The sequence below is a fragment of the Mytilus trossulus genome, chromosome 10 (assembly GCF_036588685.1).
Source record: "Mytilus trossulus isolate FHL-02 chromosome 10, PNRI_Mtr1.1.1.hap1, whole genome shotgun sequence".
Lineage (NCBI taxonomy): Eukaryota > Metazoa > Mollusca > Bivalvia > Mytilida > Mytilidae > Mytilus > Mytilus trossulus.
The window spans coordinates 40,880,122-40,952,210 of NC_086382.1; the positions used below are offsets into that span (position 1 = coordinate 40,880,122).

The window sequence follows — 72,089 nt, forward strand, 5'->3', positions numbered from 1 at the left end:
ATGCCACTTGTACCCTTCTTTCTCCATCTCGGCTGCAACATTCCTTCTCCAGGTGTATCTTGGTCTGCCCCTGCTACGCTTTCCTTGTGGGTTCCACTGTAAGGCTTGCCTTGTAATGTTAGTTTTTGGCTTTCTCAGTGTGTGTCCTATCCATCGCCATTTTCTCTTTTTTAACTCTTCATCAACTGGGAATTGGTTGGTCTTTTCCCAAAGATCTTTGTTTGCTATCTTCTCAGGCCATCTGATGTTAAGGATGCACCTGAGGCAGTTGTTAATGAAGACTTGAAGTTTATGAAGCAGGTTTTTTGTTGTTTTCCAAGTCTCAGCTCCATATAAGAGAATGGTTTTTACGTTTGAATTGAACAAGCATATTTTGGTCTTAAGTGTGATATTTCGTGCTTTCCAGATTGACCCCATCATGTTAAATGCAGTTCTGGCTTTGCCAATTCTGATCTTTACGTCTTTATCTGAGCCGCCAAGATTATCCACTACGCTTCCATGGTATGTAAAGGATTCCACTTCTTCCAATGCTTGGGTGTTAACCATCAGACTGGCTTGGGACCTTGTGTTTGACTTGAACACTTTGGTCTTGTTTTGATTGATGGAAAGGCCCGTTTCTGCTGCTCTCTTTTCAACCTGCTCTAGTTTGTCCTGCATTTGTTGGTGGTTGTGGGATAGCAATGCAATGTCATCGGCAAAGTCTAGGTCATCCAGCTGAGTGAACATGGTCCATTGGATGCCATTTCGTCTGCCATCTGTGGCTTGCTTATAAAATAAATAAAGCCATGATAATGTTCCGTAAACTTGAAGGTATAAAGAGACATGATTATATAAAACTAGATGTAATCGTTTTTCTTTTCTAATTTTGTAATTTTGTAATTGAAAAAGATATATAGCAGAGAAAAAGAACGATAGATGATAATTTCGGCATAAAATGTTATAAGATTTTTTAATGTGGTTGGGTTATTCTACAAATAATGAGATCTGATATTATTGCTAGTGAGTTAACTATAAACCAAAGATAAAGTTAAGAGTGGAAATTTGGTATGTGTCAAAGAACGAACAACCCGACCTAAGCAGAAAACAGCCAAAGGCCACTAATGTGTCTTCAACACATCGTGAAAATCCTGCACGCTGAGGTGGGCTTCAATTTGCTTCTAACTAAAATGTGAATTAGTTCAAAGAATTAGAAAAAATAAAAGGTCAAACCACGACCGTCAATAATAAGCACATACCATACCATATGGTAAGTTTAAAAACACATGAGATGTCATAATGTGAATAATTTCAAATGGAAAACCAACAACCCTATAACTACTAAAACAACAAATGGAAAACAATAATACCAGAAGGCAAGAGAAAAAAAATCACCGGAATACATGTTTATAGTTTGTACAGGTTTGTATATAAAGAAAGAATGTGGCGAGGCTCATAATGTTTTAAGATTTATCCATCCCCTAGCCGATACAGTGGCGTAACATCACCACCAAAGAACAAACTTTGATATATTTTGGAAGGGCTTGGCTGATCGAATCAGTTGTAAGCAAAACAATTAATTTTACTACTAGACTAGCTAGTATCAAGGATGACGAAATCATAAACTAACGATCTAAGTGTACTTATATAATATCGGATTATACATTATGATCTTGTATTGAGGTGAGAGAAAAGCTTTAAGGGCTTTCTTCCTAAACAAAATTAGGAAAATAATCCCTTTATCAGGGATAATAGTATGTAATTCAATCGGACTTTGATGTATCAACAACATATAGTTTTTTTTAAAGAAACATTTATGTTATAAAAATTTGAGGATTGATAGATTTAAATAAGGTTTTTTGCCGATTAAACGTGCTTTCTATCCAAATGTTCACCTATTTTGAAAAAAATATTTCAGATAATAAAACTGCATAATACTTATTTTTTCAATTTTGAGTTAAAGTAAAATGTGTATGGAACATTTAAGCAAAATCTGTGACATAGCACATTTACTGTCCTTTGTTAAATATGCTAGCATTGATTAATTAGAGTAGTTACATAGATTTATATATTCATAAGAGTAAATCATTGAAACCTACTACTGTACCATCGAAACTGACTGAATCAAAGATATATATTTGAGAACCTGCGACCACCCAAAGTTTTTGGTGGGGTTCATATTGCATGTATTGCTCAGTCTTTATACAGAGTTATTCTAAGAAGATTCATATGCGATTTCTTATTTGTTATTAGTTATTATTTATTCACGCAAAAATATTATTAATGTTAAACCAGTTGCAAATAAAGGCAACAGTAGTATACCGCTGTTCAAAACTCATAAATCCATGGACAAAAAACAAAATCGGGGTTACAAACTAAAACCGCAAAACTTTCCGTGTCAATAAATTTTCTATCAAAATGATGTTTAGACCAGGTTTAGTGGGAAACGTGTGCTTGTTTCTTTTGCTTACATAAAATTATTTTAAGGAGCTTCCTAACAATTCTAATAGCACATCATTACATTTATATAACTATAATTTTAACTACTTATAAATTTTCGATAATGAATCATTCTGATTGATTATCACAAATGCAATTTTCGGTTTAACTATTCCATTTTTCAATCTACATGTTCTAAATGTATTAAAAGCAGAGTAACAGTTGCTGATTGACGGGTTTTCCACATTTAATGTGTTTTATCTTTCAGCTACGATAACATCCTGAGTTCGTTCAGTGTGTTCTTTAATGCAATTGAAAGTTTAATATGAATAAAACAACACTTGAAAGATGCAATATTGCAACAACTACAATCAACAATGTTGTAAAGCGCCAAATAAAATTATGGAGAAAGTATGTAAAACTGGTTTATAAAATAGTGCACATGATCATTTATATGTCGTGTACCATCACTACTACTGAACTCCGAAAAAAATTCAAAACGGAAAGTCCGCAATCAAATGTCAAAATCCGAACATCAAATGAATGGGTAACAACTGTCATTATTCTTGACGTAGTACACGTATTTTCTTCTGTAGAAGACAACAATCGACAAAAACACTGGATAACTAGCAGATGTTATCAAATTGTTCGTGTATATGTGTGTTGGTGTTTTTTGTTTTTTTCCTCATCTAGGTGTTTTTGTTGAACCTTTGTTTTCCTCTTATAATTGATATATTTCCCTCGGTTTTCGTTATAACCCGGGTTTGTTTTTTCTCAATCGTTTTATGGCGTTTTCAAATGAACACTGGTATGCTACTTCTGACGCCTTTATTTATGTTCATAATATAGGACATTAGATAAAGAAAAGTGAAGAGCTCAGCCTGTTCTTACCTTTATCCGTTCGCTGATCTATTAACACTGATCTTTGATACATTGGTGTAACAGTACAACAACACAAAAATCCACTTTTAAATAAGTGGGAAAGATATTGATTATTGACATTAGATCTAAAAGTACTAAAAGGGTTAACTACCAAACGTTAAGCTCCAAAAATCCCGGATTTTCTTGAAATGCAATTATGCTGAAGTAAGTCCTGTTTAACAGAGATAGATAAAGACTGATTTGAAGAAAAAAAAATCCCTTTAACTTAAGGTGGATAACAAGGATTTTTTTTTCAAATGGCTAAGAGGTTTCGATAAAGTCTGGTATCTCTGATGAGGTTATATATGAAAGTAAGTCATTTAAAGTCATAAGAAACCTCAAATTAAAAAAAAAATATGCATATGTTTTTTATAACTAAATGAATAGTTTTCATTATACAACTTATATACATATACTTTTTTCTGAGGAAAATTCTTTAATGTGTCCACATTTAGAAGAAGTTTACTTAGTTTTAATTGCTTGCTTCCAGGAAACGATTCGCCGTTATATTTTCCGTATGCATAGTGACCAGAGCGTAACCCTCCTCGTAAAAATCCGGTGAACACAATACGCATGAATCTGTCATTGAAATAAACAAATATCTGATTATACATGTTAAACACGTGCTCAATACCCATGCTTTTTGTGATTTGTTTACTATAAAGTGACAATCGGTAAAGCTCGGCTTCAAAACACGGCATTTAATGAGCAGCTATACTTAATAAATCATAACAAACAGAGAGGAAAAAAATTGACGATTATATGATATATTTGCGAAAATAATGATAAAATCGTGCACAGAGGACTAAGTTTATGATGTATACATGCATTGGTTCAAGAATTGGACAAACATTATTTTTCCCCACTAACTCGTTTCATATGACTTTAACTACTTTGTGTATATACGGCTGTGCATTTTAAATTGGTTAAACTGTAACAATTAATGAAAATCAAACCAACATGAGAGTATTATAGTGAGTGATTGTAAGATAACAAATATCAATTTTATGTTTTAGTCAAAATAGAATTGTTTTTACTAATTTTAATGGAGTTGCAAATCAAGGCAGCAGTAGTAAACATAAGACACATTTCTACATATTAAACAATTGCCTGTACAAAGTCAGGAATACGACAGTTGTTATCCATTTTTTTCATGTCTTGGACAACAAGACATTGCTTATACTATTGCCGTTTTATCTTTTTAACTTTATACCGTTGTACAACAGTCATATATCAATTAACGAAAACAAATCCAAGTCACAAACCAAAACCGAGAAATACACATCAATTTTAAACGGAAAACAACGGAATAAAACAAAAACGCAAACATACATAGAAACGGACCATTTGATTACACCTGCCATATTTCTGACTTGGAGTTATGCAATTTCATTTGTAAAAATAGGTGTCCTCAAATGTGTGTTTCTTGAAAACTATTTCAATAATGAACGTGAAATAGGACATACTTAGGTAATTCTAGATATATAAATACAACAAATTAATATGCCTATTCGAAGGCAGTATTAAAAAGGCAAGACAATACTTTTAGACGGGAACAATTGGAGTGGGAAACATGTGCTTGTTACATATGAACTAAATAAACGTTTGCTTACATAAACTTGTTATTGCTTTTTAACGGCTATCAAATACTTCTATTAGCACATCGTTAAACTTATATAAACTAAGTACAATACTTATAAAACTTCGATAATGAATTATAATGGCAAATTATCACAAATAAAATTATTGGTCAACATTCCTTTCTTTATTGGATAGTGTTACTTGGGGTTTTGAACATTTATAATATATCTGTTCAATGGAATTTCTGATGTAGTTTCTGTTTGAGATTCCAACAAAATCCTGCAATTAGTGTGACAACTTGGTGATGTAAATTTACATTAAGAACCTATTTCGCTTATTCTTCTTTATTTTTATTTTATCCAACTAGTTCACCTTTTGACAAATTGCAAAATTGGATAAAAAATCATTACTGACAGCAAAAATCTTATAAAGTGTCGGTTGATAATTTGGATCATAAAAGATCGAGTTGACAATGTCGATTGTGTTCACTTATTTGTAAATCGTATTGTTCTAAAAATCTTACTTATTTCCGTTTCAATCTATCTCCAATTGTTCCATCAAAAAATTAAAAGATGGATACAAACAAACTTTCAAGGGAAACTATCACTATAAATAAACTCATCATAGATACCAGGACTAAATTTAGCGGTCAATAGACAATTTTGGCAATGTTGACTTATTTGTAGATCTTACTTTTGCTAAACACTTTTCTTTTTACAATTTCTCTCAATTACAGATTCAGCAAAAAATGTGAAATAATTAAGCATACATGTCTTTTTAGGTAAACTAATCCCATAAGGGGTCAAATGACGATTCATCTCTGTCGATTTCATTGTTGGTCATATTTTGTTAAAACCTTTTTATTAACGAACGATTCTTTCTATCCACTAGATTTTCATAAAACATGCCCCTTCAACACTAACCATATTAATCATGTCATAGTTGCTCTCTCTGATTTAGTTTTTTTTAATGAGACAAAAACTGCATTTAACCGCTATGTTCCATTTGTAGTAATAGCGGTCATGCTTGATGGCGAATCAAATCCTAGGATACAATTTTGTGAACTGTGTACCAATAAAAAAGTCAAATTATGTTTGGTAACAATTTGTTCAGTAGTTTCAGATATTTTTAAATTCGAAAACGCCGTCGGAAGACCTCAAGTGATGGCAACAACCGACATTACCCTTTATGTGATGTGAGCTAGAAATAAAAAAAAACAACCAAAAACTTACCATTCTTCTAGACCAACAAATTGCTTTGCAAGGTACAGTTAGTCTAATCACCATTATATAGGAAAAAGTAAAAACACAAAAATACTGAACTCCAAGGAAAATTCAAAAAGGAAAGTCCAAAATCAAAAGGCAAATTCAAACGTCCAAACACATCAAACGAATGTATATTGTATCTGTTTTCTTACAACATATATGTTTTTTGTAATTGTGTTTATCATCATGATAATTTTCTGAAAGGAAATATCCGGAGTATACGTCAGTCATACAATTGTTTGTCATGTTAAGTTAGTAAAATAAATCTTCAAAACATTGTGTTGAAGTTTGGTTTTTTATTTTACATCGCCGACTCTTTTTAACGTTCAGTCAGTATATTGACAGTAAAAGAATGAAATTTATTTCTCATGTAAAAATTCTAATCGGATCAAGTTTTTATAAATTTTAATTAAAAACTTGGTCATATCCAGTTTGACAATTCTAGTGTTGTATTTTAGAAAGGTTGTGTTTAATTGTTTTCCACATAATTTTCGTTTCCACTAAAAAAAAGTCGTGCGTATAATTAATGTTTTTTAGTGCGATCTTAAATTGTAGGTATTTGTTTTGGTGGTAATCTTTCTATTTTCTGCTTTCTTTCTTCATTTACAATTAAGACTGCATACCTGTACATCGCAAGTCACGTATACATTCAACTTCATTGTACGATATGTATGCTAATTTAAAACTCCACATACAGGTGAAGATGAAATCCTTATTTGTAAGTTGTCTGGATATTTGCCTGTTTTAGCGGGTTTTGAGTTGCACAATTTCTCATTATTTTAATTCGTTTATACTATGATATACAAAACTTTATTCACGCAAATAGCTTTATCGATACCAAGTGTGTAGAAGTACATATTTCCGTTGATGTTAGTACACATAACAAACAACGATTTAGTAAATCTTGTGTTTCGCAGAAAAATATTGAAAACGAAACAAAAACATACTTATTTAAGTTTTGATATCCTTGCATTTTTTAATGCTATTGCTTTAAGATAAGCGAATTAGATCAAAACAAATTATATGAGTACAAGATATTTTGACTATATGATAGATTTCATTCTCATTCCTACTATAATAATACAAGAATTAAGGAGAATTGAAGATTCCTTCTATAGAATTTCAAGCCAAAATAGTCTGGTATTTACCGAAACGTGTAAAAAAAATAACCCTGCCTTTAAGATTGAACAGTGATATAGAATGAAAATAACACTGAATAAATGTCATATATGCGGAACGATGTTCTGTGTTAAATTCATCGTAAATGCTCAATCCTAAAGATTTGAAAGTCAGTTTTTTTTTAGAAGAAACATAATGGACTATATGACCAATACAAAACTAAACAATAGCCAAATTAAAACAAGGTCATTAATACCGAGAAGTGGAGCTTTACTTTCCTAATGTGTATTATATAAAAGAAAAATGTAAATACAGCGTTGTGGTTTTCGACTATGTCCAAAAAAGCCGAGACAATTGTATCATAACGTCTTTGATAGAAGATAGTGTTACCTGTCTAATAGAATTAACTCTTTCTTTGTTATTTCTTTTTATAATGTATTGTCCACTAAAATGAACTAAGGTGAAAATAGTATTATATGTTCTACGTGTATATTGCACCGTAATTCCCGTGCATGTAACATATATACGGATTAACATCAGATAACAAATTATAAACACCCCCCGCTATTTAAAGTGGGTAATAATTATTCAACCTTCAAAAACATGACATAAGTTTACATGATATTGCTGTTTTATTATAAATAAAAGTACATGAATTTCTGCATCATTGAAAACCATGGTTAATCATATTAACAAACAGCTAGAAAACATGCATGTTGAATCGATATCGCTTTGAAAATGTCAAAAAAGTTAATAAATTCAAAACTGATTTTTATTCAATTTAACACTTGTCATGATTGAGGCTCTGGATTGGGTCTTAATTTTATTTTCTTTATTTTCTAAGCATTTTTTCCTCTTATCTTTTTTTTTTTAAATTATTTATTTTTATTTTGTCCTTTATTCTTTATTCTGTAAATCCTATCGAGACCACATGAATTATCATATTATGTGATTTAATACAGATTAACATACAACCAATGAGTATATGTTTCTATCACAGATTGTTCATCAGACATATCTAGGTAGTGACATCTCTATGGATTTCTAATCCAGGCTTCCATTATTTCTGGCTGTGCTGCTGACATAACAACCGTATAAGTTGTTTTGCTAAAAGTTAAAAAAAAATCTTTATACAATTTAAATCTTCTTTACATAGTAAGAACTTTGACATAGTGTAGGAATATAAAAGGCAAAAATATTTCTTTGTTATTAAATCAGGGCCATTGAGAGCCGTGGTGTAGTGGTTAGTGCAACGGACTACTAACACAAAGGTTCCTGGTTCGATTCCCGTTTGGGATGAAAATTTCAGGAACTCAATTTTCGGCTCTCCCTTGACATCATTTGCGAGTATGGTCTTGAGGAAACGATGATAGTCCGTCGGACGGGGACGATAAATGGCTGGCCCGTGTTAAGAGAGAGTCACATCTCTTGCACGTTAAAGACACCCTTGTAGATTTCGAAAAAGAGTAGGCTAATGCCGCTACAAGGCAGCACTCGCACCCGCAAAGTGGAAAGGGATTAATATAAGTTGCAAAACTTGTTTCCCAATCCACTATAAATAAATATGTTCAAACTAAATCAGGGCCATGTTTTTGTGAAAACTTGCTGGATGTGTTTTTAAGAATATATATACCATAAACGGCCATGCATTTTAAATAAGTGGGATAGTTTATTTGGCAAAACTTGAAGGGATGTTTGGTCCTTTGTGTACTTTCAATTCGTACTTTATTTGGCCTTTTCAACTTTTTTTTTATTCGAGCGTCACTGATGAATCTTTGTAGACAAAATGGGCGTCTGGCACAAATACGAAATTTCAATACTGGTATCTATGATAATGAAATTATTTATAATTGAAAGTTTCATGTATATTACATGTTTAACCAAAGTTGTAAGTAAGCACTTGATTTAATGATGAAATGAATAGTGTATGAAAATGTGCTTAAAATCATTTTTTCTTAAATCATTTACTTATTCATAACAGGAGGTGTCGACATCACGTTGAAAAGTGACTTCTTTGATATACTTTTCTGACCCATGGAATTCATTGCTTTTATTGCAGGATCTCTGAAACAACCAAAAATCATAGTTGAACTTAAGTAATGTAACAAAATCATAATCACAGCATCATTTTGATTTCTTTTAAACATAATTTAATTTTTCGACTATATTACTACCAGCGGTTACCTAAAACTGGTATCTGTCTACCCTTTTCTCGAATAAATTTAATACAAATATATTTTCTACGACGGGTGCCCATGTGGAGCAGGATCTGCTTACCCTCTTTGAGCTCCTGAAATCAACATAAGTCTTATTTAGGTTCATGATGCTCAGCCTGTAGTGTTCTCTGTTTTGTTTTGTATACTCTTCGTCTTTTTTTAGCGATGGTGTTGTCAGTTCATTTTCGAATTATGAGTTTGAATGGCATGTTTTGCAAGAAAGTGTGAGAAATATAGTCAACAGTAGTATACCGTTGTGATAAATCGTTTGAGATAAAACATATCCAGGTTACAAACTAAACCAAGGAAAACATATCAACTATAAAAGGAAAACAACAGGAACACTGAAGTGCAACAAAAAAAAAAACCGCTAACACATATAGATAAAAGGAAAACCACAAAAAAATTGAATTACGAGGAAAATTCAAAAAGGAAAGTCCTTAATCAAATGGCAAAATCAAAAGTTCAAACACAACAAGCGAATGAACAACATATTCATGACTTGATACATACATTTACTTAAATACAAAATAGTGGACAAAACTTGTATGACAGTCGTTTAAAATTCCATTATATTGACAACGATGTGAACAAAACAAACAGACATAATGGATAAACATGTCAATATAATAGGGGTGCAGTAGTCAACGTTGTGTTTTATTTTAATTTCAATAAAAACAAACCGATAAATAAACAAACATTTTCATTGACACAATAACAAATTGATCATTTTGATGGGTTGTATAAATACAGAGCCACATCATATGTAATCAAGTATCACAAATAGGCATACAGAAACGAACTATTTGATAACAACTGCCATATTCCTGACTTGGCACAGGACATTTTAAAAAAAAATTTGGTTAAACAAACATATCACGTTTCGTCTCCGAGAGTATCACCAGTTTAGTAGTCAGCACTTCGGAGTTGTCAACTTGACATGAATATCAATTATATGGTCATTTTTATAAATTTCCTGTTTCGAAAACTTTGATTTTTTTCGAAAAACTAAGGATTTTCTTACCACCAGGAATAGATTACCTTAGCCTTTTAAGGCACAACTTTTCGGAATTTTGGGTCCTTAATGCTCTTCAACTTTGTACTTGTTTGGCTTTTTAACTGTTTTGATCTGAGCGTCACTGATGAGTCTTATGTAGACGAAACGCGCGTCTGGCGTATTAAATTATAATCCTGGTACCTTTGATAACTATATCACATACCTTCTGTCATCATCGGCTGGAGGTGGTGCCCAGTGGTCATAATTGGTTTCAACTTCATACCATCTAAATAAGCAAAAGGTGAAAAGTACAACCAAACAGTGAACATGTTTTAAACAGAAATAGTACTTTAGATCTGAACAAATAATATAAAAATTTATTAGGCTTAGGGCTAGTCACTCATTCAGTTTTCATATATTTTCAATGAGGTTAATGCAATATCTTTCCAAAAGTAGGTTTCTGTCAATCCAATTATATCTGTCAGACTTTTTGTTTATGTCAAAGTGGATAGGGTGTTGTTCAGCAAGAGTAAGTTGCTGGTTCTCAACACAAAAATACTCAAATGTCTGAAAAGTGATAAACCGAGTACAAACTGACCCACCCTGTTTGAATTCGTGTTGCCGAGAGCGATATGTTCGAATATGAGCGAAATAAAATAACTTTATCATTAAGGTAAAAAAAAGTAGCTTTACAAACCAATATGTGAAAACACGTTAAAAGTTTATGTGATTCATTTTCATAAATTTCCTGTTACAAAACTTTGAATTTTTTGAAAAACTAAGGATTTTCTTATCCCAGGAATAGATTACCTTAGTCGTATTTGGCACAACGTTTTGGAATTTTGGGTCCTCAGTGCTCTTTAACTTTGTATTTATTTGGCTTTACAACTATTTTGATATGAGCGTCACTGATGAGTTTTATGTAGACGAAACGCGCGTCTGGCGTATTAAATTATAATCCTGGTACCTTTGATAACAACTAACAACAAAGACTTAGCCTGATGATCGAAGTAACCTGTAAAGTTTTACACACTTAACAATATATGACAATCGATGATTTTTTTAAGAATAAACGGTAATCAAATATTGCTATGCTAAATACTAATTGTTTAACAAGTTTTGGAGAGAAAAAAACGTGTGACATACGAAGTGTAGTGGTTTGGGGTTGTTTGTTCGCTCTTTAAAAGAAATGTCAGTTGATAAAAAACTCGTATTAACATACATTAAATCTTTTATGTTGAGTTTATGTAAAACCACTGGGTCGATGCCACTGCTGGTGGAGTTTTCATTACCCGAGTGTATCACCATCCCTGTGTTATCATTGATATGTCAAAAATAAAAAATTAACTGTTAACAAAACTTTGATTTTTTGAACGAAGGATTTTCTGCCTCAGGAATAAATTACCTTAGCTGAATTTGGCAAAACTTTTAGGAATTTTAGGTCCTCAATGCTCTTCAACTTGGTACTCTAATTATTTTGCCTTTTATACATTTTTTTTTATTCGAGACTCACTGATGAGTCTATGGAGACGAAACGAGCGTCTGGCGTAGATATAAAATTTCAATCCTGGTATCTATGATGAGTTTATTTATCAAGAATATAAGTTCTATCTTTTCAATAGTTCATGTAAAGTTCAACTATTATTATACATTGTTATACAAACTAAAAGTCTGGTATCTTGTATGAGTATTTCGCTCCTTGTGTACCATTGTTTGTCAAAATATAGTAGTTTCATTTTATTTATTTATTAAAAGTTCATGACTTTGAGGCCAAGTAGCACAATCGAAATCAAACATATTTTTTTTTGTGTTTATTTTCTATTGCATTTATTTTATTTCTGAAGTAAACCTTCATCGGGAATCCACAGACACTAATTGGAAGCAGACATGAGGAATAACTTTATAGGTTGAGCATGAAAAAAATGCTTAAACAGAATTATATACTAGAAGTCAAAATTATTCAAGGTGGTCATAACTTTAGGCAGTTACAATCGGATTATCCAATCATTAAAAGTCATTACGATAATATTTAAGTCAACAAACCTTCCTGACTTGGCATCCAGTTTCCATATATCTATTGGACCGACCCTCCCCTTAGTTATGACTGCCCCTTCTCCTACTCGAACTCCTCCCATAATCGTGTAAAACGAAGCAGCTGTTGTTGTGTAGGCAACTTTTTCAAGTGCAGCTGTGAAATTTTCAGACATTGCTAATGTCTACAAAAGTAGAAATTTAAGTACATTGAAGTATGGAAAACAATAAAATATACGTTATTTGACCTTCATATATGTAAAGTTGTCTCTATTATCCATAAATATAAGTTGTTGAACTTTATTTATTAAAGCAAGTTCTTTTCGTGATCTCAAATTGATTCTTGTCATTTGCACATTCGTTGTCTCATTTGCATATATAGGTCCCATACCACTTTGGCCATTTTTACAATATCAATAAACAGCTACCTTTCATCCAAAATTAGGAAACTTTATTCTTTGAATTTTAGAGCTTTTTAGAGTTCTCAATGGTGAAAAAGGAATTAAAAAGAACTTACATCTCTCAGAAGAAAACTGACAGGGCTTGCATTTCTGTCTAGAATTGCGATTAAGATATTCATCCACCATGCTCCTTGGTCTGAAAATTGAAATTGAAAATAATAACTTAGTACCCTAGTTAAGTATAAAAATAACACATAAGAAAGTTGGTGTATTCGAAGACATTTTCTGAAATTTATTTCATTGAAAACGCAAAACATGAATGTCAATGAGGTGTTAGCACTTAGATATGTGCATGACTAAAACCGTTAATAAAAACAAAGCACTCACGTTTGGTCTTAAATTAGGAATAGTTATAAATTGATCAAAAACTTATGTCAAACAAAGAGATTTCGATTTGTGTGTATTTTAACGAGTTTGGGGAATTAGTTCAGTAGTCACATATGGTAATAATGTCAGATCTTATAAATCATCGATTAGAATGGTACATTTGTGCATCATACAATATCAGCTCTATGTGCAAGATTTTACCATGACATCGTACAATATCATCTCTATGTGCCAGATTTTACCATGCATCGTACAATATCATCTATATGTGCCAGATTTTACCATACATCGTACAACATAATCTCTATGTGCCAGATTTTACCATGCATCGTACAATATCATCTCTATGTGCCAGATTTAACCAATAGGTAATCAGAGTGTTGTAAAATATTCGTTATTAATCATATTCCTAAATCAAATTCTCTTGAAAAATCATGTTCACCTCTTTCATCCATTGTCATAGTAAATGCATTTGGTCTTTGACCAGTTACAAGCCCAACATAGCCTGCATAAGTAATCCCTGTATAGGCTGTCTGAAATTCAAAATGGAAAATTTCATCCTGATTACCACAAAATTACAAAAAATATATATGAAAAGGGATAAAGTATAAACACAACACAACAAATGTAATTAAGTGTGCTCCCTTACTACTTAAAAAATGAGTCTCAAAAATTATAAAATAAAGGAATTCATCATCTAGAAGTTTACATATTAGTAGTATTCAGTTATATAAGTGAGGTAGTTAACCTGTTTCAATACCTAAGGGGTGATCAATATGTAGAATGGGTACGTACATTTTCTGGTTTGAAAAGGAGGATACTATATAAATACTGTATCAACTACCTTAAATATCCATTTCACTAATTATCGTGATCCATTCTGTTATTTCTATCGTGCTGATGAGTTTTTCATTTACTTCGATACAGCATGGGTTTTTTTCGATTACTTTGTACTTCGATCCTAAATATTTTTTTCGATTATTTCAGTCTTGCAGATCTCCTTTCCGCTTTTTTTTCAATATCACAGTTTTTATTCAGAATCACCAATTAAAACAAATAATCTTTCATTCTAGAAATTGTAACAGACTTATTAACACGATCAGCAGTTTGTCGGATCCCAGGGAGAGGGGGGAAGGGGGGGGTGTCCGGGGTTGCAACCCCATTCTTTTTGGACGATCAATGCATTTGAATGGGAGCATATAGTTTGACCCCCCGCCCTTTACTCTGGGTTGGGAATGCCCTTTTTAAAATGGCCGGATCCGTCCCTGACACGATCAGCCGTTCAGCTAATCTTTCTAAATGAAAAGCATACCTTTCCTCCTTTCTGGTAATCTACTCTGATCGAAATATTTCTCAGTATCTCAGTAAAACTGTAGTCTAGGTTTCTGGCATGCCATATAGTACCATTAGCATCCTGCATGACTATACTAGTACAAAACCTAACCATAAAATATAATTAATATTATTCGGATCGGATTTTCAGTCAGACCAATAAATAATCTCATTAAAGATACCAGGATTGAGATTTTTTTTGTTTACGCGAGACGCGCGTTTCGTCTACAAAAGTACTAAGTTGAAGAGCATTGGAGACCATATTTTCCTAAAAGTTTTGCCAAATACAGCTAATCTATTCATGAGGTAGAAAGCCTCAGTATTTCAAAAATTCAAATATTTGAAGAGAGACACATTTGGTCCTATTTGAATGTGACTTGTTTGCTGAAAAACGCGAGTTTAACTTTAAAGTTGTCAGATGTTCTCATTTTCGGCAAAAACATACTGGAATCGAATTCACCTAAGGTTTGCAGTCACCATTATGAATTGGTTTAGCGGTACGATGAGTCTTATTTCCATATAGGGATATTTCTGTTTAGTTTGAATTTGCTGGGTGGGTGCTGCATGCATAGCAGCTAGAAAAAAACATTTACATGGTCGAAGTACCCGTTCTTGCTTCTTCCTGAGGTCTTGCGATTCCCACATATTGTGAGTGTTGTTTGTATCTTATTGAATATGTGAGATTTGATAATCAGTAAAATACTGTTGCCTTTATCCAAACGTCTTATCAAATTTCAGTGTTCGACTTCTGAGGAACAACCTGATCATTTGAACTGTTATGTATCATGGAGAAATAATGTTTATTAATAATTCCAAAGCAACAGTCGGATTTTCTTGGCAAATAGCAATTTTCCCCTTTCGTTAGTACTTGACAAGCAGGCTTTTTTAAAAGGATAAGGATCTTCTAGATGACTTGAAGTCGTCAGTTGATCATTTATAATTTTTGCCGTGCATGATATTTGAGGAAATAATGCAAACAATGCAAACAATGGTTGCTCGTCCGAATTGCAAGTTAGTGTCTCGTTGGAAGCCTAGAATGCTAATAAATGTCATATGCATTCCTTCAATGTCGCTATAGGGTTGTTACAAAACGTACAGGACAACTTACGCAGAAATATCATACAACAAATTGCATGTTACCACATCCCCAAGGCTCATGTTCAGTGTTTTGGCAATACCTGGAGTAGAAAGAAAAAACCGTCTTTTTATATATCACACCAGCAATATAAAGCAATTATAAAATAAAATATGACTAATTAGAAGCATATGCATTGTAACAGCAAATATATAAAATATTATACATATATGACGTACGAAATTTACAATTCATGGTTTTTAAAAAAAAAACTTTGAATTTTTCGAAAAACTAAGGATTTTCTTACCCCAAGAGTAGATTACCTTAGCCGTATTTGGCACAACTTTTTGGAATTTTGGGTCCTCAATGCTCTTCAACTTTGTATTTATTTGGCTTTTTTAACTATTTTGATATGAGCGTCACTGATGAGTCTTATGTAGACGAAACGCGCGTCTGGCGTATAAAATTATAATCCTGGTACTTTTGATAACTATTGTCATCCAAACCACGTAAACTTTCAAAATACACTCATCTTATTTGACCTGTTTAGCAGTATTTTTCGTTTAAATAAATACATTAAGTTTATCTGTAAAGTATATCAAAATCTACTGTGCTCAAAATAAGTAGGAATATCTTTTTCCACAGTTGGTGATACATTCTTATTTCTTATTTCTTATTTTATCGAGTGATACCTTAAAATTCACCCGTTACTAAGCTAGGTAATCATACCTCTCATTTCACCAGCATACGGTTTCGCTAGATAACTGTCGACATCAGCAGCTATTTTTCTGATGAGTGGTAAACTGATTTTTGGATCGGGTAGAAATTGTCTGAAAAACATCAAAGCCAGAAGAAAGTTCAGGCTAAGACCATTGTTGCTCTCGATTTATGAAATCAGATAAAAACACTCAAATGATTTTGTGCTTAATAATTTTATGATGTAAATAACAATCGGGTTAAATGAGGTTGTCAGGAAATTACAAAGTTTATGAAAGAACACACCATTCACCAGGTTACTGGGACGGATAAAATTCCGTTACGTATTAGCACGTTACAATAAGTCACTTAATTTTTATGTATCGCTATCGATTGCAACCAATCAGATTCGGAATCTCAAAAAAGAAAACCAGTCATCATGTTTCCTGCATGTTGGGCATGCATTAAGGGTCGTGAGAGGGGTGCCTTATATGAATGGTAGTTTGACTTAATTACCGTATATCGATGGTCTTGTGGAATTGCGCTAATCTTGAGTGCTGGAGTTCGTGGTTCAATTCTCCGGGCAATATAACCAGATGTTTGATTTTACTACTCACCCTAACCCAAAGTACCCTAACCTTAATGACAAGAAGATAACAAATACTAGTCGACTTGACATCAGAGACGGATGATTTGTTTTCGTTTTGGACTATTACCTTTCACAGTGAAAATCCTCCTTGGTGTCTTGTCTAGTACAAAAGGGATATTCATAATTTGTTATTTGATCGTTCTGAATATCGTAGCATGCAATGTAATATGCCTAATTCATCTATACGAAAAGCCATCACGTGTAGCTTCACATCAAGGCATTACATAGTGTGCAGCGAAAAGTTACGATCGAACATGATTGTGTAAGTCAGAATATTTACCTACAAAATAGTGTCCCCCATGACAATATTTCATGCATCATGAAATAGTCCCCATTTATGAAAAATGTCAAAAGAAGAACACATTTCCAAATGAAATTTTGTCTGTATTTACACAATATTTCATAAATGAGTAGTATTACATTTTGCGTTGCGAAATTGAGACATTGCTTCATGGAAAGATTGTCAAGAAGTTTTTTCTCATGAAAAGGAGGTTATAAACCTAAAACATTTTGGATATTAAAATGGTTTATTTGATTGAGAAAAAACAACCAATCTTAATCAATATAGACAATGATACATGTAGATGCGTAAAATTTATAAACAGAAAACTTTGATTTATCCAAGGATTTGTATACAAATCCTTGATTTATCCATCATGAAAAAGATCTCAAAGATTCCAGACATTATTAATTTCAAGCACATGATTTTTTTCTATGAAGATATCGTTTGATTAAGGTTCATGTGGGATACATATTTGACTAATATGGATATGTTTACACAATAAAATTTACTCGTAATTCAGAAAAATTGTGTATTATTTAACGAATGCATGTAGCATTAGCATGATTTATATAAAACAAAATGAAAAGCATTTTTTGTCATTGTAATTGAAAACGAAAAAAATACTGTATTTTGATGACCGTTTTTTTTCCATTCTCTCAGAATGTGACAAAATAAACAAAAGATCCTGAAGATCCAGGAAGCTAGGACAGTTTCTTTTAGAACTTCACAAAATGTAAAACTAAGGTTTACTGTAGTGCTTTGCATGGTAAATTGATTTTGAAGGACAATTGATGTTTATCAACAATAGGATATTTAAATTGTGTAACTGAGTTGACCGTATCAAATTATAGTCTGTTTGTTAATTTCATCATCTTCAGTGAAGGACTGTAGAAAACGTGCACAGCAAAATCCAATTAAAATTTAATTTCCTGCATGATTCTATGCCATGTAAGGCCTTAATACCCTGAAAGTGTTTCCAGATTGTGCACTCTGACAGAGTAATTTATAATCAATTATGTGTATGGGGCGTAAACCGAAATAAAATGTTATGTGTACAGTATCTATATGGAAAATGTATGGTATAAAATCAAATTACATGTCGCTATATTCATATACTACATAGTAAATACGATTTTCAATAAATTTTGGGACTTAAATCCACCAATTGAAACATTTTTAAATGAGAAGAGAGTATTAGAGCTGAAACCGGGCAAATTATGTAGCTGATTAGTTAGTCCAAATAATTATGACATCTTGAAAGGCTATTATAATTTTTTTCTTTGACGCCTTACTTCGACGTCATAATGCTGAAGCCGCCATTTTCGGTTGGACTTTGAGAGCATATTTTGCTCTCAACTTTGAGACCCAATTAAGCCATCAAATTTTCAAAGAAGGCTAAAACAAAATGCATATATAAAAATTCTTACCTTTTATGTGTTTGTTTTACGAAAATATTTCCAATTAATCCCTACAGAAATAATAATATAAGTAACAATTCCATCCGAGGCGGGAACATGTCGACTGCATTTTTTAAAACGTTTGTCGGATTTCTTTTTAGGAGATTATAAAATAATTTTTACACCAAACTCGGTAAAACCCGAATTTCCGGAACCATTGTTTTACATTATCCGGAAATTCAGGTTGGTCAAAATGTACCGAGTTTGGTTCAAAAATATATTTTATACACCTTAAATGAAGCATCTTGAGGAGAAATCAGCTAAACGTTTTTATAAAGCAGTAAATTCCCTATCAAAGTCCAACTGAATATATGAGTTTGGCGTTATGACGTTGATGTAAGGCGTCAAAGAAAAAAATTATAATAGCCTTTCAAGACGTCATAATTATTTGGACTACTGATTAGTATGACTTACTTCATTATAGCGTAAATATCTGGTACAAGTTGTTTGTATTTCAGAGCCACTTCTGTCCATCTTTGTTCTTCAGGTAGATCAAGATTAACAACAAACGCAGGTGGATTGACGGGGTCATCAGAAAATCCATTTATGCATGCAACTGACAACAAAATCAAGAAAGCAGAAAACATTGTTATGGAGGTTGCCATGTTTTTATCATGTGACAAGTCAGTTATGTCATGTGATTTTAATCGTACAAATATTTTTTACGTTTAGTATATGATATTATAGTACAAAATTATGCAGAATGATTTATGACCAAAAGGAAAAATACAATAAATAATATAAATGCACTAAATAAAAGTAAATACAATATTTTCAGGTTGATAGGTATGTGAACAAAAAAAAAGAGAGGTTATATAGAGGGTGGTAGAGGGTTATTTTCGTGCAACGTTTTCGGCCTTTTCGTGTTTTGACGGCGTTTTATTTCTCGTGTTTTGCTCGATTTGCGTGCATCGTGTTTCACTTATTTACAAGATATGTCCCACTTTACTATACTGTCTAAATTGTCACAGTATGCGAATGTAAGTCATGGTAGATATATGAAGACAGGGTTGATTTTGACCATGAAATATAAGAATGCGTCATTTTTTTCACACAGTTTTAAAATATATCGTGTCTTTTCGTTTTTTAATCCCGGCTGCATGTCTGTATCTAAAATTTTGATAATATCCCCTCCGTATGTATGACTCCTCTACCTAAAGAAACATCTAGTCCGACAGTATTAAACATGAACATATATGTCTTAACATAATAAACTATTGCATTACATTTAAAAAACAACAGGTTTTATTTGATGAAAGTATCAAGTTATAGTTTTTCATAAATTTATTCTAACCAGACTCATCACAAAATATTTTCGTTAAAAACAACTTGGTATTTCTATGATTTGTTAATGGTGTGGCTTTCTTTTTTGTCTTAGACATGATAAAGTTTGTGTAATTAACACAGCTCCGTGAGCACCGTGAGCCCCCTGGTTTCTGCTGTTGCTGCCTCTTGCGTTTTTTTGTTATTTAAGGCTGTGACTACAGTTGAACTGTTTTGTTACATTATGCATGTTATGCTTGTTTCTCAGTATAAGCAAAGATTTATATAGTACTTTACAAATCCTTGGTATCAGACACGAGGATCTTTGTTAGAGTTCCGACTCAGTATAGTTGATGATCCACAATTAAGCTAAAAAAAAGAACCTAGCGCATCGTTTCTTGGTACCTGTTGCAGATATACGCAATCGCTTAGATTTAAAATTGGGAATGGAAATGTGGAATCTGTCAAAGAGACAACAACCCGACCAAAGTATATATATTTGCGGCACAGTTTATCTTATACATTTCTAGAATTTACAAAAAAATATTAAACTTTTATCTTATCTATCTTTATGCATTTAGGTCTCTTTTATATGTTTTGCACTTAGTTAATACAAGTAAATCCTGAAACTGTCCAGTTATAACCAGTAATTACTAATTTTTGAATGAATTTTTACACCTATTTACTAACTGATAAAACAATGTTGCATTGTATGATCAGCTGATCAAAAGTAGGGGCAGTAATGATTTGAAGATCTGTCAGTACTATTACAAAGTGATCATCCTAAAATATACCTTAAAATGTTTTAAACTGTCTGAAACATATTGGATGAAAATGAACGATGATAAAGAATAACTATATGTACTAAGACGTTGTTCAAATTGTACAATGAATATTATATTAGTGATAGAGTCTTAATGTCAAAAATAACATAATCAGCAGATTAAACATAAAACAAACAAAAAAACAGAAACAAATCAAGAGATAATCACAATCTTCTCTCAGGATCAGTATAAAAAAGAAGATGTTATATGATTGTCAATGAGACAACTCTCCCAAAAAGACCAAATAACTCAGAAATTAACAGCATAGTCAGAGAACAAATATCACACAGCATGCAACAAACGACAAACACTGGTAATGGTTTTCTAGACATTTCTGTTACATTTAATATAATTTAACATATAAAAAGCTATTTCAACCGTCCTAATTATCAAATTAATGGCTACAATAAAGATCGGGGGGGGGGGGGGGGGGGGGGTAATAATCAACTCTTGATTCTTGACGTTTTTCAGCTATTTAAGAATAAAGGTAGCAAACATAATCCTAGCAATTTTAGACCTATAACAGTTATAAGCTGCTTTGGGAAATTATTACTTCTATTTTGAATTCACGTTTAAATAAATTTTCTGATGATTTTTTATTATTATATCAGAATCAAGCTGGTTTCAGAGAAAGTTAGTCTACTAGTGCAGATAATGTATTTGTTATCTACATGCTTATATACAGCCCGTAACAGAGAAGTGATCGAATTGGTGTTTCTTTACCGTCAAAATTAGCTACGTTATCGACAAACTTAATTAAAGTAGTGAACGAACTATTGGTACTTTAACGTTATAAAGATTGACAATGCTGACAAACTTTCATGTGTCGATCAAGTTTAATACCGATAATATTGAAAATAATTCTAATAATATGAAACAAAATATGTCCATGCACCATTTCGATTGGGCGAAAAGTAGTCATTTCTTAAAAGTCAGAACAGAAAAAAAAGGACGTCTTGATAGTATTATTTCCTTTACAACTTTACCCAAAACTAAAAGAACTATACTGGTAAACAGTTGAAAAAGTGTTTGATAGGAATGAAGTCCTTTATTTTTTCGGACTACAATGTGTACCGTATGTGTGATGGATTTGAATTAGATCAATAACTTTGAAATGTGTTCTCATATGTATACACAAAAGGGAGGACTGGTATTTGTACTTCTGTTAGAATATGTCTTCGTCCGTTTCACATGCCAAACTTTTTTTCTAGTACAGTTTAAACGAGAAAATTTTTTGAGATTTTTTTTTAATATGACAAAATAACGAGCAAAACTATTTCTTGCAATGGCACACACAGAGAACATCTTTTTTTAGTAAAAATCAGTAAAAAAAAATTCTCCAAAATATACCATGGCCAGGACCTGACAGTTGTTAGCAGTGTACAAATATAAATCGTCCGGAAAACTGCGCTTGCTGTCATTTTTATGGACCATGCAACATTTCACCTATTACCCATAAACAACATAGGTTCTCAATTACTAAAAAAAGTTCTATAAGATAGTTTCAAGTCAGAGTAAACATATTAACTTCCTTATATACAGTCGAATTTGTCTATAGGTTACACAAAGCTAGTTCTTAAAACGTTTGTATCAGGGAAAACATTTGTCTTTGACTTTAAAACATGTAGGGAAACGAAATTCCAAACCCTTCACTTATAATATTCCGTATTTCTGATTTTTTTGTTCGATAACGTAAATTATACGACATTTTTTACTACGTGAACTTGTGCCATTTATTTTTGCTGATCTTTAGGAAGACAATTTACAATTGTGCAGTGAACGGAGGCACTTATACATAACCTTATAATTCTGTTTGGAAACAAAAATAAATTCCCAATATATAAATATACATTTATGAATATACATGTATTATATGTCGTGTACATGATTGGATTTTGTAGATATAACTACCGCACAGAAAAAAAGTACCATGGATTTCGAGGCTTTCATATTTAAGGTTTTGAATTCTATCCTTGTTGAAAACCTGTGGAGGTCTCTACAGTTCCTTAAAACATCAATTATTTTTTTGTAAATTGGGTGCCGTCTCCCTGAACATGCTAACACTAAAAGTCATATCTTTTCATTTTCATATTTTCTTCCCTGTTTGTCTCTGTTGTCTTGATTGTTGGAACGATTAGTGGTCTCTAACAATATTTACGAAAACTTTCTGAGAATTATGAATATTTCTTCTCTGTCAGATATGTATCATTACCAATGATAAAATGAAGTGCCGATAATCACATCTTATAGAGGTTTAAATTTCAAATATTCGACAATAACTTACTAAGATAAACAGCAATTTTGTCTTTAACATTTGAAATGTTAAAGGGTACATTTGTATTTTTTGCTTCGATTTGTAAGAATTAAATTTATTTCATTTTTTTCTGTGACAAAGTAAAAGCATAACCGTGCGGTTACCTATAGTTGTTTAAAATGTTTGTGTCATTCGGGTCTTTTTGTGGATAGTTGTCTCATTGGCAATAATACCACATTTTCGGTATTGCAACAATGTATGATTGACATAATCTCGGGGACATAATAAACAGATAGGTATGAAAAAGAAAAGATATGGGGTATTCTGTATCAGACGAAAGAAAAACTATTACAGCGTCGAATCCCATATATTTCACAGTGCAAGCAGTGTATAATAAATAATCAATGAATTCAAAAATTATATGAACCTGGATACAGTGATGCATTTAATTCTTTATAACAACTTTCAAAGAAACAATGTATAAAGTACAGCATGTACAGTGCAATTCGTTCTTGTTGTATGTAAACGTAAGCTATATTTGCCTTTTCATGGAAACGAAAGTATAGAGATTATAGACGATATAAAGAAAAAACCTTCGACTAAAACAATGAAAACTTACACCCTGGACATGAAATATTTTGTCGATGAAGAAAATTAAATTCTGTCACTTCTAAAATAAGTTTGTCGATGACGTAACTTATTCTGACGGTAAAGAAACGCGAATTCAATCACTACTCTGTTACGGGCTGTATCAGTATCATAAAAAAATAAGAAAAGAAAATATTCTGTGCATTCGTAGATTTTGCTAAAGCCTTTGATACTGTTTGGAGAAAGGATCTTTTGCATAAATTACTTGTATACTGTTTAGAGAAAGGATCTTTTGCATAAATTTCTTGTAAATGATATTAACGATAAACTGTATATGTAATTTTTATAATTTACACTGGTATTAAATCTCGTATTGTGTATAATGGTGAAATATCCCTGAGAATACTTTTCATGCAATATCGGTGTAAGACAGGGTGAAATTATGTCTCCTTTTTTCATTGTATTTGAACGATCTTCAGCAGTTTATTGAAGAAAAAAAATAGGTAGCTTTATGAGTGCTAAGAAAATTTTAGTTAGAAAAGCAAATAAAGCAATGTATGAAGTATTGAAAAAACGGAGGTTGCACAACTTGTCAGTGAAATCAAAATATGATCTATTTGATAAAATGGTAAAACCAATCGGCACCTGTATGAGTGTGAGATTTCGGGTTTCAGTAATACTGATATTATAGAAAAAGTGCACTTAAAAATTTGTAAACTATAATTAAACTTGGTATTTATATTTATACAGCTGCGTATGGTTAATTTTTGGTCAAAAATGGTAAATGGGGATGATAACAGGATTGCTAAAATATTATACAAATACATGTTCTTGAAAAATTCTGACAACAAATTTGGCTCAGATTGGTTGAAATACGTTAGAGAGATTCATTAGATAAATGTGGATATAGCAATGTCTGGTTGTCACAAGGAAATTTTAATTCTAAGTGGTTAGGTATTAGTTTAAAACAAAAGTTATTTGAGTCAGTTTCAACAGAAATGGAGAGCTGATATTGACTGTTCATCAAGAGGTTTGGCCTACAAATTGTATAAACAGAATTTTGAATTTGAGGAATATCTGAATATTTTAAGTGATAAAGATAGAATAACAAATTGTAGATTTTAAATGGGTAACCAATGATCGAAACTGGTAGATGGAATAAAATTGCCCGAAACCTTAGATATTGAAACGAGATTGGTGATGAAATTCATTACACTTTGCAGTGTAGTTCTTTGGCAAATGTTCGAGCACAATATCTGGAAACTTTTTTTTTGCACAGATGTAACACACTAAAATTTGAAAGACTATTTCAGTTAAAAGTAAAAGCTGTGCAAATTTATTAGGGTTATAACTTTTCAAGTGAGTCTTCCTGGTTAATTACCACTCTTCGCTACTATACTGTTTATTTTATTTTATTTCACATACATAGTGTGGCGGGATACGGGAATCTGACAAAACATGAGATCTCCGCATTTCCTTGGCCTTAAGTTTTGAGGTCTTATAAAAGTTAAACTCTTGCAAATTATAAAAAAATAAAACATTTTCCAGTTTCAAAACCCAAACTGTAATTAAAGATCATGCAGTCTTAAAATACCTTTGATTTTTTAACCCAAAAGCAAGCCCTCCAATCCCAGTCCTTTACTTTCTTATTTGATTTCTTAGATTATGTCTAAAACTTTGAAACAAAAATATCAAGTAAGTAAATAGCTGTAAAAATTACTTAACAAATCAGTGATTACCTGTATTTACTGAAACCATTAGTAAATACATGTAATCACTAATTCGGCTAGTAATTACAGGTATTTCCTGAATTGTTTAGTAATTACGTGCAATTCCTAATTTCACCTATATGTATTTACTGTAACATATACATCGAATAACAAATTTTTTTCTAGATTTCTACAAAGGAGGCGTATTTTTCATCCACTTCCGGATAAATCAATCGTAACTACTCGGCCATTCTCGCTATGCAGTACAATATTTCTTCGTGCAACCAGAAAGGCCGAGTAGTTCCGATTGCCGGATAAATAAGAAAATGAAGAAAAACACGAACACGCGGTTTATGTTTGGTGGACAAGATCGTCCTAGAAAAGATAATTTTAAAGGACGAAGCGGAGAGAAAAGAAAAAAGCAATTACTTAGCATAAAAGAACGTAAAGTTGACTCACTTAATAAAGAAATTGCTGATATTAGAAGCAGATATGCACAGGTACGGAAATTTTCTTTTCGCATATTAATTTATAGAAAATTATATAGTTTTACTAGTACTTACAGCATTTAAAATATAGAAAAGATAACAAATCAAGTTGCCATTATATGAAACGTGACATAGTTTATTTAAGGTTCATGTGGAACCTTTGGCTAAAATGATCGTATTTTTACCTTAAAATTAACTCCCTGAGTACAGACAAATCTGTGCATCTGGAAAAGTTTTAAGGCATGGCATGCCTCTGTACTCAAAGTAAATTTTGAGGTGAAAATACAGCCATTTTAGTCAAAGGGTCCACATCATGCACATGAAGTTTAAGTAAATATTTTATAAAATATTAAGAATTTCTATTTTTTTTTCAATACAGTGTAGAGGGGGGGGGTAGGAGGGTCCTGATCCCGAAATCCTAGGCTTAACAATACAAAATCCCGAGGTCCCAAAATCCGAAAAAAAGAATTCCTTAATCCTGAAATCCCAAGCTTAAAAACACCTGATCCCTTAGTCCCATTAAAGGTCCTATCCCCCCTCAGTGTATAAACATTGTTGTAGACCTAGAGATAAAAAACTTAAGGACAAAATTAGTTGAGTTAGGGAAGATCTTTTTTGGCTCAATTGTTTAGAGTGCTGCTTTTAGATCCTGAGATTGAGGCTTTGAATTGGTTGGTAACATTTGTGGATTCATCATGAACTTTTTTGCCTGTGGCTCAATTTGTTAGAGCATTGCCTTTAAATCCTGAGATTGAGGGTTCAAATCCATTGGTACCATCCATAAGTAGTGCCTGGCAGTCTGTTATGGTCATGAGGGTTGACCCGGTCGTAGAATGGCTGTGACATGTCACCTGGCCAGAGGATTTCCATGTAGATCTATTAGGGTTGTACAGTAGCCGACCTGTGACCTGTGAGTGTTGCAGACATGCAGTGTTCTCCCCAGGCCGATATGACGCTGCGGTGCCGCAGCGCCTTTATAATATTTTCGTAGATCCCGCAGCGTCTTAATTGGCCGTTGTCCCTTAATACTTGATCCCGCAGCGTGTTAATTTTCATATTTTCATTATAAATATTGGTTAAAATTGACAAGTTGCTGATCACCGCTGAGTGGTCAGTCAGTGTTGCGCAATAACTGATACTGAAGTCTGAACAAGTTTTACCTGAGCCACGCTTATCTCAGCCTTATCGGATTATGTTATCATGTAATAGCGTAAATGATTATTAAAACGATAGATATGTGTAGAATAGTATTAAAACAAATAAAAACTGCAGTGCAGAAATTAAAGAAATAGATCGCAAATACATTGTATTTTCGGATCGTGTGTGTGTGATCACTTGACCATTTACATAACGGATTTTTTTCATTGGTCGAGAAGAAGAATCTATTTTAACACGACCAATGAACGCGCTGATTACACGTGATTAATTTGAATACACATGGTTAAAGATATTTACGATGAAAATTATGAATGAGAGTATTTGTAGATGAAAAAATTTAAATAAACTTTGATTTAAGATAACTAGGAGTTATTTATTTAAATAGAAAGTGATTAAAAGTTGCTTGCAAGGTAAATTCGTCTCAAACTCGTGTTTTTAGAAAGAATTTGATCATTGAACATCAATCGTAAATCAGTGCGTCGGGAAATATGTGACAATCAACACGACCGGTTACGGATTCGCTGCAGCTTCTGTATAATGTCACTAGTAAATAATTTCAATGCTTATAGCTTTAACGAATTTGTAAAGTTTCGTTTATATCTACCTGCCAATGATAGGTTTTAAGAATAATACACACGGAAGGGAGTAATGTCAAACTACGGAAACTAGTCAGCTGTTCATTAAAACATTTTTGTTTTAAAAAGTTGACTGTTGTATACCTAGTATCTTAACCGAAATTGATTTTATTAATTCTGAATGAACATGTTCTCTGCTAAGCTAAAGGCAGATGATGGAAGTAGATTTTTTTTCAACCAAATGACTTCTAATAAAAGGGGGAATATAACTTCCTCTACACAGACAGTATAAGCAGATGTCATTGCTTCTCCTACCAACAGAGCTAAAGATTTAGCAAGTGATAACAGCAAGCACCTCTCTCTGGTTTCAATAACATGGCTGCCTGAGTTTTTCATAGCTTATAAATGTTAAAGGGGGTATAGGCAAAAGTTATTGTACATTAGTTGTAAGAGGGGGTTTTCAACCCTATTAAAAGAGGATAAAGACAAAATTGAGGAACAGACTGTCCAACAAAATAACACTATCTTGAAACAATATAATCCCTAAAAGGAGCAGAGAGTATAGAGATGAATATTTATATTTTGACTTCTTTTATAATTGACTGAATATGAAAAACTTTTGTGTTTAAAATCATTTTATTTCATATACATTCTTGTACTTTATACTCTGCATTATTAAACACATAACACAAAACATTATTATTCATATAGCATGTCATGATTTATAACTGATTGCTTCAGATCACACAAGTTCATCCTAAAAAAAAGAGTTACGCGCCCTTGAATTTTGCGCCTTAAAAAAATCCTGGGGAGAACACTGAGTCATGGAGATATAAAGTTAGTCTAACAAGTTGAGTTAGGGCAGATCTTCTTTTGCTCAATTGGTTAGAGCGCTGTCGTTAGATCCAAAGATGAGGGTTGGAATGCCAGTGGTACCATCCATGGATTTTTCACAACAACATTTTAACTTCTGGATCATATATTAGCTTCTGTCCAAGTTTCATATCTTGAAAATATAAATTAATGCACCTTCTAAAATTGAATTGCCTAATGAATTTTACTAGAAAATAAGATACTCTCCACGACTTATGACACCAGAATAAAATGCCATGGACAATTTTGTACATGTAGAGCATACCGGTATATACATGTACATGTAGTAGATAAATTTATTATGTCTGTTTATTTTACAGTGTTTATAAAGAGAATATTTTATATATTTCAGATTGAACCAAGTAAAATTAGCAGTTTCACAGACTTTCCATTATCAAAACGAACTTTAGAAGGTAATGTTTAATGCACAGTTGCCACAGTAACATCATGATCAGGGATCTGAATTTTTTTATTGTGACGTCATAAAAAACGCGACAATGCCTGATGACGTCACATCAAAAGTACACAACTTTCCTCAAATCTTTGAAAAGGAAGGATAAAAATCATTAGAGAAACAAATTCCACCACTGTAACTCGTGTATTACAATATTTTTCCACTATCAAAGGTTAAATTTTAGTTATTTAAAAAGGTCGGCAAGCCCCGCACTTTAAATATTATAAAAAATTTAACTGTCTCCTCGAGTGGAGAAATATTGTAAAACACTTGTTGCAGTTGTGGAATCTATATGTAATATTTAAAAAATCTTATCCTATAATTTCTTTGAAATATGTTTAAAATTTGTTCTGTGTGAGTTTCCCTTTGAACAGAAAATTATATGGATAAAATTAAACTGTTTCATTTCAACCTAAATTAAATGTATATACAGTGTTCTTTCAAATGCTGAATCTAAACCTACATTTAGATCTGTTTTTACCCAGTTTTCAAGTTGGTGCAAATCAGGATCCCATATTAAACTTTGTTTATTTCAACAAAATTTAATTTATGGGGTTCGTTGAAATCCAAAGGGTCCTAAATTAAACTTTTGTTTGATTTCATAAAAAAAGATTTCTTTGGATTCCTCCAAACATGTATGTTGATTTAATGTACTTAGATTTTTGATATTGGACCATAATACTGTAGGTAAATGTCCAATATCACATTTTTCAGTTCTTTGACCACCATGACCATATTAATTTTGTGTCACAAAATGTGATTCTAGTGGCAAAGAATTCATTGGTTAACCTTATTTGTACTGGTATTTCTTTTAAGGTTTGAGAATAGCTAAATTTGCCTCACCAACAGATATACAAAGAGAATCAATAGGACTGGCACTGAAAGGAAATGATGTACTGGGAGCCGCTAAAACAGGATCAGGAAAAACTCTAGCATTTCTTATTCCGGTATATATGTGTTTATAATTTTCTAATCCTTCTACACTGCACTAATGTTTTGATAATTGATATAACACATATGTTTAAAATTTAGTTGAATGTTTTTTCTGTGCTAAAAATTTATGATTTTTATACCCCCGCTTTAAAAAAGGGGGGTATACTGTTTTACCTCTGTCTGTCCGTCAGTCAGTCCGTCCCATGAAACTTTCTTCACATTTTTCTCAGGAACTACAATACAAGGATTTCTGAAATTTGGTTTCAGGGTTTATCTTAGTCAGCTATACCGTGTGATGCGTTTTCAGATTGATCACTTGACAACCTATTGTTTACCGAACACTTGTATGATTTTACACATGATAGCCAAGTTGAAAATTTTCGTCACATTTTTCTCAGGAACTACAATACAAGGATTTCTGAAATTTGGTTTCAGGATTTATATAAGTCAGCTATACCGTGTGATGCGTTTTCAGATTCATCACTCGACAACTTCCTGTTTACCGAACACTTGTATGATTTTACACATGATAGCCAAGTTGAAAATTTTTTTAGCACATTTTTCTCAGGAACTACAATACAAGGATTTCTGAAATTTGGTTTCAGGATTTATATAAGTCAGCTTTACTGTGTGATGCATTTTCAGATTCATTACTTGACAACTTCCTGTTTACCGAACACTTGTATGATTTTACACATGATAGCCAAGTTGAAAATTTTTGTCACATTTTTCTCAGGAACTACAATACAAGGATTTCTGAAATTTGGTTTCAGGATTTATATAAGTCAGCTATACCGTGTGATGCGTTTTCAGATTCATCACTCAACAACTTCCTGTTTACCGAACACTTGTATGATTTTACACATGATAGCCAAGTTGAAAATTTTCGTCACATTTTTCTCGGGAACTACAATACAAGGATTTCTGAAATTTGGTTCAGGATTTATATAAGTCAGCTATACCATGTGATGCGTTTTCAGATTCATCACTCGACAACTTCCTGTTTACCGAACACTTGTATGATTTTACACATGATAGCCAATATAATGGTTTAATTTTTAAATTGTTATTTGGATGGAGAGTTGTCTCATTGGCACTCACACCACATCTTCTTATATCAAGTTAAAAATTTTCGTCACATTTTTTTCAGGATCTACAATACAAGGATTTCTGAAAATTGGTTTCAGGATTTATATAAGTCATTACCTATACCGTGTGATGCGTTTTCAGATTCATCACTCGACAACTTCCTGTTTACCGAACACTTGCATATTTATCAGGGTTTCAGCTAGGATTTTGAGGGCTTTAGTCACTTTTGCGTGTGATAAAATTCAGGCTTATTTTTTATAATAGCAAGGGGTCTAGGATGTCTATATAACTAGCTATAAATATATGTCCAAGTCCTTCAAGGACTAGTCTAGGATCTTTGAAGACTTTAGGATTGCTAATGCAGGCAGTTATTGTCAATATTGAATGAATTGACTGATGTGATGTTAAGATATGAAGATAAGATCAGGGATCTGGTAATATGGTTCACAACTTCACTTCAGTTATTTTCAGGGCACACCCCTAATCAACAAAATTTGGGTGCCTCTATTTTTTAAACTACTGCACAAATGAACTTGTAACGACTTTTTCACTTCACAATCATTTATATCCTTGAAAATATTTTAAATATCTATTTGGAATCAATTTCTTTAATATTGGAAAGAAGGATCTGCATCTATACTTAATGTGACGATTCTAATGACTGTAGACTGTAGATCACGTTTACTTTCGATTTTTAAACGAAATGAAATGAAAACGGGAAGTGACAATTGAATAATAATTTCAGAATAAAACAGGATTCATCTACGAACTTTCACGCATGCGCAATACATAAAACAGGAAGCACCTGTTTGCAAGTGAAAATATTTACGTTTTGAATAAATTTCATTCTTTTTAATCGAAGTTGTCGAAAGTTTTTGATGAATATTTATATAAAGTATGACGGAAATACGTTAAAATGACGAAACTACGACAAGCAAACTGCAAATTATGATCTTAAAGGAAATATTGAAAGTAAAATAAAGTTGAAATGTCCGGGAAGATTTATCAATTTTATTCAAATGACGAAAATACGACAGAATAATAAATTTGTGAGAAATGATTAAAATGAAATGCTGACTGACTGATTTAACTTAAATAGATTATTATGATGGTCATTTATCATGTTTATGAGGTTTTATAATAATAATTAAGGGATTAGTAACCCATCTGATTGGCGATAGGCGGATTACTTGTCATCACAACTTTCAACACCTGGGGTAAACGTTAATTACCTGAGGGTCATAAACTTGTCAGAAACATAAAGACAGGTAGAATTCAAGAAATTTGATGTGTAAATATTTTTACACTTTCCAAATTTAAGTGACGAAATTGATATGAAATATTTTCGTCATTTGGAAAACCTTTTCGTAAATACGAAAGTGACGAGTGCTAGCAAAATCACTGTATTTATACACTATTAATATTATCCACTTGCGGCGGGGGTATCATCAGTGAGCAGTAGCTCGCAGTTTCACTTGTTTTTTTATCCATTGGCATTGAATTTCATGTAGTCTTAAGCTAATACAAGAACACATTTATCGTTTTTTGAATTTTTTTTTGGTTGTCAACAGTTAGTCCCTAATGTCATAAATGTCGACAGCGTAAATTTCTTGCAATTTTTTCACATACCTCTGACTGACACCATTTATTTATTCATGTGTTATGCACAAAATAGCATTTGCATACTGTAAATTGTAAAAAAAAATAGATAGGTCTTAAATCTAAATGTAAAGTAGCTATTTGGTGTAGTAAAAAATGATATAAAACCATTTCTGATGGTGACAAACTGGATTAAACCTAGTGACGTAAAATTGTTGATACAATAATTGGACCAACAGCTTGATTTTGTTTGTCAAAAATAATAATTCAAACAGAGGGTTGTGTATTTGAAAAGTAATTACTTAATATACCTAATGCAGATAATAATATATAACTTATTCCAGGTGTTAGAATGTTTATTCAGAGAAAAATGGAGTCACATGGATGGGTTAGGTGCTTTAATTATCTCCCCTACCAGAGAGTTAGCCTACCAGACATTTGAAGTGTTAAAGAGGGTTGGAAACAGACATGACTTCTCAGCTGGGCTTGTCATTGGTGGGAAGGTAAAACATTCATAAATGGTTATAAAAAGCAAAAAAATTCATATTATAATTTGTTGTAAATATGGAACAAGTGACCAAACAAGACAATGGAAATAGAGTAAAATATCTTTTTCTATGTGTTGAGGCATTGACAATTTGTTTTGATGCAATGTCATCGACAACATCTATTGGTGTATGACTTCAGGAAGTGAAGTTATCAAGTTTATTTCACTAAGAAATCATTATAATTCACTGCAATCAATGTAAAACAAAATAAAGTACCTTTCGAATCTCATTTGTGACACAGTCACTATAAACCATTTAAGGGGGCTCGGGGTCTAAATCATTTTTTTATTTAATAAAAGGATTTCGCTATATTTTTCTATAAATGAACTTAATCTGAGAAAAATGAAAGAAAAAAATTGGGTCACCATTCATTTACACTCACAATCTGCTGTCAAAGAAGCATACATTTTTGTGAATGCCCTTTTTTCTTGTTGATCTATTAGGAGAGATAGCAGTAATATTGAAATAAAAAAAGAACTTAAATACAGAAATCTTTTACGGTACTTACTCTTTTTCCTTTCATTAAAATCATATGTGTTTAACTTCAAGTGTTTAATTTTAAGTATTCAATTTTTAGCATTTACGAGAAGAAACTGTGAGATTAAATAGGACAAACATAGTGATATGTACTCCAGGCAGACTATTACAACACATGGATGAAACTTTCAACTTTACAGCTGATTCTTTGCAAATTCTTGGTAAGTAGTTTCACTTGAAAGGATATTTTTATGCCCCACCTACGATAGAAGGGGCATTATGTTTTCTGGTCGGTACGTTCTTCCGCCTGTCTGTACATTCGTGTGTCTGTTCGTCCCGCTTCAGGTTAATTTTAATGAAGTTGACGTCCAATCAACTTGAGACTTTGTACACATGTTACTTATGATATGATCTTTCTACTTTTAATGCCAAAAATAGTTTTGACCCCAATGTCACGGTCCACTGAACATAGAAAATGATAGTGTGAGTGGGGCTTCCGTGTACTGGGGACACATTCTTGTTTTAAAAGAGGAAACTTCACAGTGTGACGCTAGAACAGCATGACAATTACAGCCAATCAATTTTGCAGAAACAAATAAACAATGTCATCTTATGTTTAATATAAAAAAAAAAGTGCTATATTTTAAACATGATAAATGAAACTGAAAATTTATTTGATCCACAAAACTAGTTGCATGTTGTAAGACGGTAAGAAAAAAAATGTGTTTTGAGGACATTTGCGTTATACTCAAGATAGAAATGGAAAAAAAAACTTTGTTAATTTGATATCGTGCATTTATATATTTCAGTTCTTGATGAGGCAGACAGGATTTTAGATATGGGTTTTGCTCAGTCAATGAATGCCATTATAGAAAATTTACCATCAGAAAGACAAACATTGCTATTCAGTGCCACACAAACTAAGTAAATATATAAGTAAAATATGGTTAGGCAGGGCAAAAAAATAATATGTCTGTTTCCTGTTGCCAAGGTTGGTAGGTCGGGATTATTTTTTTTTTTTTTGGCAATCCCTGTCAGATTTGCAGTTGGTTAAATGTCATGTTTGGATAGGGTCCTGAACCCCAAAAATGATTTATTGTCTTTAAATAAGACTAAATTGACCTATCCTCCCAATGCCGACATTTTTTAAACCTTAATTGTAGCACATTTGTTCTGGGGGGCAACAATTTTTATTGTTTATGCATAGTAAGATACAGATCTGGATCGGACTGGAAATGACTTTTTTTCCGGAATTGAATAAAAAGATCCAGGGTCAGGGGGTTGAGTCGGGTCGATCGGGAAACAGGAAACAGACATATATTTTTGTTTTGCCTTACATATATGCTTTCAAGTATAATTAAATGCATAGTATATTTTGTGTTGATGTTACAACATTTGAATTGGTCAATAAAAAAAGTTTTTTTTCAGAAGAGGTTCATACCTTAAGGTTTCATGTATATAATTGGTGAAGCTAATTATGATTTACAACTAAACATAACATTCAAAAGCTAAAGTAAAGTACATATTTATCTTTAACATGTTTAATACAATATGCTGGGAGGTCCAAAAAAAAAGGGTGAAAACAACACCATTGCCAAAAGTAAACAACTAATATACTCCTGAAAAATTATACAGAAAACTAGATTGAGCAATAAAAACCAAATAAAAGACGAACGAAATTTTTATCGTTTTAAAGTAGCTAAAATTTTCTACTGTTCTGAAATACAAAAATTCAATATCGACTACAAAAACACTTTTTCATTTATTTTATAAGCATAAGCTTTAACGATGGTAAAAAAGTATAAATTATAATGGACTATTTCATTACAATGGATACGGGCTGGTGATAGGAATCAAAATATCCCCCCACAACCAACATACCTTTATTTGGGCATTTTACACACCGAAAGATCAAATGGACATGCCATGATAAATGAACAGCAACATTCTCTAAGCTCTTCCTCCCCTTTAGCACTAATATGTTGGGATTTTTATGACTCATTGTAGGTGACAGGGTATTAAGTGTCACACTTGACCTTCCATCTTTCTGTCCTTCCAACACATTGTTGAGCTTGAGCTGGGGATTCGTCTCCTTAGACACTTTTATGTATCAAAACTTCTCAACTCAAATCATTCGGTATTTATATTTGATATGATATGAATTTTAAATAATGTTTGATGTTTTCAGATCTATCAAAGACTTGGCAAGACTTAGTTTGAATAATCCTGTTTATGTTTCTGTTCATGAAAACGCTGCTCATAGCACACCTACGCAACTTGAACAGGTAAGTAACCTACTCATAGCACACCTACGTAACTTGAACAGGTAAGTAACCTACTCATAGCACACCTACGTAACTTGAACAGGTAAGTAACCTACTCATAGCACACCAACACAACTTGAACATGTAAGTAGCCTACTCATAGCACACCTTCACAACTTGAACAGGTAAGTAACCTTCTCATAATACATATACATGTTCCGGACCATATGAGTATTTGGACCATACGCGTATGGCCATGACCATATGCGTATACTCATATGGTCCGACCATACGCGTATGGTCCGACCGTACGCGTATGGTCGGACCATATGAATATAATACTCGTTTGGTTATTAACGGGCCGGACCATATGAGTATTTGGACCATACGCGTATGGTCATGACCATATGCGTATACTCATATGGTCCGACCGTACGCGTATGGTCGGACCATATGAGTATAATACTCGTTTGGTTATTAACGGGCCGGACCATATGAGTATTTGGACCATATAGGTATATATATTTTTTTCAAATTACATTATAAACGTTTCAATAATACAAAAACTTTATCTAAAAAAACAGTGATGGTTTAAAACATGACAATTTTTGTAATTTTATAATAAAAAAAAAATACGTAAAATTTAATATTGATGCCATAGTTAGGTTTCATCGCTAGTTACATTCCTGCATTTAGGTTTGGATGACATTCACTTCCACACGGTATCATAGCTTTTTTGCATTTGCAAGAAATTTGTGCACGATCTTTTTCATTTACACATTTTGTTTGCGAGTGAAAAACAATCCTTTTTTGCAGCTGCGTTCAGTGATACCGAGGTCTTTGGCAATTCTGATGTCTACGGTGTTTTTAAGAAGCTCTAGATCTCAAATATCGTAAAATGACTGCAATACACCATCTTCACAACACAACTTGAATAAATTAATAGTATGCAACTTTCCAGTGACTTCTTATGTAACAGTTCATTAAAAAAATTTTGGAATTTTAATTTTTAAGTCGACATATTGCCATTTCTCGTAATAACAAATCGGTAATAAACATCGGTATAAAATGTGTTTACTTTAAATTTGACAATTAAGTAAAATTAAGTAACTATGTGAAACTTTTTATTATTATTTAGCTTTATCTTTTTATTATAATATAATGATAAAATTACCTTTATGATAGCGTATTTTGAATGAACGGTCATACCATATGAAGAGTTTAGAAGTATGAAAAGTAAACTGTAACAGAGTGTTAATTACCCCGACCATACGCGTATGGTCCGACCATACGCGTATGGTCGGACCATATGAGTATATACTCATATGGTCATGACCATACGCGTATGGTCCAAATACTCATATGGTCCGGAACATACACAACTTGATCAGTCACTTATAACTGAAGATATACACAAATTTATATAGCAGTTAAATACTAAAAGGAACACAGTTTTAGAAAATAAATGATATTTGATTCTAATAAAAAAAAATCACTACATCACATGGGAACTACATGTATATCTCTGCATTTTCTAAATATTTCAACAAAATATCTAGTAAAGAAGTTACTTCTATCAGGGTGCTTTATCTAGTAGATTCTGTACTGTTGAAAGTTTTTACATTTAAATCAAATTGAAAAGATTCTATACCTTTGACGATTTCAAAGAAAAAGGTATCTAAATTTATAAGAATTAGGAGATAACTCTATTGTATTTTAAGCCTCGACTACATCAATTTGGGATTTGATGGTGCCAAATTAAGTTAACTGGCGACTCATTAGCTGAGTCAGTAAATAGGTATTTGTAACCAACAAGTCACCAGTTGATGCCATTGGAGCTTTGAATACAATATTGTTATCTCCATTCTAATAAAACTGACAGAAAACAGTGTGAAACCATACATTTAAAATCTGTCATACGTCATTTACAATGCACATACATTTTCAAAGTATTAATTATGAATTGATGGCATGAAAACAAGTGATGTTATCCAATGAAATTAAAGGTTACAAACAATGTTGCATTAGAATTGTACATAACATTTATAAATAAATAAATTTGGTGTATATGCTGTCTTCTGATTGGTTAAAATTGTTAGTTTTATTTTCAATGTTGTCAATTTTGATGGCGACACGCCCGCTCTGACGTTGAGTATTCATACGTCAACATGTTCTTGCGTTGTTATTGTCAAGGTAAATAATATAAAAAGTTCTTTGAGCCTTATTTTTGATAAAAATTTATTTATAATGAATGGCAATAATTTATTTTGATTTTATTGAATCATAAAACTAATTTTAGACTCTTCACAATAAGTTTTATGGTTCAATAAATTGAAAATAAATAATAGCCATTCATTAAGTAAAACATGACTTGGTAGAGGCTATACCCTATTTTACATTTCAGAGTTACATTGTATGTGAGCTTCATGACAAGATGAATATTCTATGGTCATTTGTGAAGAATCATCTGAAGTCTAAAGTCTTAATCTTCATGTCCAGCTGCAAACAAGTAAGATTTTGTCATTATGTACTTCTTGAAACCAGTCCTTTAGGAACAAACTATATTTTGTTTGTAGGAGTAATAATTTGGATGATTTAACTATCATTGAACTAACATCATGTTTTTAATGCCACCTTAGAGTTTTCACCCTAATTTCACGGTCCACTGATTATAGAAACTGGAAGTGCCTGCTTCAGGTTCAAGTTTTTGGTCAAGGTAGATTTTGGTGAAATTGAAGTCTTATCAACTTAAAATTTAGTACACATGTTCCCTATGATCTTTCTAATTTTAATTCACTTTAATAGTATGAACACAATTCAGATTTACTCCTTGCATACATAATTAATTAATTAAGCAGTGAATTATTTTTATTTGAAAAAAAAATGTATTGGATTATTCATATATGTATGCTACCAGGGTTCAATTACAAGTTGTATCAAACATCCATTCCGTCATTCATTCATTTACTGAGGCAGAAGCCTTTTAAAAAAAATTAGGAGATGTAAAAAAATGGAACACATTTGAAAATAGGTTTACGTACATGCAAGCTGACACCAACAATATTTGTTATTCAAATACAAACGAAAGAAAACTATTTAAGGTAGATACAGTGAACGGTTGTGTCTTTTTATTATATGATTATATTTTCCAAAGTACATGTATCATATACATCTGAAACATCCAAATTTTAAATTTAACTATTAAATTAACCAAAAAATGAAGGGTTGTTATTATAAATGTATCTAAAATTTTCAAAAAAGAAAGAAAGTCCTTTAAAATCAAGGGTAGATAATTATATTTGATTTGATAAGACAATATGTTATTTTTGTGATTCAAGAAAATAAGGCCTGTTATTCCTAGTTTTGATATTTAGGTAGTATTTATGAAAGGTAACTTGTTCATTGATTGTTAACCGTTTCTTTTGTTTAATGTTTCCTCAATAAGTAAAAGAGAAATCTATATAACCCAGATAGAATTACTGTTATTTCATTAATTCGGATGTACGTTTACAAAAAAAACAAGTCCTGTAACCCCTTGTTTAATTTTATATTTGAATTAGAAAATATATTGACAAATTTTTCAAAATGCTTAAAACGAGTTCCATTTGCAATTTAAAAGCTAAACATTCATGTTACAATTCCTGTTTTGTAAGATCACAAATTAAATTTAAATGATTATATATAATTATATAAGATTTCTGTTTAAATATTGGAATCCTAAAAGCACACTCAAAGATGATTTTATTATGAATTGTAGGTGAAGTTCATCTTTGAATGTTTTAGAAGATTTCGACCAGGTGTCACTGTACTTTGTTTACATGGTGGAATGAATCAGTTAAAAAGAGTGGCTGCTTACAGGGAATTCTGTAGAAAGAAACATGCTGTTTTATTTGCCACTGATATTGCTGCTCGAGGATTAGGTTTGTTTAACCCTCTAATTGTTTTTTTTTTATGCCCCACCTACGATAGTCGAGGGGCATTATGTTTTCTGGTCTGTGGGTTTGTTCAATCGTCTGTCCTGCTTCAGGTTAAAATTTTTGGTCAAGGTAGTTTTTGATGAAGTTAAAGTCCAATCAACTTGAAACTTAGTAATCATGTTCCTTATGATATGATCTTTCTAATTTTAATGCCAAATTAAGAGTTCTGACCCCAATTTCACGGTCCACTGAACATAGAAAATGATAGTGCGAGTGGGGCATCTGTGTACTGGGGACACATTCTTGTTTGCCCCTGATATTGCTACTAGAGGATGAGAATAGAGATGAGAAGATGTGGTATGATTGCCAAAGGGACAAAACTCTCCACTAGACCCCAAATGATGTAGGACCTTAACAGTTTTAAGTCACTGTTTTGTCCTTCTGCAATGAGCAAACCCCATACTGCAGGTGAAAATCAATGCAAATAAGAAAACTAACACAAACTTATGAACGTAAACAAAAACCAAATATGAAATCAAGCAACAAACAACATCTCCAGAATTACAGGCTCATAAAGAATATGAAGAGGGTTTTTTTACCTTTTAAATGTTTTGTTCAGAATTAACTGAAATAGAAACCATAATACTTTTCAAAGTTCCTAAATCAGATTATAAATTAGTTGGTGTCCTCTTTGTTCTGAAAAATTGTGTTTTTCTGAGTAGCTAGATGGCAAAAAGTTTGAAGAGCAATTGTAGGTTTATATTTCAGAGATCTTTTAAAAAATTAACCTGTTAATGATATACAAATGCATAATAGCCATGTCAGTCAACATGGCGCATGTTTCTGGAAGAAACTTGACCAGGACAAAAATTTGGGATAAAAAAAACATGTTGTGATGTTTGCAAATAAATATATGTAGATTTTCCTGCTGTTAATTGGGTAATACAGATGGACTGTCCTGAGGATGCTAACACATACATACACAGAGCTGGGAGAACAGCAAGGTATTTAGGATATGAAAATTTGAAGGATTTTGTCATGGATTTAGTTCAAATTAAAAAATGTTTTATCTTTAATCATGGATGAAATTTTGCACTTACAACCTTCTATACAAAAAGATGCATGTTGTTTACTGGGCTTATTATTTTGAACCTTTCGAAATGAAAAAAAAAAAAAAAGAAAGTTATTTCTGTCAAATTATAAGTTTTTAAGTTTTACAACATTTTACTTTGTTCATCATGTTTATAATACAAATATAACTGTGAAATGTTTTTTCCATAAAAAAATAGTCATAATGAGAAACACACATTGAAAACATGTTATAAGGGAGATAACCAATATTTTGTTGGCAAAAGATATTCAACCTGGCAAAAAATGACACTTAAAAGAATAAGAAGATGTGGTATTCTAATATGAAGTGCTTCTTTCGCTTTTTGAACAAACCCATGATCTAAATCCAATAAATTTTGTTTGCACATGCATATATTGACTACTGCATTATAATGAATTTTATCAAATTGGCATGCATTTAATATATTTCATTAACTTTAAAAACTTACAAACTCTTAATTGATGCACATGTTATTACTTATGCATTTATTATGGCTATTATGTGTTGCATTCCAAAATTGACATATTTGACCTAGATATGACAACCGCTCGTGCTGGCTGTTCAAAACTCCTCTCTCTGAAAATCACAGTGCCAGAGGTTCGCCTCTTTACAAACAAAAAAGGGAGGTTCATGGAAGAGCCTACTCAAACGCTTAACACTTATACTTATTGGACATAGAAATTACCTTAATTGTCCTAATCAGAATCGAAATAATTGATGCAATAATAATTAATTGTAGTTTTAACATGAGTAGGCATAATATTTGTGTTATTTTAGCCCCCACTATGGCTCTGGCAAAAATAATCATGAATATAATGCCTACCCATGTTAAAACTACAATAAAGTATAGCTTGCATCAGTTATTTCTTAATGAGTGCTAAAAAAACAAATCATCCCAGAATACCAACTGACACAGAAGTAAGACATCAACAATGAGCAAAACTCATTCTTCATAGTATAACAGGGTGGTTTTAGGGCTCGTATAACAACACTCTGTTTAGGGTTCTTCATACTTTATTAATATTCAGGAAATATAATAAATACAGCCCTGAAATAATAATAACAAATATATAATAAAGTTATTAACTATCACAGTTACATATGAAGTAATCACATATTTGCCTTTATAATAGCTTACGTCATTTAATAAATACAAAGTTAAAATATCATAGCCATAACGAACGTAAACGTAGTAATAAGTATATGATCTATATTTGAATATAACTATCAAACATTCTATTAACATATATCAAGGTACCATAGTATATCAATAATACGTATATCAATAGAGATCAAGATAAGCCTTACCGATTTATGGAATCAGGCTATAACATCAACAGCACTACATTAGCATTATAACCAATGCTCTACTTCTAACATCAAATATATGTCTGTATGATCAATGGGTCCTACAAGCAATGTACAACACAATAAGTATTCAAATACACATTTCAGTTCCATATAATCAAAGCATTACAATGTTTTTAATAATCAATCACAATAGTAATATAAACTTGATTATCATATATTAAAATTACAGGCTATGACGTAGTATCAATATAAAGCAATGTGACGTATAAGACTCATGACATAAGGGTCAAAGGTCATTCTCAGAATCATTCAAAAATCTATCTCCCTACTTGCAAACTATGCTTTCATATAACTCATACTCGGAATCATCTCTTTTACACACATTTACATAATATAGGGATATAGGGTTATACCTACCAAATAGGGCTTAAAGCAATCCATACAATTCATTCATCTCTCATTCTACACAAAGTAACTAAAGTGTATCCTTACCTTATAAAGTGAATATACTAAATTCCATATGTCCAAAATACTGTAAATGACTATCAATGAAATATCATTCCATTCCAAACAATATAGAAATGGCACAAACTAAAGTAAATATAAATTCTCCATTTTCTCAAACAATACCCATTTCAAATCTGGGGGTATGTCCCAATTAACCAATGAGAACACAGATAATTCTGACCACAGAGAAATTCACCTGAGCTTTCTAACTAATGATATATAAATTGTACAGGTAGAAACAGTTCCCACTGTGCGGTCAAGCATAGCTGATTAATACTAAATACTCTAATGATTAAATAATACATAGATAAACTGGTCAATAAGTAATAATGGTAAACTATACAGAGAAGTGATTAAAATAATAAAATCAATGAAAATCGTCTCTACCACAATAGAAAGCTATAGAAGACCATGGCCATTCAAACAATTCGAACATGAAACCCTGCAGTCTGATTTCATGTGCAAAGCACTTTATAACAAATACATATACGACATATATACAGCAACAAAGGGTAAACCACTGAATTACAAATTCCTGACTTGGCATATGGAAAAAGAGAAAAATTATAAGTGAAATCTTGATTTCAGTTTTGAATTTCCTGAATTAATTATCAAAATGAATGGTGGGAAGAGGAATCTTCATTTAATACAAGTGTCAAATAGGAACATCTTAAACAAATATTGAAAACTAAGTAATGTTATTTTTGCACATGTACTTTTATGTTTTGATTGTAAGTTTCTCATTACATGTACTACAATTGCCAGCATGCCAAATAGTTGTAGAATATTTATCCAATGATGAAAACTAAATCAATCCTTATAATATTTGCATGATTTTCCACAGATATGAGAAAGGAGGAGAGGCCATGTTGCTATTGTTACCATCAGAGGAAGAAGCCATGGTCCAGCATTTAAAAGATAAAAAGATACCTGTAGAATGTATTAAGTAAGTACTGTCAATAGACAACCTTCTAGTTCTATGCATTTCATTCAAAAACTTTGGTTTTAGTGAACATCATTCACGCATTTATGGGCATATATTCTACAACTATTACTTTTTTTTTCAGAGTTAATTCTAAGAAGATATGGAGTATACAGAATAAGTTAGAATCTAATTGTGCAGCTGACCCCCATCTGAAAGAAATGGCACAGAGGGTATTAAGTCTTAAACAAATTATTAGTCTTCAAAATATTGTAAGATAAGGTAATGTGGTATGATTGCAAATGAGATAAGGTAATGTGGTATGATTACCAATGAGATAAATATTGGTATCCAAATAACATAGATTTAAGCACCATAAGGCTTTAGGCTTTAAGGCCATTTAGGGAGCAAAATCCAAAGAAAAAAATGTGAAACAACTAAATATGAAGAACCAGCAACAACAAAAAATATAGACATAGTATACGGCAACAAACAAAAACCACTGAATTACAGGCTCTGGAATTTGGACAGACTCATACAGAATGTGATGGATTCAACATGTTTGTGACACTCAAAATGTCTTTTTAATAACAGACCCAAACACTGCGATTTGTTTATCATGTTTATCTGTAGATAATTATTGCAAAAAATATAATTTAAACACTGTCAAGAAAAGGTCCTTATTGGTGACATGTGTCTGTGGACCACTGTTTATGTTGTAGTAAGACATAATGTTTTAAAACATGCCACCAGAAAATTTTCTGCATATTGTGTATTGTTATAAAGAGATGGAGATGTGGTATGATTACCATTATGAATCATTGTACAGCCTTCTACAATATGTAGGAAATACCCACACAGTGTATTAAGTTATTGATGGTCCTCACAGAAGAAATGTTGGACACTTATGACAAAAGTTGATCAATTGAACTTTCTACTAAAATAAAAATATTTATTTAGCCAGTCTCATTCTGGTAAATAAAATTGAGAAAGGAAATAGGTAATGTGCCAAAGAGACCATAGAGCAGACAACAGCTGAAGGCCACCAATGGGTCTTCAATGTAACGAGAAACTCCCGCACCTGGAGGCGTCCTTCAGCTGGCCCCTTAAAAATGTTAACTAGTACAGTGATAATGGACGTCATACTAAACTCCAAATTATACACAAGAAACTAAAATTAAAAGCATACAAGACTAACAAAGGCCACATGCTCCTGACAAAATTGAGGCGGGGTTACACATGTTTATGAGATCTCACCCCTCCCCCTATACCTCTAGCCAATGTAGAAAATTGAGAGGTTAAACATGTTAATGAGATCTGAACCCTCCCCCTATACCTCTATCCAATGTAGAAAAGTAAAGTACACATGTCTCACAATGTTTGTGTCATTGGGTTGCTGTCTTATTTAGTTATTTCAATCTGCTTTTATTATTGTTCTATTTTTCACTTTATGTTTAATATGTAGAAATATAGAATAGTGTTTATATGTTTGGGCTTTTTTGTTGCAGGCCTTCCTTGGATATTTAAGATCAGTGTTTCTGATGAGTGACAAAAAAGTATTTAATGTCCACAAGCTTGATATAGAGGAATATTCAAGGTACAAATATCAGTGCAGTAACTTCATATTAATCTGTCGTCATAATGATTGTTAGCATAATACAACGATGACATTTAACACATTGACATGTCATACAAGGAAATTTCACACATTGACGTTTCATACATGGAAATTTCACACATAACATGTTACAAGTTACAAGACATTAATATACAAATTGACAATTTACCAATAAAGAATTTTGAAATCACATAGTTGCAAGTTACAAATTAAGAATTTTGAAATTGCAAATATACGGTTACAAATTTACAATTTACGAATTAAAAATTTTGAAATTACAAAGAAACAAGTTACAAATAAAGAATTTTGACCCACTTGGCTTTCCATATGATTTTTTTTTTAATATTTACATTTTTAAATTGATTTATTGTCTTGGTTTAACTTTTTTCTTGTTAAAAAAAGTTTAATATACTGTGGTTTCATTTATTTTCGTGAGTACCAATTTTAGTGAATTGAGAAAAATATTTGATTTGTGGTTTACCAATCTCTGCATACAAAGCCTATGGAAAATTTGTTATTCATTGAACAATCTAATTCGTAGGCCACAAAACCCACAACAATTGGTATCCATGGAATAATTGCGAATCCGCAGTAAATTTCTTTTGTTTCATCTATCCTCTAGGTCTCTTGGATTGGCAATAGCACCAAAGGTTAGATTTTTAAAGAGAGACCAGAAAAGACTTGAAGAAAAAGCAGCGAAAATTAAAAAGAAAATAAAAGATAAACAAGTGGAAGAAAGTGAAAGTGAGGACCTTTCAGAAAGTGAAAGTAGACTGCATCCTGAAATAGCATCAGGGTCAGAATCAGAAAGTGAATCAGATGGAGACATTGCCTCTGAAAACGATTCAGATCAGAGTGAACAAAGTGAAAGTGAAAGTGAAAATTCTCATGTGACTAAAAATAAATCCAAACAAGAAATGAATTTTGATGTTGATGAAGACGATGTTGATGATCTGTTCACTGTAAAACGGGTCGAATTAGAAGACGATTCAGAAGAGGAGTTGGAAAAAAGTGAAAAGAAAGAAAAAATACTATCAAAGGCAGCTCTAGCTAAAAAATTATCAAAGCAAAAGATCACAGTGAATACAAAGATACAGTTTGATGATGAGGGAGAGGTATGAGAATTCTAGAGCTAGTTTGATTTTAGGAAATAAATGTTAACATGAAGCCAAATAAAAATTATGTGTATTTCCTATTTCCCTAACTACCTACCCTTTATTTTAAGCTTAGAAATAAAAAGGTTTTTTTGTAATTTTTTCAATTAGCACTATCAAAGTCAGAATTTATCTTCCATAGACACAATCTAAAATAAAAAAATCCCTGCATACCTACCATAGTTTTTCAAAAATGTGATAGGAAACACACATATTATTTTATTTGACCTTATGGGAAAAAAAGATGTGAGTCCTAGAGATGTGATCGATTGTCAAAACATATATACATAAACAAATGAACACAACCTAAAATAAAAAATCTTACTGAAAGTGCTTTTTTGTCTCGAACTTGTAGCAAAATTTTTACTTTCAAGATATTGTTTTTCTGACAGCTGGTTAGTGATAAATAACAACCTGAAATTAGTTACTTGTCTGATTTAAAACAGATGATGTCTTCTTGATATTTACCTTTTAAAAAAATATAGGTGTATATTCTTTGAACATTGAATTCATATACAACAATGTACAATGTATTTTCCTATTTTGGTCAATGATATTTTGTTTTCATTTTTTGTTGTGTATATCTTCAGTGATATTGTTGCCTCTTTTCCCTAGAGAAAATTCCCAAATACTAAAAAAATATCAAAAACTTCCTTCCAAAAAGGAATGTTTTATTCCCCAATTGTGATGGCATTGGTGGTATTGTACATTAATTTTTTATTAATTTTATTTGTTATAGCGCTTTTGAGATCAAGGTTTCTGATTAGAATCACTGCGATGTTAAATTGTAACACACATGTTTTTTAATGTATTAAAAGTACTGTTAATTTCTCTTTTTCTTTCCCCTCCTCAAAAAGTTCCTTTCCTGCTGAAAATGTCTCATAATTCAAAATATGACTTGAAAAAAATTGTTTCACAAAATTCCCAATTTCCTAATTTTCCCCAAAAAAAACTGGTAGAGATAATATGTAAAAAAAAAGACCACAATATCACAGCTGATCTAAACTATCTCAACTCTTCACTCTGACCTTGCAGGTAGTGACATTTCAGATTGCAATTAACATAATCTATGTAAAACTGATAATTTATATAGCAGGAGATTTCATAACCACAAATAACTTAAGACCTTTACTAAAGTCTTTCATAGAAACAAAGATTTGGTTTGGAAATTTGGTTGTCGAAACTTTCTTATTAACAAGAGGAAATCACATTGACATAGTGTATTTATTATTTTTATTGAAAGTTTTGGACCTTTTATAGCTATCTATACAGTGATGGTTTTGCACATTGTTGAAGGTTGTATAAAGACAGACAATAAGTCAATTGGACAGTTTTTTACATCCTTGCCCTTTGGTTTCATATATATATATATATCATCTACACTCATATCACATCTTCCTTAATTTTGTTTTAAGTGCATTATTTGTGGCATTGTCATTTATTTTTATTTTAAAAATTAAGTTTAAAAAGGGATAAATAGAAGCTTTTTTTTTTTTTTAAGGAAATAGAGGATAAATTGAAGAAACCAGTTGTAAAGAAAACATTTGAGGATGACGAGGACGAGGGTGGAATAAATATACAAGTTGCTAGGCAACGTATGATGGAGGAAGATAAGTTTGATAAACAACTGTTCAGAGAGAGGATCAAACAAAAACATAAGGTAAAGTGCTAGCAATTATTTTTACATCGGTTTACTTTCAACTAGTTCTGTGCATAATAATACTGTTATAACATAAATACTGTAGATTCTTTCATTTTCATGGGTTACCAATTTTTCGTGGTTTGAGGTTGGCCTCGAATTTAAATGTCTTAAAGAAGTATAAAGCGTCTTTATGTTTTATGAAGACTTTCAAATTGACTAAACCATGAAATCAAATATCCAATCCATGAAAAAAATACAATATTTCCTCGATCCACAAAAGTTTGAAACCATGAAAATAAATAAATCCACAGTAGAAATAAAGGTAATTAAAATTCATAATTAATACAAATCCCTGCACATTCTCTACAAAATCCAGTACATATATCTTTATTCTGACAAACCTTCGTCAATACAATGGTATACAGAAGTTACATGTAATAAATAGCACAATTATAAATTACAGAAAAACATGATATGTACACTATTTACAAATATAAGTTGAATTTAGCTAGGAGAATGCTCCTTGTGGAAGACTGTACTTTGACCTATAATGGTTTACTTTTACAAATTATGACATGTTTGACTGGATGGAAAGTTGTCTCATTGGCAACTCTAACCATATCTTCTTATATCTATTTATAAGTTAGGCCAACTAAAATTAATTAGTAGATTTTCATCCAAATTTTTGAAAAAAATGGGGCGGGTGAAAGGATTTTATTTTTTTAATTTTATTTCATATGAAACCCTCGTCACGAGTTCTTCATACCGCGGGGTATTAGATAGTGGAAAACAAGCCTGTATAATGTACATACATGCTGTATAAGGAATCCTACACTATTTTTTAAACTCGTAAATAAAAATCCCTGATTGGCAACCACTGTTATACATGTAATTGCCGCTTCAGAAGCCTATTTATAGTAAACATCAAAAAGAAAAGAAATGCTCTCTTCAGTTGGACTATACCTACACCAAGTTTATTTTGCTTTCTAAGCAATGGTTTGTAGTCCCCATAAAATCAATACAATGTATTGGTACAATTGTATGCAACACAAGTATTATGAGTACAGAATAAAATGAAAACTCAGTGTTGAAAGTAATTATGATGTAAAACATGAACTTAAACAAAAAAAAAGTTGTTGTTTGATGACTCAATTGAGGGTATTGGGAAAGTTACAGAGGGTGTTTGCTGTTTGACAACAAAAACAACAGCCATGGGTAAATATAAGGGCTTGTTATAATAAAAATGTGTGTTTTAGAAAAAAAATTCTCAATATACGGTCATAAATCAAACAAGTTAGTGCTTGTGTCAATTTCTTTAATCCAATTTGATCTACGATTCTTGCGCTTTGAATATCATTCACAGTCCAAATTTCCTGACACAAAGTTATTGTATTTCGATTCACTTGTGACTACCGCAATTTGCGTTCTAGGACAATGCATTTTACTCGTAACTCAAATATTTCATGCCCTTCTCGTTATCAATCTCTATTATCAGTTTATGATTTTGTCATCATAGAGCAGCAGAATATGTCGACTTAATCATTTTCTTTAAGATTACTCGAAGAAATACTAAAACGAAATTTGAAACAGGAAGTTTTTGATGAAACGAAATCGATGGTTCCCGGTAACGGACATGAAAAAAATCCGGAAATCATATTTTTGATGAATAAAAAAATCGGGGCAGATGGGGATGAAAATCTAGCAATTGATTTTAATTGGCCTTAGATTGACTATTGAAATCCGTTAAAGTGAAGATTGAAATTGACAAAATAGCAATTATACATTTTACTTAAATCAACAATTTACATTACATGATTTTAACTGAACAAATATCTAATTACATTCAAATGAGTTAATCTAGTGTATGCCATATATAGCTTGTTGAATACCTTTCACCTGTTTATAATTTTTCAGGAAGAGAGAATAAAGAAAAAAGAGAAAAATAGAGAAAAGAAGAAAAAGAATGATGATAATGATGAAGACCAGGATGTAAGATATTTGCCTTGCTTATTTTTTTTTTATAAAAAAGAAAGTATTTGCCCTCTTATATTCCTGATCATGAAATTTAAATCCTTTATCTTTATGGTTCATATAAGATTATTACAAAATTTTAAGTTATGTCTCAATATATATAAACATAATGGTTGAAAGGGTACAGAGTTGTTTGATAGTTTTCTCCCCTTAAAGGTTTTAAATGAGCTAAATGAGTAAAACAAAAGTAGCATTGTATAGCCCCACCTAGGGGCATGATGTGTTTTATACCCCACCTACGATAGTAGAGGGGCATTATGTTTTCTGGTCTGTTCATCAGTCTGTCTGTTCGTCCGTCCATTCGTTCTACTTCAGGTTATAGTTTTTGATGAAGTTTAAGTCTAATCAAACTCTAACTTAATACACATGTACCCTATGATATGATCTTTCTAATTTTACCACCCAAGTTAGAGTTTTGATCCAAATTTCAAAAGTCCACCGAAGATAGAAAATGGTGATGTAAGTGGGTCATCCATGTACTATGAACACATTCTTGTTTGACACTAAGTTTATTTTAATTTACCTGAAACCATATATTTACGGAACTAGTGTCAAGTAACCTATCGGAGTTTAGTATGACGTCCATTATCACTGTACTATTATGCATATTTTTAGGGGCCAGCTGAAGGACACCTACGGGTGCGGGAATTCTCGCTACATTGAAGACCAATTGGTTGCCTTCAACTGTTGTCTGCTTTATGGTCGGGTGGTTGTCGCTTTGACATATTCACCATTTCCTTTCTCAATTTTATCCCATTAAACAAGAAGAGACATTTTGAAAACCAGAATTATCTCCCCTATTTCCATCAGAAAGTATGTTAGAACCATATATTTTCTGAATTAGTGTAAAGGAAACTATTGTTTGATACTGGAAGTAAATTTTGATGAATTGGAAGTCATTTTATTTTCTTTATGTTACTGTGGATTCATTTATTTTCGTGGGTACCAATTTGAGTGTATTGGGAAAAACTTGATCTTACCTGGATGTTTAATTTTGTGGTTTTTAAAAAGTCAGCATATATTTCTTTGTAAAATTTGTAATTTGTTTAACATTTTGATTTGTGGTTCTCTTGTACCCACAAAATTCATGAAAATTGGTATCCTACGAATATTAATTAATCCACAGTATTATAAAAGTATATTTTTATCTGTTAAAGATAAGCTATCGTCATACACTGAGAGTGTTTATTTACTGTGCATTACTTATTTTCCACAAATTTTCTTTTCAAAAGTGGATTTGAGATAGATGGGTACTGTAAATTGATCCTTAAAAGATTCCTTTTAATATGGTTTTATCATTAATAGGATGAGGAAGGTGTACCATTTGAAGGAACCGAGGACACAGACCAGCTTATAGCAGAGTTACCTGACCCTGACAAGATATATGGAAGAGAAAGTGGAGAGGAAGACAACAGTGATGAAGAAGAAAGTGATGATGAAGGGTAGGTTTTCAAAATTTCCTCAAATAATTCTTGTCAGTTAAGCCTCTTTTCCATAGGGTAACTTTGTTATTCTACAGACTAGCAATTCCCTCCTAAATAAAAGTTGCAGTGGAAAGTATATGAGCTTACTCACTTTTGTTCTTAGTTTAATAGTTTAACAGTAAAATAACTTTAAACATGGACAGAACAGAATTAATCTGTTACATAATGATGTCAAAGATTTAAAGTAAGTGCATGCAATATTAATGTGTATTTCACTTTATAGGTTCATATGTATTTCATCAACATACTGAGCTGATAAATTCCTACTGCAGTTAGTTAATGCATTGATCATTTATTTTTCTTTCAAATTTTGTTATTTTTTCAGAGCAGTTATATCTTAATTCATGCAAGGTCAGTACCATAATTATGGTAGACCATATTTTTGGGTGTCAAACTGAGGTCCATGTCTAAATGTATGAGCTTTAGTCTAGTAAAGATGGGCATGGGATTTTTTTTTTTTTTTTATATAAAAAATGAAAGTTATACAGTGGTAAGCAGGCATGTATTCATTATGAAATTATTCAGTTTTTTCTATAAACTATTTTATAATTTGTTTCAGTCCCAGGAAGAAGGCTAAGTTTGACTCTAATTCTGATGAAGATTCAGAGAGTGAATATAATAGTGAAAAAGACAGCGGTGAAAATGAAGAAGATTCAGATGAGGATTCTGTTACCATGGATACTGGATTGTCAATAGAGGGAGATGAAGAATTAGCATTAAAATTATTAAACAGCTGAGAAAATAAAGTTTTTGCATTTTTCTTTTCATTTCACAACATTATATTATGTCCACCCTGCAGCCAAGGAGGTTATTTTAAAGTTCTACCTATCTCCGTCTGTACAACTTTCTGTACATCAAAAAATTAGTTAAAATACTTTTAAAACATTCTATCAACCAAATGTTATGAAACTGATACATAATGTTTATTACCACCAAACATAGTTCAAATTTGGGTGGCGTCACTTTCACTGTGTTGTAAGAACCTCTCTTGGTAAATTGAAAAGTTGCTGAATTTGCTGATATTTACAAGTGGGCTGATCTGTGTCTCAAGGCTACATTCCTCATTTCATTAGATATTGATTTGATTGTATTTTCAGTGCAGACACTGCATGTTTAGATTTTTGTTTACAGCAAAATGCGTTGAGTCTGTAGGTAAAGGTCTTTGACTAGTTTGCTTGCTTGCTGAACAGTGATTATTAGGTAAGGTATCATCTTTTTGGAATAGTTTAGTCCTACAGACATGGTAATCTGTCTAACCTTATGTGCCTGTACCAATTAAGAAGCTTAATTCAGTTGTCATTTGTTGCTGTCTGCAGTATTAGGGTTAGGGTATGTTGGGGTTTTTTGTTTGTTTTTTTTGGGGGGGGGGGTCTCCTGAAAAAAATTGTCATCAGTGTGTTTGGCTTAAACTATTTGGTTCTACATTTCAGTTGTTCTAAAAAAAAAAGTAAAATCACAAAAATACTGAACTTAGAGGAAAATCAATTCGGAAAGTCCATAATCACATGGCAAAATCAAATAACAAAACGCATCAAAAACAAATGGACAACAACTGTCATATTCCTGACTTGGTACAGGCATTTTCAAATCTAAGAGCTAGATGCTTTCTTTATACATTGTATGCAGGTGAATTATGTTAGTCATTATATCCCCACTTTAAAAAACGTGGGGTTATACTGTTTTACCTCTGTCTATATGTTTGGGGTCCCATGAATATGTTTTTGTCACATCTTTCTCATGATATACGCTACAAGAATTTCTGAAATTTAGTTTCAGAGTTTATATCAGTCAGCTTTACTGTGGAATGCGTTTTCAGATTCATCATTCAATAACTCACTCTTGTTTGCCGCCAAGTATTTTGATGGGGGTATCATCAGTGAGCAGTATATGGCAGTTTCACTTCCTTTGCTCTTTACAATTCTTGTCATGATTGGCAACTGCTTGAAAACAAATATTAATTTATATATCATTGGTTTTATATGACCTCATTTTCATGGTTCATTGGACAATGTTTTTAAAAAAAATCTTTCGGTTTTTCATGCTACAAGTTATAGATTAGATGTATTTGGTATGTGGTATGTGGTATGAATGTATGGTGTACATGTTTGACTTGTTTTAATTGACCGTGACTTTTTTTGTGGTTCATTAATCATTAATGATAGAAAATGTATTTGTGTTGTGGTGTATTACTCTGCACTTTTATTTGGTATTTGGAAAGCTTGTTATGTGTACATAACTATATTTTCATGGTTCATTGTTATATGTTCAGTTTTGATAATTTGTCAATTTATCCAATATAGCACAGTAGTAAAAGCAAGGTAGGGTTCATCTGACCTTGACCTTATTGCGTTATAAAACTCTGTTTTTCAGATGCTTGAAGTTATAGGCAATAGTACCAAAATTGCACTTATTTAGCAAAAATACCAGTGAACATCTTCATGTCAGTTTTTAAAAAACTGAATAAATAATATATTTATGATCTCATTTTGCGCGGCTTTCATCATAGCTAAATATAACTAAATCACACAAAACAGTGGCAGTATATATCAACTGATGAAGTATTTACTGGAAAAGGTCAAATGTAAGAAAACGTTGTGCATCCACAAAAAGTAAAATTTTCAAAAATAAGCAATTAAAATTTATTACAAGCATCCATTTCTTAAAAACATAGAAATAATTGTTTACTAGTGTCAAATTGTTCTACATATTTGGAGATATAAAACAAAACATAGATAATTCGATTTTTTTACTGATGTGAATTAAAATATGGATTGAATTTGCATACTCTTCTTCACAGAATCATGAATAGTTTGAAGGTAGGTTCAAACCCTAGTTTCTTTGATTCAATATCAGGCATGGATGAAGAGGGGGGTGGACCCCCCCCCCCCCCCCCCCCCCCCCTTTTAAGCTCACCTGGCCCAAAGGGCCAAGTGAGCTTATGCCATCACTTGTCGTCCGTCGTAAACTATTTCAAGAATCTTCTCCTCTGAAACTGCTAGGCCAAATATTTCCAAACTAACTGAATGTTCCTTAGGGTATCTAGTTTTTAAATTGTATCCGAAGTTTTGATCTATCAACAAACATGGTCGCCATTGCTAAAAATAGAACATAGGGGTCAAATGCAGTTTTTGGCTTTTATCTTAAAAATGAAAACATTTAGAGCAAATCTGACATGGGGTAAATATGTTCATTAGGTCAAGATCTATCATTATCTTGAATATTATTATAGATAAAGATAAACTGCAAACAGCAAAAATGATCAGCAAAGTAAGATCTACAAAAAAGTTAATACGACCAAAATTGTAAATTGACCCCTTAAGGGGTTATTGTCCTTTAACGACAATTTTTCACAATTTGTTCTTCATATTTGCTAACTTTAAAAAATATTCTCCTCTAAAACTACTCTACCAAATTCAACCAAACTTCAACTGAATGATCAGTAGGGTGTATAAAATAAAGTTTGTGTTTTATTTTCTATTTCGTCACAAAACATGGCCGTCATGGCTAAAAAAGAACACAGGTAAAATGCAGTGTTTGGCTTATATCTCAAAAACTCCAGCATTTAGAGCAAATAAGACAAGAAGTTAAAGTATTTATTAGGTCAAGGTCTACCTGTCCTGAAATTTTCAGCCGAATTGGGTGACTGGTTTTTCAGGTATAATGTCCCTGAATTGATGATATTAAAGAAATTTTGCAGTTTTTGGTTATTATCTTGAATATTATTATGAAACAGATAAACTGTTTATAGCAAAAATGTTAAGCAAAGTAAGATCTACAAATAAGTCAATTTGACCAAAATTGTCAATTGACCCCTTAAGGAGTTATTGCCCTTTAAAGACTTTTTTTCACAATTTGTTCATCATGTTGACTTACATTAACAAATCTTCTCTTTTAAAACTGCTGTATCAATTTCAGCCAAACTTAGGCTAAATGATTTTCAGAGTATCAAGTATAAATTTTGTATTTTATTTCCTTGTATGTCAAGAAACATAGCTCATATGGCTAAAATAAAACAGGAGAAAATGATTTTTTTTTGCTTTTGAAGAAAATAGGACGATTCAAAGATCATTTAAATAGAATCATATTCAAAACAGTGTGGTCCTGGCCATTGATTGACGACCTAAATTATCCCATTGACTGTGACAGATAAGGTGAACGTTTGTCGGTTACAATCACTGATCACTATGTACTTGTTAAAGACACTGAATCTGTGGGGTCACCAGAGGTTCTCAACACCTAAATAAAGCAATTCGAAAAACGAATCCGGAATAATACGATGTATCAATAATATAAATCAAAACATAAGGTTATTCCTGAATAATTTTTCGAATTATTTTATTATTAAAGGCGTTAAGAACCTTTTGTGAACCCACAGTTTAAATTCTATAATAAGTAAGAAGTGAGTAATGATCGTTACAGACAAACGTTCACCTAATCTGTCCCGGTCAATGGGATAATTTAGGTCGTCAATCAATGGCCAGGACCACACTGTTTTGAATATGATTCTAAATTAAAAAGCCAAAATAATCATTGATGAGAGATTTAACCAAAAAAATTAAGGTGAGCGATTCAGGCTCTTGAGAGCCTCTTGTTTTTTAACGATCAATGAATGGGGACATGTAGTTGGAACCCCACTTTGTCCTTGGTTAGGAACCCCCCTTTTTAAAATGGCTGATTCCGCCCCTGAATATGGATTCAAGATAAGATAAGTGGAACTATATAGAAAATAAAAACGAAATGGACACTTTTTTTCTGGATCATAAATAAACGTAGGTGAAAATACAAATCAAATTTTAAAGAGTGGGTAGTTTTCTAATGGTTCATTTAGTGCTCTGCTAAATTTACATAATTATCTGAATACAGGTTCCCAATAGTGTTCCATTATCATAGCTTGAACAAAACAATTGAAAATTACGAAAAACTATTAGTGTCAAAGGGGGATCCTAGTATGTAACATTTAAATATATTTTGTAATAATTTTCTTTCATTTTGCTAGAAAGATATAATTTCTTGTCAATAATCTTCAAATTATTTTTTCAACTGATAAAACAGTTGACCACTTTAATTGTTCTTAATGAGATAAGAATTAAAAGGATAATCTGCTCATTGACAAGACATTAATCCGTTATTTATCCAAATATATAAAGTAGATAAATATTAATAAACAAGTCTTTGACGTAAAATATTAAATTTGCATTTCGAGAATTGGGAAAACATTTACTATTTAGACAGAAAAAATCAGAATGCATACAAATAACGCCTGTTTATCTTTAAGACACATGGTAATTTTATTTATGAATTGAAAAATCCCAACGAGAGTAAACGAAAAATCATTATATATTGTAAATTCAGGAAATAATGCGTGCATTTGCGATTTTTCATTTTACGATTATAACCCTGTCGCATGTTTCGCAATAATAAATACATTGCATTACCGTATATAAAAATATAATTATACCCCCCCCCCCCCCAACTTTCGAATTGTAATTTTTACTGTAGAAACAGCATCTTTCATTTGAATACATTTAATTTCCTTGGGATATTCGAATGTAAAAAGAGAATGCATGTTTATTTTTTTTTTAAGAAAACTGCATTCAAAATTCTAGAAAAAAAATCAAAAATATAGGAAAATGAAAAAAATATTGAATAAATGTTGCTACTCATTAAGGTACGAGAAAAATCACTATAACAACACTGAATAAATTGAGTTGGACGGAAATTACTCAAAAACAGATATGTAAGTCAAAATTTTATACGTTTAAATTTAAAAAAAAAAATCTATTTAAATTGCATATCAACAAATTATGCACTTCGTGTATTTATAATGAAAATTCAAACGAATTCTGAATGGTAAAACCCTACAATAAACTCGTGTCTATTCAGGTGGCATGTTTGTTATGTCAACTGGACAGCTGTTTTACTCTTCAGTAAATTGTTAATAAAGTTCTACCCAGTATTAAACAACAGCTGTTGAAATAGTACACAAATTAAAACATATAACTTTCAGACCTCACTATTTTCCACATTTTATTGAGAAAGTTCTAGCTGGATTGCAATAACAATAGTTCCATCATGGGTGTTCAAGTGAGTTTCAATTTAAATGTATCAAAATTTCCGGAAGAAAAATTATAATCTGCATAAGTTCTTATCATAAATGTATTGGTTTCATTAGCATCGGTGCAAGAGTTTCTAGTTTCTTTTAGGATATAAAATACAATTAAATAATTATGAAATGAATTACAAAAATGGAAAAAAAGAATTAGAATATTGGTTTTTCAGTTTAGAAATAATTTAAAAAAAAACTATAAAATTTGACTTTATGCACTAAGCCCATGTCTTTGTAATGTACAATGACTGATTTATGTTCATTGGCAAATATTACATAAATATATTTATGAATGTTGTTGCTTAACATAAAGGGGCAGATTCAGGGCGATAAGTTTAACATGCAAATATAATATGAATAATATATAGTCACTCAGTACGATCTCGGGTCTCAGAGTAACTTAATTACAATATATGTATTTAGAATAAAAAAAAAATGTGTACAGAAAAAATTATGCTCTTCTACAAAAGATGAAACTTTTTTTGAGGCCAGTTCCTTGGTTTTCTTTTTCAAAATATCGTTATAAAACTAAAACAAATGTCATCAACTAAGGGCTATGGATAAAACAAAATGTTATGTATCATATGCTTGTTTAGGCAAAATTATCTCATTTTCCACAAAACACGCTAATGAATATTGAATGCAGTACGAGAGCGAGCATGCATTATTATTTTTTTTATCACTATTTAAGAATTAAAATGGAAGAATATCTTTTTAAACCGAATGTGTCATTCCATCCATTGTCCTACGAGACAATCGGTCGCGTGGACAAAAAATTGTTTACTTAAAGAATAAACAATTATGACTTTTCTCCTAAGAATGTAGTGTTATTTAGGTATTAGGTCCAATAATCAGGAGTATTATATTCTAATAAACTTGTAATTTGTTTAACGAATTAAAAAATTACATCAACGTTTTTAAATGTATTTCAAGTATTGGCAAATTGTCAACATAGCACTTTTCATCAATTAAATCGTTCTAACTTATTTATGATAAAAACCTTTTTTTGAAAATCAAATATAGCTGATAAGAATCGTAGAATGTTAAAAAATACGTACAATATATTTTGAATAAGAACATGTTACAGATATTTTAACCATGGCGTTGTCAGTTTATTTTCTAGCTATGAGTTTGACTGTCCCTCTGGTATAACTTTTCGCCCCTCTTTTAATTAATGATCGATACTGCATGTCCATTTTGATTTTGATACACAAAAAAAATCTTTTGAAACAGTTAGATGACAACATGCAGTCTTTTCTTTTTGTAATATATATATGTTGTTCAATATTCCTTTTTGTCCTGTTCCCGTGGCATTCAAAATATTTTTTTTATTACATGCGATATTTTGGTAGTATGCTTTTCACTATGATAGTATTTTGGTGTGTTGTTTTTTTTACTAAATGATATTTTTTTACTGTATAATATTTGTTCGGCTTTGTCACTATTGTCTATTTCCGTAAATATTCAAATCATTGCCACCTTGAATTACTAAGTTGCTGGTTGTTTATGGTGTGTCTGTTCAAAAGCTGAATTGGCCGACATTGTTTAATAAAGTATAAAAAACATTCTGACATTCTTTGGTACTATGATTTATTTAATATAAAACGGTCCTTTTTAATGTGGAATCATATATAACATGAAGGTATACTACATTTCTTAAGATGAAAACATTACTTCAATGGCTGATGTTTGTTATGAGGATTTATGGTTTTTGCTTATTTTCTTGTAATAACACAATTTTAAAATTCTTAACTATCAAAATAAAGATAAAAAATAGTGTCTTTTTTTATTCAGTTAACATATTTTTCTGTGAGATTTTAACGAGTTTTTTTTGCTCGATAGAACGGAGAATTAAATAAATGCACGATAACCAAATACAATTCTAGTCTATCATAGTTTGAAAATTATAAAGAAGATATGATATGATTGCCAATGGCACAACTATACACAAGAAACCAAATGACACAGCAATTTAAAACAACTATAGATCACCTTACGGCCTTCAATGACGAGCAAAACCCATACCGCATAAGTCAGGATGGGCTATAAAAGGCCCCGAAATGATAAATGTAAAATAACCCTAACGAGAAAAGTGTATTTGCACAAAAACGGATTGATAAAAAAAAGTAAAACCCGCTACAGGAAAACATCCGAATAACTTGACCAATCTTATAGTTTTTCACACGGACCGTTGTCGTCTACAATTTGGCGCGCATCTTTTTTTTCAAATTGAAGAAATACGCTAATACTTCAGATTAAGAAATTTAAAACTTTAAATAAACTTCTCTCTGCCCCATCAACCAATAAAAACTTTGAACTGTCAATGTTTAATCGAGAAAAAGAAACTTTTAGATTATATGTGAGAAATTAATTTCCATAATCCTCCCCAATAAAAGTTAAGTAGTTCACAGTAAATTAAGAAAATTAGGTAATCCCTTGACACGTACATGACATTAATCGTCAGCTTAATACGCGTAGAGAAAGTTTTCTGAAAGTTTGCCGTTGGTTATACTTTTTTTATACGATTTGTCTTACTATCTGGGATACACAAGTTTTGTAAGTTCACGAAAAGAAATGGGGATATAAGAGGTATATTCAAAAGTATAAGAGAAACGAATTAGATTGCTTTAGGCTTATTTTATTTCCATATTTGTGTATGTTTTAAAATACTCCGTATATTCGCAAATTCTTACAATCTTGATTTGAAATCCCAATTTTGTGTTGTTGAAATTGAAAGCAGAGTTTGTGTACGGACGATTGAAATTTCCGTTTTACATCAAGATTGAAAGTTTATTACTGACTGTTTTAAAATATACCCTGTAGCACGTGAAACTCATCTGTTAGTTGACCAACATGTTTAATAGAGCTTTTCAAATAAGAAGACAAGAAAAAGAAACTAAATTAAGCTTACTTTAATAACGAATGTAGAAATGGAAACCATATGCCTTAATATCGGATACGAAATTATCAGTGGTGTTTTTAGATGTAGTATAAAGCTTTGTCGAAATATTTTAAGAGGGGGGACAACAATTGTTCTGCTTACAAATGTATACCTCAGTTCTAGTTACGATACTTGGTTACATCAATATTTCTCCTTACGGACCTTTTTTAAAAGAGGGACAAAAGATACCAAAGGGACAGTCAAACTCATAAATCTAAAATAAACTGACAGCGCCATGGCTAAAAATGAAAAATACAAACAATAGTACACATGACACAACATAGAAATCTAAAGAATAAACAACACGAACCCCACCAAAAACTAGGAGTGATCTCATGTGCTCCGGAAGGGTAAGACATCCTGCATAATAAAAGCGTCTCTTTGTAAAGAATGGTTCGTTTATTTTGGCTCTCAAGAAAGCGATCAAATACAAATAGTACAAATATAATTGTTTCTAAAAATTCAGTTCGATCATACTTTTTTACATGTATTTCTTAACTACTAGTAAGTACTAAACAAATAAAAGTCAACCGTCGGTAATAACGGAAAATGATAAATAGGAAGATAAAAATAAATAGATCTTCCATACCGATTTGATTTCAAATGTTTTAAAGCAGAATTTAAAACAAATCTTTAATTATTTTTTTTAATGATTTTGAAGATTTGACACACGGTTCAAGTTTGTTTTGACCAGAATTTTTTTAAATACAGAGACACTTCTTCATATTGGCATGCTTTTGAACACACGACTGAAATACATTCGGCACTCGGAAACTGAACACTTAAACTTGTGATATTTTTCAAGTGGCAATATAGTCAATCAAGTTTCGTTAAAATCAATTCAGATGAAAAACAAAGCCATTTTATATAATCGGCCAGATAGCTTCAAGTACTTCTATATTGCTGGTTTTGTTTACTTTATATAATCACTGTAGTCTGAATAAATAAACAAAGAGGATTAAAAGTCATTTAGAGTTATTTTTAATTGTAATATTGTCATCATTTAATATTTCTTATGATCTGAGATTTGTCTTTTGTCTGTTTTAGAAGAAGAAATATTCATACAGATTTTTTTTTCCAGATATAATCGACTATTGATACTTTTAGAAAGAGCAATTTCAGATCATTTTAATGCACAACTATAAACTGTCCAATAATGGAAGTACAATACCATAACGAGGGCAGATCCGGATTTACAGACAGGTAACCATCAAAATACTAGAATCATTTTTGATGTGTGCTATGTAAAATAATAATATTTTCCTTTAGTGTGCGCCCCTTTTTATCCAGCCATGTCGATGCTACACGTTATACAGTGAAAAGATATAATTTTGACAACTTCTTGGACGATGTCATGAGTTATAACAGTTTTTACAGACATTCACCGTTGGTGAATTTAAAAGTTGAGGTTCCAACTCCCTCCCTCCTGATGTAAACCTGCTGTGGATTTGATAAAAGTTGAGGTTCCAACTCTCTTCCTCCTGAGGTAAACCTGCTGTGGATTTGATAAAAGTTTAGGCTCCAACTCTCTCCCTCCTGATGTAAACCTGCTGTGGATTTGATAAAAGTTTAGGCTCCAACTCTCTCCCTCCTGATGTAAACCTGCTGTGGATTTCATAAAAGTTAAGGTTCCAACTCCCTCCCTCCTGAACCTGCTGTGGATTTGATAAAAAGTTTAGGTTCCAACTCCCTCCCTCCTTAAGTAATCCTGCTGTGGAATTGATCTTTTTTTTTAGGTCATTGGTTGGTCATGTTCCCCAAAAAGTATATATACAACATCGAATTCTATTATATATTTAATTTGGAGAACACAGTGTTTCTGCACCTTAATGCATAGAGTAAGTACTCTCCAAGCTCCTTAGTGTTTTCGACAGATAGTTAATAATCTTTATTTTATTTGTCATATAAGTAAAATTATACATGTGACATAAACAAAAGTAGCAACAACAATAAAATAACTAAGTTGAACACACACATATCTATATACAAATGAAACTAACTAAGAGTCCCCTGTCCTCAGCTCTAAAGACTGTTTTATAAAGGAAGCAGTTTTTTTTCTTCACTTGAATTATATTAGAAGGGTTTAGTAGGACTACTAGTTTTTGAGTATCAGATAGATTTGGAAACATAGGATTATCTATTGCCATGTCACTAAAAAGTTTTATACGTAAAACATTATTAATTTGACAGTAGAGGAGAAAGTGATTTTCATCTTCTAAGGTTTTACAAGTTGGACATGTTCTATTGTCTCGAGGTATTTTTAAATATCTGTTAATGTACTAATTTATAAGTATTTTTACTAGTAATTGTAATGCTATCGTCTGTTTACAAAATGAAAGAACTTGATAATTTAGAAAATAATTTGTTTTAATTCGAAGAACACGACTAACTATAAAATCTGCTTGTTCTTCGCTATCTACTGCGTTTGACTATTTTTAGATGGGTAATTTAACTTTTTTCTATAAGGTGTCATACTTTATATTTTGCACACATTTAATTACTTATATGAACATAAAAAAAAATAATATATAACACTCTTAATGCTCAGATTGGTTGTCATCGTGTAACACAGTTAATAACACCATATAGGAAAAGCATAGAACTCCTTTTGTCATAAGACACTGTCAAACATCCAAACATACTATCCACACTCATCTGTGTCCACACTTGTATCACTTATAAAATATAAATGATGTCGTTACTCGTTGGTCAACTATTTTTTGTAGTACATGTACATGTAGTAGTTTCTTTTGTAGATGTTCGAATATCCTTATCTCTTATCAATTTCAGTTTTCATTTAAACGTATAATGTATGATTTAATTCATACACATTTATAACCCAAAAGTATTTCCCTGTTATATTTATGTAGAAAAGTACATTTCAATTTCATAATTGAAATTCGAGTATACAATAAAGTAATACATTTAACAAATTATCGGTATGCCTTTATTCTAGTTTTGCAAATAAGTTTCGGAATGCTTATAAATAAATCACAAGCACGGACTCGCGGATTCGAGGACTTATCAAATTAGATTAAAACACCTAAAACAAAACGAAATGAAAAATCTTTATGAAAACATACGAATTTCTGATTTTTCGGTCTTTTTAACATCAAACGCACCGCAATTAAATAAATCACAATTTTTCTAAATATTATTCAAATAAATTGACAGATTAAGATTTATATGTCTCCTTCTTTGTTTTCATTTTAGTCCTTTAATAAATTAATCCGCTATGAATCTTTACTTGTTCCGACCGCGCCATTTTCGGAGAAGTATTTAGTTTATTAAAATTCAATTTTATAACTTGTATAAATATGTTGTTGTGTATTAAAATAATATTGATTGTATGCATAATTTTAAGAAAGAGTGTCAAAAATTAAATACGACAACAATTTATAAAACTTATGATTCACCCTGTTTACACATTTCTTGACTTTTGAAATTATGAGAAAATATTTGAGGTCAGTTGGTAAACAACAATTCTATTTGAATACTTGGTACAAAGTACAAAAGGCCGCATAAAATCAAATGCTGCTTGCTAATGGACCTAAACTTAGTTGATAGTAATGTTAAATCAAAACTTTTCATTTTTGCAATTCATAATTTTATCGTGGCAATTCATAATTTTACAATGCAATTAATAATGTTACTATAACGAATATACAATTTTACTATTATATATGGCAATTCATAATGTCACTATGGCAATTCATAATGTTACTATGGCAATTCATAATGTTACTATGGCAATTCATAATATTACTATGGCATGCAAGTCATCATTTTACTATGGCAATTCACAATGTTACTATGGCAATTCATTATTTTACTATGGCAATTCATCATTTTATATGGCAAATCATGATTTTATTTTGGCAATTCGTAATTTTATTATAACAACCAAGAGACAAACTAATAAGCAATAGTTATACAAATTTCAAATTGAACTGTTGTACTTGCAAACAACGAAGTCCATCTTTTCTGTTTTGGCTTGCGTATAACGACGGGCATTTCAATTTAAATTGTATAAATAATCGGCCTTACAACATCGAAATACATGTATTTAAATAAAAAAATCGTCTATATAATTTACTTAAAAAAATTCTTAACGCTTTTATATATTCGATAATCATTTGTATCTTGATGAGATGATGATTCTGGAAAATATAGTTGGTTTTTTTTTAAGTAAAATAATTAAAATTGTCCGGCAAATGTATCAAAATTGTACAGTTTTTCAGTGTATGTATGCAATTGTTTCAACACTTCACCAGCACTAACACAATGAAAGCAAACGGTGAAGTGCCATCTTAACCCAAACGCCTTGACCCTTACTTTATACATATAATGCATGTACTTTCATATTTTTTTTTTATACATTGGGAAAGTATACTGATTATATGAAGTTTCAGCTTGACTGAATAAAGTGACACATTTTCCAATTGATGGCAGTTTCATAAAGCTACCCAAATATAAAGAAAAATGATATTTAGGTAAATCAAACCTTCAGTGATCTTCAGTGGTCTCCTGGTAGCGTATTTGTCTCGAGTTCTGGATAGCGGTTTCGAACCGGAGACGGGTCGAACCAAATATTTTAATTGATTGATTGATTGATTGTTGGTTGCTTTACGCCGCATTAGCACAACCAAACATTTTAACATGCGATATAATGGAGTAAGACTAAATAGCAAAGACTGTGCGGCGTGAAGTCATAATGTATCTTGTAGGGTAACATGTCTGCTAGCGGACTTTGACCAATGAACTAGTCAACTAAACGACAAAAATAACAAAATAGAAAAAAGGGGTCGTCCGCATCTCATTAATGTACACTTCGTATTACATTTTGCTAATTTATAACTATTTTTTATATTTTAACACCCAATTATAACTATATTCTTTATCTTTGATATTGCCTTTTTTCTTTATTCTTCATTTTTGATTCCCTTTATTCCCTGTTACCCCCCCCCCCCCCCCCAAATCATCGTTTTCTATATTCTGTAAACCCCATTTAGACCCTCATCTACGATTCAGATACTGATTTGGAAAAAATACAAAACAAAGCTTATTTGTTCTACAATTAAAAAAGTACTAAAATTTTAAATGAAAGAGAGACGAAAAAAGAAGAAAAAAATGTTGCCAACATTCTAGGAACCATTTAACATATCAATCCAGTATTGTGGGTCTACTTTGGTAATTGGCTCAAATTTTATGTAAACTTTTATATATATATACCCAAATGGTTACTAGATCTTTACTTGAACAGTCCTATTTTTCATCAGATAAATGCAATTTCAAACTATTCTATACACGATTAATTCAAATCAGAGGCGGATCCAGCCATTTTAAAAAAGGGGGAGGTTCCCAACTCAGGATAAAAGGGTGTTTCCAGCTACATGTCCCCATTCAAATGCATTGATAAGGCCAAAAGGGGTAAGGGGTTCCCCCTGGATCCGCCAATGCAAATGAATAATGGCAACCACAACAAATAATTGAAAATAATATATTTTTGTTTTCCTTAACACTTGCTTGATGATAGATTACGATAGAGAACGAACGAACTTTTTTTTCATTTTTACAAAAGAAAAATAAATAAATAAAAACAGTCAAGTAAGATTTGTATGGTTTGAATATTTAAGCAAAATAAAGAAATTAAAGTTTTAATTTGCTACCGCAATGATTGGTCTAATTTGGTTTTTGTATTATTTTGTTAAGCGATTAGAACTGGATAATCTCCCTTGACACATTTTGTGTTACGAGACACGCGCCGCAGGATTTTCTCATAATTTACATATTGGTATTTATAAAAGGACATAAAGTTGTGCTAACAGCTTTTCCAATGCATTCATATCAAATTGTTTGATCAAGGTAAGCAGTTTTGCATTTTGAAATATTTAGATATATTTAAAAAAAAAAAGAAGAATAAAATTTAGATATATGATCATATATTAAGTTTTTGTTCATGATGAATAATTGCTTTATTTCCAATTAATATTTTTATTACTTTGCTTGCCCAAAATATCAAAATAAAATTGATACAGAAATGATGTCAGAACATTTCCGGAACTACTATAATTATTCAGACATCTTAATTATAGAATTAATATAATTTGAATACATTCAAAAGTTGAGCCGGTACTATGTATAGTTTCTATAGTTATTATTTTTATTTTCATGCTTTTCAAAGATGCCAAAACATTGAAATATATACTACGTCATATTTTGAATGAACAGTTATTAAAGAAAAACGTATTTTACTGGTATATTGGTTTTTGTAATTTGTGCATTGCTATCATTTAAGTCCAATCGTTATACATGTATGAAATCGCAATATATTAAAAATAAATAAAAATAAAATTTAGATAAAAGTTTTTGTCGATGATATATAGTTGCTTTATTTACCAAAAAAATATTTTATTTAATTTGCTTGCCCGAAATATCAAAATATAAAGTTGATACAGAAATGATGTCAGAACATATTATAAATGGAACTTCTATAATGTTTTCACACATCTTAACACTATTTTTTATTACATTCAAAAGTTGAGCCAATACTGTGTTAGTTCCTATAGTTATTTCTTTTATTATCATGCTTTTCAAAGATGCCAAAACATTGAAATATATACTACGAAATATATGAAAACGAAAAGAAAGCGACTCAGCTATGCTAAAAAAACGCAACAAAAAGATAAAAATCTACTTGAAATTGCACGAAAGAGACTAACCAAAAAAAATAAAGCAGATCGAATAAAAAGATATGCATACGACTTAGTTTAAATTTCGTGTTAAACATTCATTCATAAATGATTTTGACAATTTTAAATTATTCGGGTTTTGTTTTCTTATGTATTGGACCTTTCAAAACTGGAATACAGGTTCGACTTGCTAGTCAATACTTTTTTTTTTGTAATGTGTTTATTGGCAAAGAACTTCAAATATAAAATAATCAAAGTAAATAAATTCATACTACATCAACAAAATCGAGACAAGTACATAAAGTTGATATTTTTAATCCTTCTATAAACGTATAATATTATTAATAATAATTTTTAAAATACTTTTTGTTGAACATATGCTTTTGCACTTTGATATTTTATCTTTGGAAAAATGCTGTGTGTGCTGTATTTAGATCCCTCTACCAAGAAATACGTTTTGCACTCACACGTATAACATTTTTAGTTTTTATCCAACGCAATCATAGGTTTAAACGTTATTTTTTGAATTGGATTGGTTTATATTTTTTCGTTTTTGGCTTGTATTATGTTTGCCCTCGGGTTTATATTATCCGTTCATCCTTTTTCGACTCTTCAAAATTCAAGACTCTATCCAAAATTGAAGTAATTTTTTGACCTTCCAAATACCGTTTGATTACTAACATCACCGAGTAGACATTAATGGTCGAAATCCGGATATTGTGCACCAATTTTGCACTCTATGTTTGCGGTATACCTTCTATTCCGCAATTTACGTGTTTTTATCAAACGAATCTGGGTTTAAACGTTGTTTTCACTTCAAACTTACTTGTTTATATGTGTGTATATATACTGACGAGGCAAATATTATTTCATATATGAGAAGATGACATAACATCTTTCCAACACTATGTTTGTAAAACAGGATTTAAATATTCTTTAAAACAAAAAGCGCACTGATCGCGTACATCCTGACTGGAATATTGAGAAACAATTAATACATTATTGTGCAAATGAAATAGCTCTCTGGTTTAAATGTGTAAAATACAAATTTGGTATATATTCACTGATCTTACATAATTATATAACCAACTTGTTTCTGCTGGCGGAAAAAATCGTGACAGTTGCCCTCTCGAAGTTTCGTATGACTTCAACCTAGTGCAGGACACATCACTGCCGGACCCGAATTATATTGAAGAGTGCGCAATATCTTTTAAAAAAAGCCAAATAGCATCATTTGAAAATATTGCAATGTGCAATTTAAAAATAAAATGAACGGGTCGTGTTCTCGCCTAAACTAAATCGAAAGCTAAAATCGGTGTATGGATCTATAAACACACACGCACTATTCACTGATAATTAAGCAGAGGACAATAATGGTTCCTTGCATCCGTATCAATCTCAGCGACAAACACATTCTTAAAATCTAAGTGACAAAAAGGCACGAGTTAAACCAAGTCATTATAAAAAATACAAATACATTAAAATTTACTTAAAGTCACAATATACATGCTATGGTAATCGTAAAACCTCAGTGACAAAAAGGCCCGAATTAACCAAAAAAAACCCATAAAAAATACAAAAATACGAAAATTTACTTTTACATTTTTCAAGTTATCTCCCTTTTAATTTTTTTTCTTCTTTTTTACAGGATTGGTCATGCAACTACAAGAAAGCTACATGTGTAGGGATCTTATACCAGTTAAAATATCCTCTCCGACATGTAAAGACCTGGGAATACCGAAAAACACAGAGGAAGTGTGCGTTCCCTTATTCACATCCCGTATCATAAAGAACCCATCGCTCCATTTTGATGGCATCCGATACGAAGCGACATTGAAAGGTTATCCGACAAAGATTGACCCTTACAGTCCAATGTGTATGATACCACTTCCTGTGCCATTCGGAAGAGAACACATGGAACCAACTTTCGTTCGGAGAAGGAGACAGAGTCAAATGTGTTAATGAAGGGTATGCTGTATTAAAAGAACATTTACCAATCGAACGTAAGAACAAACGTGTGAGTAAAGTGGAGATTTTAAGATTTGCCATAGATTACATTTCTCATTTAAAAGACCTTTTGGAAGATTCGGACGATTCGGAAAGTGACAGTGTTGAAAAGACCGATAAAAGTGAGCTTGCGTCTGAAGATATTGTTAACGGAAATGAGGACAAGGACAAAGTTTCACCAGCAAAACGAAAATGTGTGAGAAGTGCATAATTTAAACATATTTTGTCTATCTGCTCTTCTCTCATGCATCGTCGTCGTCGTCGTCGTCGTCGTCGTCTTCATCATCATCGTCGTCGTCGTCATCATCATTACCATGATCACCAGTTATGTGATTTTTTTATAGTGCTAAATATACATTCTAGTCAAATTTAAAATGAAGTACGATGTAGCCTGTACACTTAAGACTTCCGATGTGCTTTTGTCTTGGAACATATCTGTTGATAGATAGTTTCCTGTAAATATCAATATGTACAGTAAATATATAAAATTTCAGAAAGTGCACAATTTACGCAAAATGTATATAAAATGTGTGCTAGTGTGCAGTGTTGTTAATGTTTATTGTTGATTTTTAATAAAGATATGTATAAAACACGTTGATTATATATATCATTATTGCTTATAAAAAATAAGATGTGGTATGAATGCCAACGAAACAATTCTCCACCAGAAGGCCAATTATAAAAAAGAAAGTTGGCTATATATAAAAAACCATGAAAAAACGTTGTTGACGTCACGGTCACATGACTAAATTATGTCTATGGGCTCATAACAAAATAACGTCAGCCAATCAGAAGACGCGTTATATTCAAAATTAAATTATATACAGATGGCAACTAAAAATATGAATTTACAAAGACTGCTATTTTTTTCAAGTCGCCATATAAATTTGAGAGATGTGGTATCATTGCCAATGCATCAATTATGGCCATCATGTGTTGATACCCGGTATATCGCTCAGGGTAAAATATTTGTCATAAAGGGACAACCCGTGGTAAAATCGAGATATATTCAAGCCCACATGAATTATTTCGATTCTAATATGACAAATATGGCATTTTTTTGGATCGACGCGCTCTAGGTAGAGGCCATTATTTGCCGTTCCCATAAATTAACGCACGTTTAGATTGGCGTAAAAAAAACGGAGCAAACAGAATAAATGACATGCTCAAACTATTCACAAAACATATTAAGATAGATTTGGATGAATTTAAATGATAACATCTTATATGTCTTCTATGTATATAAAAAAAAATGGGCTGATACCACATTTTAGCATCGTTTGTTTACGTTTCCTTGTTGTGATGATTTTTGGTATCAAAAGCGTGTATTTTCCCGTAAAATGCTTAAATTTGAACGTCATCATTCTATGACGTCGGGTACTTCATTCATAAAACAACATATGACGTGGGAGTACGATCGGAACAGCCAATGCAATATATTCATATTTTACCACGGGTGTGTACTCAAAGCGTTTGAAGGACGTCATGTTAGAATACCCGGTATATCAAAATTGTGAATCGATTGAGAAAGACAAGAAACTCGAGGAATGACAAAAATTTCGATTATTTATTGGCACATGATGTAAAAAAATTAATTCATTAAAAAAAAAAATAATCGATAGGACCGACCGTATACGAGGGCTTTATAGCCAGCCAATGTCTCGAAAAAGTCGTTAAAAAACCGTCCATCATCATAATCGAGAGGTCTCTTCCCAGTCTTACAACATCCATTCATTATAACAACTGAGGCGTCAATGACGTTTATCCCTTTTTATTCAGATATATATATAAAAGTTATTCCCATAGAAATGTATATCCAACTTTTTACCGATGTGAGAGTGTCCGTTTTAAATATTGTGATAATTCCTATAAAGCTTGTATAGAGAAACAACGTTCGGGATACATGTTGTATCATATTCTTAAAGTGTTACAAGTTTGCTTGTTTTGTTTTTCTTTTTTTTTGTAAACTTTTCTTTTATCTCAAAAAAGCATTGCGATACATAGTTTTATAAATAACTTATAACATAAGTATAAGTATTTTTTTTCAATCTAACAGTACAAGTTTTGTCAAACTATTCGATGCGAATAAAATTTAAAAAAAATGTTTTCCACTTTTTTTTTCTGTGTTTCGTTGTTTAAAGTGATATCTTTCGGACAATGTGGCTAAAATCATATTTAAATTGGTAAAAACGGCTATTGGTACTTTACGGAACGGAACGGAACGGAACGGAACGGAACAGAATTTCATTTAAGGTATCCAAAGGGGGCATTTATCAAAATTTCGAAAAATCTTTAAAACAAAACAAACTTTAATATTTCTGTGTTTTACGGTTTTCCATATACAAATAACACAAATGTACTATAATCTCATCTTCACAGGTGAAATGTGCAATAATGTATAACATCGGGAACTATTCTGTAAATGAATATGTCGGATTGTCCTGATAAATTATCATGAAATTAACGCATTTGCAAGTCATGCATTATGATATCTAGACTGACCTCACGTCGTCCTTTCCGACGATGATTAGAAACATTGGTTCTGATTTTAACTTTTTAAATTTATTATTCCGTTCCGTTCCGTTCCGCAAAGTACCAATTGCTCTGAGGAATTGGTATTTAACGGAATCGAACGGAACCAGACATTTATAATGTAATAAAAGCAGTATGATAAAAAAATGTGTCTGACACCCCTTTTTGCAGAAGAAATAAGTGTTTTAGATAG

At 31.6% G+C, this 72,089-nt stretch overlaps 3 protein-coding genes and 1 long non-coding RNA gene across 4 annotated transcripts in view; 1 reads left to right on the forward strand and 3 right to left on the reverse strand.

Moving 5' to 3' along the window:
* Window positions 1-6,317, reverse strand: part of LOC134687351 (quinone oxidoreductase PIG3-like) — a 63,911-nt gene extending 57,594 nt beyond the window's left edge. Inside the window, exon 1 of the mRNA XM_063547573.1 lies at window positions 6,150-6,317. Coding sequence (XP_063403643.1) covers window positions 6,150-6,203 — 54 coding nt within the window. The 5' untranslated portion in view covers window positions 6,204-6,317. The remainder of the gene's footprint in view (window positions 1-6,149) is intronic.
* Window positions 6,318-7,920: 1,603 nt separating this feature from the next.
* LOC134687352 (N-acylethanolamine-hydrolyzing acid amidase-like) lies at window positions 7,921-19,472 on the reverse strand. The gene is made up of 10 exons (XM_063547574.1): window positions 19,240-19,472; window positions 16,470-16,570; window positions 15,774-15,843; window positions 14,646-14,772; window positions 13,776-13,866; window positions 13,063-13,142; window positions 12,558-12,730; window positions 10,738-10,800; window positions 9,270-9,365; window positions 7,921-8,408 (listed from the first exon to the last, which is right to left on the reverse strand). Exons 1-10 carry the CDS (start codon window positions 19,428-19,430, stop codon window positions 8,336-8,338), a joined length of 1,065 nt encoding a protein of 354 aa, XP_063403644.1. The 5' UTR covers window positions 19,431-19,472; the 3' UTR covers window positions 7,921-8,335.
* A 6,307-nt stretch (window positions 19,473-25,779) lies between these two features.
* LOC134687904 (probable ATP-dependent RNA helicase DDX10) lies at window positions 25,780-52,364 on the forward strand. Its single transcript, XM_063548362.1, has 18 exons — window positions 25,780-25,963; window positions 28,910-28,970; window positions 29,828-29,958; window positions 32,977-33,135; window positions 33,758-33,878; window positions 34,467-34,581; window positions 35,846-35,942; window positions 38,326-38,430; window positions 39,679-39,841; window positions 40,758-40,842; window positions 43,612-43,713; window positions 43,835-43,922; window positions 45,198-45,286; window positions 45,930-46,422; window positions 47,963-48,121; window positions 50,018-50,092; window positions 51,440-51,576; window positions 52,178-52,364. The coding sequence occupies exons 1-18, from the start codon at window positions 25,790-25,792 to the stop codon at window positions 52,353-52,355; spliced, it is 2,532 nt and encodes an 843-aa protein (XP_063404432.1). The 5' UTR covers window positions 25,780-25,789; the 3' UTR covers window positions 52,356-52,364.
* On the reverse strand, window positions 41,906-43,152 carry LOC134686246 (uncharacterized). Its single transcript, XR_010101577.1, has 3 exons — window positions 42,753-43,152; window positions 42,258-42,358; window positions 41,906-41,997 (listed from the first exon to the last, which is right to left on the reverse strand). It is a non-coding gene; the product is annotated as an uncharacterized LOC134686246 (long non-coding RNA).
* Window positions 52,365-72,089: the final 19,725 nt, after the last annotated feature.

Excerpts from the sequence above, each read along its gene's own strand:
- LOC134687352 (XM_063547574.1), bottom strand. The coding sequence starts at position 19,430 with ATGGCAACCTCCATAACAATGTTTTCTGCTTTCTTGATTTTGTTGTCA. Across the intron at positions 13,867-14,645 it reads ATTACCAGAAAGGAGGAAAG|ACAGCCTATACAGGGATTAC; the intron begins GTATGCTTTTCA and ends TTTGAATTTCAG. Across the intron at positions 8,409-9,269 it reads ACACCTCCTGTTATGAATAA|CAAAACAACTTATACGGTTG; the intron begins GTAAATGATTTA and ends TTTAACTTTTAG.
- LOC134687904 (XM_063548362.1), top strand. The coding sequence starts at position 25,790 with ATGAAGAAAAACACGAACACGCGGTTTATGTTTGGTGGACAAGATCGT. Across the intron at positions 28,971-29,827 it reads ATCAAAACGAACTTTAGAAG|GTTTGAGAATAGCTAAATTT; the intron begins GTAATGTTTAAT and ends ATTTCTTTTAAG. Across the intron at positions 40,843-43,611 it reads AGAGCTGGGAGAACAGCAAG|ATATGAGAAAGGAGGAGAGG; the intron begins GTATTTAGGATA and ends GATTTTCCACAG.